The sequence below is a fragment of the Gracilinanus agilis genome, chromosome 6, assembly GCF_016433145.1.
Source record: "Gracilinanus agilis isolate LMUSP501 chromosome 6, AgileGrace, whole genome shotgun sequence".
In the NCBI taxonomy this organism is placed as follows: domain Eukaryota; kingdom Metazoa; phylum Chordata; class Mammalia; order Didelphimorphia; family Didelphidae; genus Gracilinanus; species Gracilinanus agilis.
This window is the reverse complement of record NC_058135.1, coordinates 95788974-95861062: the sequence shown is the minus strand read 5'-3', so window position 1 is coordinate 95861062 and position 72089 is coordinate 95788974.

Below are 72089 nucleotides of genomic sequence, written 5' to 3'. Positions count from 1 at the left end.
ATGTATTAATTTTCATGTCGTTTCCCTTAATTTGACTTTGAGCTTCCTAAGAACTGGGATTGTCTTTTGTCCATCTTTGTATCCCCAGAACTTAGCACAAAGCTTGGTACATAGTAGATATCATAAATGCTCTTTGAATGACTGACACTAGCAGTAGAACAGTATTACTATCATGGACATTTCTACTTAGTTAATGAGTATTTTCCAGTTATAGAACTTAGTTATAGGGTAGTTGGAATTCTCTGTAAGTTAATTACCTTACAATAGCATCCCTGTTGGTTTGATTTAGGGAAGTTTCTTGCTATTTTGTCTAGCAATTTTCAGGACCTTCTGTTAGCCATTCCCCTATTATTTCATGGCCTGGGCTTGTCCCCTGCTCTAGGATTTGCTGCCTTAGGCCCTCTGACATGTGAAAGTGTGGAGTTTCTGTTGGTCCAACCTTTACCCCTCTCTGCTCCCTTGTGCCTCAAAGGCTCTGATGCCATGTGGAAATGTGGTGTTTTCCTTCCTTATCTGCTTCCTATACCTTTTTTGGATGGCTCAGACATTCTGCAGTTGGGCTACTCCAGATTCTGCCAGTTCTCACCTATGTTGTGCTGCTTGGGCTACACATTCTTCTTATCCCAGTGAGATGTGTTCAAGTTTTCCTTTGTTTTGAGGTGATGATTTATTTTCTTTTGTGTATCTATGTGTGCAGTGAGACAATGAAGACATCTACTACAATTACCTTGGTCTTCTTTAAGCAAGTTACCCTGAAAAGAATTTTATTTAAAAAAGAGAGCTAAGGATGAATGCAGAAAGAGATTTAATTACATACTAATACATGTTTAAAGCAATTAATGTCTGTGTAATATTCGTCCTAATGTATACTTTCCAAACTATAAAATGTGCCCTAATAGTTTTGGTAAGAACCTTTTGGAAAACACAATAGCAACAACTAAACAATATTGAAGAAGCATTTGACCCTTTTCCCTAAGATAACTACATATGTTAACACTTCCTCACCAAAATGGAGGAAGAGGATTGATGGACATTTTTGGAGTAAATGGTAACCATGTCAAAAACTACAGAGATATTTTTGCAATAGTTTCAAATTTAATGAATAATAATCACTACTGAAAAGTGATAAGATCTGCTTCCAATCCAATCTATTTAATGTTTAAGACCCAGGAATATTATCAAAGGTCTTTACATGAATGATAGCCACATAAATGTAGCCAACAATAAGTTGTCAGAGAAGCTTCATGTAATGGCTAAGTCAAGAGAATTTATTTGTGAAAATGGAGAGAGATAATGATGGGATTTCAGGACCAGGTCAATGTTATAGGAATTACCCAAGGTTAGTTTAGTTTAGTTTTTTTTTTTTTTTAAATAAAAACCTTTACCTTCCATCTTTAGTCAATACTGTGTATTAGCCCCAAGGAAGAAGAATGGTAAGGGTAGGCAATGGGGGTCAAGTGACTTGCCCATCCAAAGTTAGTTTTTAAGTATCATAGAATTAGTGAAAAATGTAAAATGGAATGAAATGGTAGAAATTGTGAAGGACATAAAAATGTAATAAAAATTACTTACCAAATAATGAGCAGGACATGACCTGGTAGCTAGAATTATCAATCAGAAGTTCACAATTTTTCATGGTCTTATTGATGACAAATCCTCCATTACTGAAAATACAACACTCAAAATACACTAGAGGATTCAGGCAAAGACTAAACTGAAACCAAGTCTATTACCATAGTTTGACCTCCTGCCAACAATCATTGAGCTAATTTGCTTACTGATCCATAAAACTTCAAAAACACTTTAATAGATGTTGCCATTATGCAATACTCAAAATCTGTGAACTCCATGAAAAAAAAAGTTTCAAAATATAGAGAATTAATTGAGGAGATAAAAATTATGTGGAAATGAGAGATAGTACATGTTTTCTCTGTTTTCCTAGAGTTATACTAAGGAGGCTTTCAGTGAGTCTACAAACCTTAAATTCACATCTTAATACATTAATGCTTCTACCTAGACCCTATCAAAAGATAAGAAGAATGAGATAAGAAGAATCAGTAAATACAAAAGTCTTAATGTTCACCAAGGAAACATTGAGTTTAAAAGGTTAAAGCTAAATCTGGGGGTCAAATTAAATTAATAGATCAAAATAATTATTTGGAAATTCCTTAGCCTCTGAAACATAAAATTTGCCCTAATTGATTTGTTAAGTAACTTTTGAAAAAAAATCTGAACAATATTGGCAAAACAAAGAACCTTTCACCCTAAGGTAGCTATATATAAGCTAACAATTATTGTTAACTTACTTAAAAACATATTGATTTCAAAGGAAGAGTTACTTTCCTTGTCAGGTCCACTACTAGTATTTTAAAGTCAAACCTTCTTAGATCTAACTTGTGGTTTTATCTTCGATTTTTATATATGACCACATAGACAATCAGTGTCCAACTCAATTAGAAAGAGGGGAAACCCATATGTATGTAAAGATCCCTGTAGACCATATAATGATTTAGTTTTAAAATGTAGTGTCACCTACATTTTATTGTATTATAAAATTTATTTTATTAAATATTTCCTGGTCACAGGAATTTTTTTGTGCTCCTTTGATTCCTTAATCTTTTTTTTTTTTTTTAAACCCTTGTACTTTGGTGTATTGTCTCATAGGTGGAAGATTGGTAAGGGTGGGCAATGGGGGTCAAGTGACTTGCCCAAGGTCACACAGCTGGGAAGTGGCTGAGGCCGGGTTTGAACCTAGGACCTCTTGTCTCTAGGCCTGGCTCTCACTCCACTGAGCTACCCAGCTGTCCCCGATTCCTTAATCTTTTGAAAATAATTTTGAATTGTAGATCAAATTTAACTGTAATTTCTAATATACTTTTGTTTTATATTTTGCTTCTACATTTTTTTTTGTTTTCTTTGCAAGATAGATACTGATGTAGTTGTCCATTGACTTTCCCACAGATATTTAATGTCCTTTTTAAGTTGTTTCTTTCACAGAGGAATTTGATGCCTGTCCTTAGGGGTATTTCTTTAGTGATCCACATTTCCTTCTATTATTCTTATTGTGGTAATGGATACTTTACATGTTGCTATATTGAAGTCCTGAAATGTTTTTTTTTTCTACTTCCTTCCAAATATTGTGAAATAAATATTCATTCCTGATTATAGCAGATACAAGCTTTTAAAATTATCTGTTTTGGTATAACTGATCTGTTTGTTTAATTCATGCCTCCATATTCAAGAAGATTTTTTAAATTCTAACTTGTCTGAATAATGTAATAATGCTGATTTCATCATATTTTTATTATTGAGTATGATTTTGGGGGTTTATACAAAGCAAATACATTTAATGACCTCAGAATCTTTAGGTTTTCCCTTTTCTAATTTTATTAGTGCCTTGATTTCACATCTTTTTTTCCTAATATAAGACTAAAGATGTAGAAATGAAATTGTTTATTTTGTAATGAGACTGTGCTAGGGAGCAGTCTGTTCCTATGTGACTAAGAGTTGAAAGCACCATTGACAAAAGGCAGTATGAAATCTTTGCCTATAACTGGTGAAATCCGTGCTTAACTTTCTTTCTAGAAGACTGATGTCCAATTGAAGCATTTATGACTTCAATATGTATCATATGCATTCATGGTTTGCCTTTCTTACTAGCCAGCACCATTAACATTGATAGAAGGTCTTCTTGTGGCACCATAATGAGGAGATTCATTTACTCTGGCATCTTCCAATGTCAAGCTCATTGTAATCATGCTTTTGCATAGAGTAAGCTGTCACCCAATGCCATCCTAACTAATATTTGAATGCATATGAGACATTTCATCATATGAGCTAGGATGCTATCCCAATCAGTGATGTTGTCAAAGCCAATTTGGTAAGCATTTCTGCCAACAGGTATATGTGTATATCTACACACTCATAAATGTAGACATATGTGTATATACATATATTTGCCTATTTACACATATGTATATATGGACTGCTAATTATAAATATCCACATTATATAAAAGATCTCTATAATGTAACCAATTCTTAAAGTGACATGCTAAGCCAATGCTGAACAAAGCATAAACAACTGAAAACAAAACAAAAACAAATCCCCAAATGGCATCCTGATACAGTGGAATCATCATTGACACATGAGACCTAGATTTAGATCTTAGCTTTGCCACTTATTACCTAATACCTTTTGACAAAAATCACTCAATGTCTCTATGCTTTAATTTACTAATCTGTAAAATTGGAGAGTTTGATATGAACTTCTTGAAGCTCCTATTAGTAGCTCCCATGAATTTACAACTATGAAGAAAAGAAGCCTCATATTGTTATTTTGTTTTTGTTTGATTCCAGTACAAAGCATAAATATTATTATCAAATAGTTGCATCCCATTTCTTTACAGAAAAGTGAATAGAAGCATGAAGGGAATTGTACTATGTAATGGGAAAAGGTTGTGGATGTGAAATCTGGGTTTGAATCCTAGCTCTGTTATTTATTGCCCCTGTGACCTTGGAGAAGTCACTTCCCCTTCATAGTACTTCATTTCTAAACCTATAAAATGAATGTGTTAGATAAGATGTTATCTAACTTCCCATCCACTTCTAGAACATGTATAAATTTATTTTGACATGGAAGATGGAAAAAAGGGACTAATATATTACAGGATACAAGAGGCATTAGGTCTAGAATGTAGCAGAGCCCACCCTAGTTACAGAATGTGTTGCGCAGTATTGTACAGAAGTAGCATACTGGAGTGGAAAGAGAGTTAGCCTCAAAGTCATGAAGTCTTGGTTCAGATTTCATCTATGAAACAATCTGGTTATATAGCTCTGGATAATTCCAGGAAACTCTTTAAGCCTGCAAATTGCAGAAAGGGGAGTGCTCTGCATTGATAGAGAGAATATCCTTATCCAGGACATCACTATACCAAATGAAATTCAGGGTTCAGTCCTTGCCCCAATTAAGTCATATCGAGAATATCACACCTGATTCTTTATGAATCCAGAACTCTGGTGGAGATTCTTAAGGCGATTTCTGTCACTTTTCAAGACATTTGAAGTTGATTCAGTCTTTTATTATATCTCATTTCACTTCAAAACTTTGGGCTTTCCTTCTACCAAATACAGACCTATCACTGGTGGTGCTCTTTATATTTCTCATGTAATTAAACTATTTTTAAAAAAAATTTACAAATGGAATAAAAAAGAAAAAGAAAGAGTTTTCTTCAGTTGGCTGGGAAAGAATATCAAGAGAGAATTGAAGGAAAAAGAGGATAAAAATGGATATGCACCAGTGCAGGCATTTAGATTGAATCAAGACTGTTTATTGGTCAGCAGAGGGTGAACTATGTTAATCCCTTTGACCTTTCCAAAGGATTTCAAATTAATTTATTATTTTCTATTGGCCTAGTTTGACAAGTTAACCTATAGCCACTATTTTGCCACTTGTTTTAAATATGATCACCCAGAGTAAGTGATGGTTGCTTTTCAATTCCTTTCAATAAATATATTAACTATTTACTTTATTCAAGTCTCTCACTCACTATGTTTCTCCATCATTGCCTCCTGAGTAAAACATGTTTTTACTTCTTTGTATATAGCAGTGTTTCATGAGCTCCAGCCATATAATGCCTCTGGTAGCAATAGTATTAAAAATTTTGGCTTCGGGGAGAAATTTCAGGTTATTAAAATTTTCCAATATCCCCAAAGTAATACAACCCACTCTTCTCCAAGTTTTATTCTGATACCCCTAAATAGGTAAGTCAATTTTTAAAGCTATTTTGCTCATGACTACTCTACCTCTTCAACCTATTTTTCTACCTTGGGACTTTTTAATAAATCATAATGTATGCTTCCAAGGGCAAATGGGGAAATGAAGGACTTGGCATTTGGGAGATTCCATTCTTTTAGCATTTAAGGTAGCATATAATAAAGGAAAGAAATACAACAGAGAATCGGTGAGCAAATCCTCTCTTTATTACTATTTATGTGCTCTTGGGCAAGTCACTTGACTTTGCATGGCCTAAATTTCCTCACCCGTAAAATGAAAAGGATTCCATTTAATCATCTGTAAAATGAGAGGACTTGTGCTAGATGGCTGACCCTTCCCCTATCTAAGTCAATAATACATTGGATTCAGAGCTAAAATGGTGGAATAAAGGCAGGAGTCAATCTAAGCTCTCCCAAATTCCCCTCCAAACAATTTAAAAATAATGCCTGAAAAGAAATTCTGGAGTCACAGAACCAACATAAGGACAAGATAAAACAATTTCCAGATTCAAGAAAACTTGAAGGTCATTAGGAAATATCTGTCTTACTGCACAGGCCCTGCCCAAGTAAGTTAGTAAGAGGACTTGGAGCTTCTAAATGGAATGGGGTGGGGGAAATGGTATTTTTAAATTTCTGTAGTTGTGACAAAATTTTACACCAAAGAGCAATTTAGCTCTTTGCAAATTTACACTCATGAGGAATTTTTCAAAAATTCAACTTAAAAACAAAAACAAAAACTAAAACTGGCTTCTTCCTGTGACTCACTAATCTTGACATTTTCAGTGAAGGGGATTAAGAATAAAAAAAAAAAATGAAAAACAAATTGAAAGCTTCCCCAAATAGAACATTTTAAATTCACATTTTATTTCCCCAGTGGACAGGGTGGAATGAGACAACTAGTTAGAAAGAGATTAAAGGAGGCCATTTGTATTCTTTGAGTGCAGGAGTTTATTGCATTGCCCATATTCAGTTCTGGGTTATGTGATAATTGGATTAAGTCTACACTGCCCCTCTTTAGATTTAATCACCAAAGGTGAGAGCACCTTCCAATTCTGGAAGGTCCTAACCCAGGTGTGCTAGAGTGAGAAATGAATCAGAATTGATGCACCTCCCCCTATGCTTTCTATGAGAAAGTGTCTATTGTGATTGGACATACAGGCTAGAGGCACTTCCAAAGAGGAAGGGGGTGGGAGGCTGTGACTGGTGTGGTGAAGGAGACCTGAGGGAGCTTTGCTGGTTCCTGACACTGATCCACCTGGGTAAGTTAGGCTGACTCTCTTTCTCTTCCCTTGGCATTTCTGGAGGCTGTACCCTAAGGGAGGCCTCTCCTGCCTCTCTAATTGTAAAAGGCCTTCTGGCTAGAAGCCTTGTTTAATTCACCTCTGTGCCCCTCTGCTGGGGCCTCTAAATTCTTACCTGGTCTGGGCCTCTGATCTGGGCCAGAGTTTCTCTCTCTCAATTTCCCTACCTTCAACCTTCCTAATTGTAAATAAATAAATCATCATAAAAGTCAATTTTGATTTGAGATTATTCTTAATTGAGGATTGATAATAGTTCAATCCTCTGGCAGCCACCTTTAATATACTGAACCCATAAATTCCCCTTTTCCCCCTTACAGTCACATTGTCAGGTTGAAGAGGAACACTAACATACTAGATCATGTGGTTGCAGTGCAGTGGACCAAGGTCACAGTTCCAGAGCCAAAAATGGTGCTTGTTGTCATTCAAGTATAAGAGCATAGACCAGGCGAGCAGTGAATACATCTCTGCTTAGATCATACCATTTCAAAAGAACTGAAAATTTGCAGATCTCCAGAACTAGCTATGAAAAGAGCAGAATGAAAAACGTGAAGCTTGAGGCAGGACTCCCTCCATCCCCAGAGTGAAGCCCAACTTTAGTATGAAATTAAAAGTCATGAAATAGCCTGAGAAAATGAGCAAATAACAACAAGAATCTGATCATAGAAAAACACTATGATGACAGGGAAGATCAAAAGACAAACTGAGAAGACAACAAAATTAAAATTGCTACATCTAAAGCCTCAAAGGAAAAAAAATAGGACTTTCCAGCATTCCTGATGAGAACACAAAAGCTGGATTGAAATTTTGCCTTTAAAATACAAGACTTAAGAGAAACATAAAAAAGCAAACAAGAAAGAGAAACCACAAGAGACTCAATAAGGTTAACTTCTAAGGCCTTATCATTATTAGGGAGGTCAGAAGGAATATTCTTAGATAGAAGGTATGGATGTGAGTTGAACATGATGGGATGAAATCCCCTAAAATATAATCATGTTGTAAGAAACTGGTATGCCCTGGGAGAGCTGTAACATGGCGGAGACGCACCATCTAAGGAAGGAATCACGTGGCCATGCTAAAGGTGCATCTTTACAAGATGGAGGTGTGTCCTCACATAAGGGAGGTACATGATAATGTGTCAGCTCATCCTGAAGGCACGCCATCACACAGTGGGGCTGTTGCCTATCATCACATGAGAGAGGCATATGGTCACGTGATGGAGGTAAGTCATCACATGAGAGGACTGCTGTGGTGTGTCGTCTCAGTGTTGATGTGTGCGTTTTTAATACATATACATGTATATATGATTAGTCTGTGTTGGCATGTGGTGGGGTCATGCCATCAAATGACAGATGTACCTTACAACACGGCATCACCACATGATGCAACTATTATTACAAGATGGAGACATAATCACATGACAGATGCCTGCCGTATCATGTGGTCACATGACATATATTGCTGTCTCATGACATAAACACGTCAGTGTATATAGTCACAGTGGCACTGTGCTACTGTGTGCCATCACATGCTAGAAGCATGTCATATGGTGCTTTTTGTTCTGTGTCATCATGCAAAGAAGGCATGCCATGACGAGAGTGTATCGTGACATTTTGCCCCTTTATGGAAGCTCGCTATCTCATGATGGAGAGGCGTCCTTTTGTGATGGCGGCATGGCATTGCTCCTCATCACATGACAGATGCATGGCGACCCCGAGCACTTTACTCAATAAGGGCCATTGTCTCTCTTTAGTCCATTCATCTCTGAAGTAATTCTAAAAGCTAGTGCATTAACATTTTTTACAGGAGGCCTCTCATGGTGGGAATAAAGATAATTTCTTGCTAAATTTCTTTCATGCCTTCAAGAACATCCCATTGTTCATTCTGAAAGTTGTGGTGTAAATCTGATCCGTAAATATTCTCTATTTCCCTGTTTATGTTTACATGTTTACATTCCTTCTCCAACTTCAGAAAGCACTGTATTTTCACTTCTTTAATACATGCTTATATAATATCATTCATTAGAACTTTCTATTACGATTGTAGCTTCCTAATAGACCAGAATCTTCTTGAAATCAGGAAAAGCATCTTCTCTATGCTTTTTAGTCTCTTTAGCATCTTGAATACTGTACTGAATACAATATCCAATTACTCCCTCCAATACGAGTACCAGATTCCTCTAAGCTTGCTAACCTGTGGCAGAAAATGAATCTAGCACAAAGCCTTAAACAAAACAAAACAAAAAAACAAAAATGGAATTGTAACTAGAATTTTTCCTTTTGCTTTGGGCACATATCATATCTTACCTGGGGCACACGGCATGGTAGGAAGAAATGGGCAGTGTATGGGAGTAAGAAAGGGGAGAGGACAGCCAGGGAAGCAGGTTACCTCTAGCCCAGTGTCTGACAACTTCCCATTTTAACTAGTTAATCTTGTTTATTAGAAGACTATTCTGTTGGCTCTATGATCCTGAAAGGTGACTTTGTGTGTGAGTGTGTACGTATGTATGTATGAATTTGGCACTCTGGGTCAAAGCACTAGTTCCCATGATTTAATTATGTGATTCAACAAAGACAAATTATAATTCCTTTATAATAATATTCTCTATTTTACCTTTTATATTAGCAGCATCTTGCCTAGTTCTTCTCCATCTACTCCTTTGAACAACTAAGTCCTTCTGTCTCCATAAGAGTCCCATGGAAACTTCTCTCCATGAAAGTAGAGAGGTTTAATCTCTATCCAAGTATCAGACTCAATTTCCCATACCACCCTCCTTTCAAAGGCCCACAAAAGGACATTCCTATAGAGCTTTGAAGATTGCAAAACACTCACAATTACTCTGTGAGGGGGAATTATGCTCCAGTATTCTGATCCTCATTTTGCAGAGTAGGAAACAGGTGTGAGAAGTTAAATGACTTGTCCATAGTTTCATAGGTAGTAAGTGTCAGATACAGAATTTAAACTCTAGATTACCAAACTAAACAGTTATTTCTACTATGCATCATGGCATATGAGATATGGCCAACCTGCAATCAGGTAAATCTAGGTTCAAATTTGACTTCAAAAACTTACTATGTCTATACCCCTGGCAACTGACTTACTCTCAATTTATCTGTAAATTGAGGATAATAATACTACCTACCTCAAAAAGTTGTTTTCAGGCTCATATTTTTTATGCTTATTTACGTTCATGTATAGGTTTTCAAACCTAAATGTTCCCTTTAGATAGTATAATAATAATAGTTATCAAGAGATGAAGGTTTGTCATCATTATCATTTTCCACATTGCCTCCCACAGATGCTCCATGATAATAATGGCATTAGTTAGAAGGTGCTTTTCCTTCAATAAATTTTTATCAGTAAGAAATGAGCCTGTTCTCTCTCATTTTCCTCTAGCTTTTATCAGTTCCTCCCTTTCCTATCTGGCAGATCCCATTACCCCTCATAATTTATCTCTCTCTTTGTGAAGATATTCTTTATAATGCTTGCTATTTTACATGCATTTTCCAAGTGGTACCATGAGGAAGGATGAAGGGAGGAGCGGGAGGAAGGGAGACTGCTAATGAAGGAGGAGAGTAGTAACACTAACATCAGTGATCCTTGCAATAGCATTCCTTTGTTCCCACTCCAATTCTCTAGCATTTCTACTCTGAAGTGTCTACGTCCCATCCTTTTACATTTCCCTCCTTTTCTTCTTGAAACACCTGGAGAGGATCTGAATCTCCCTGGGCACTTCTTGCTGTCAGAGTACAAAAGGAATGATAAGGATAGATGGGGAAGAGAAAAGGGCTTATAGTTCTGCTACTATTTCTTTAGAGTTCGGAGTGCTGGAGCCAAGGTTTGTGGAATCCTCTCTTAACATTAAAATTGTTTGAATCATTGGCCTAGTAGCTGGAAAGGAGGAAGGGAGGACATGCATAATTAATCTGTGGCTACTCCAGGTTTCCATTAATGTATGGAGTATATTGCTTGATTTCTCTCCTCCAAAAAATACAAAAATAAAATCAAAACTCAGAGATAAACCATAACTGTATTTCAAGTTTCACCTTGTTGACAATTTTGGCCTTACCAAAAAAATAATATCCAGTGCATATTTAGTTCAAGGCAGATGAGAAATATTCATTATATTTATATGTTTGAGTAATACAATAGGTCATTAAAAAGTAATATATCTCTCTGTCCACCATATCACAGTTGTTTCCATAAATATCAATACTCACAATTTCTTAGCATTCTGTGTAATATATATGGGAGCTAGCTGGCACTAGGCCTGGAGCCAGGAAGACTCATCTTTTTGAGTTCACATTTAACACCAGACATTTATTAGCTATGTGATTCTGGCTAATTCACTTAACCCTTTTTTGCCTCAGTTTCCTTATCTATAAAATGAGCCAGGGAAGGAAATGGTAAATCATCCTAGTATCTTTGTCAGGAATACTCCAAATGGGATCACAAAGAATTAGATACAACTGCAATGACCGAACACTGAGATTAATTTAGAAATTATTAATAATAATTTTATCATGCTGTGAATGCAGCATCATATTATAGAAAGCATGCTAGTTTTAGAATCAGCGAACATGGGTTTGAATCCTGGCCCTGCCATCTACTATTTCTGCCATCTTTGAAAAGTCACTTAACCTTTTGGAATTCAGGTTTCTAATCTATAAAAGGAAAGATTTTGACTACATTATCTCTATGACTTTAAAGCTCTTTTGACTAGATTATCTCTAAGACCTTAAAGCTTTGGAAGGAAAGAATCTCTTTTTTCTTTTTCTTTTTTGCATTCTGAGGACTTAGCACAGGCCCTGACACAAAGTAAAAGCTTAGCAAATGCTCACTGATTCATCCTATGATCTGACCTATGTAGTAAAAATGGTACCATCCCATTTTTCTAATAGCTTCATCTGAGGCTTGACAATCTGATATGATTTATACAGAATCACAGAGCAGTGTCAGAAGCTGGACAGTCAAAGATTAGGAGAAGATTGAACAATTCTCCCAAACTGGGTCATAATGTGGCAGACATCTTCCTCTTCTTCCTTCTTAAGAAATGTCACAAGAATAGAAAGACAATTTTGTTCAGCAGAGAGAGTAGTAACTACAGAAGAAAGATTTTTAAAAAGTCCAGCCTTTATTCCAGCTATATGACATTGAATGAATCCCTTAACTTTCTTGAGCCTCAATTTCCTCATCTGTACATAAAAGTTATACATACACTACTTCACATCGTTATTGCAAAGCCCTTTGTAAACAATTAAGACTTATAAAATATGAACTATTATTATGAGTAAATAGGCTACAAATCTAACAGCAATACCCTTTTGTGTGGGGCTCTACTTTTCTTCAGACAAGATAAGGGGCTTTGTAGCTGGTTGAGATATAAAGGTCAAAAAATTGGAGGGATGAATGTCAAAGTCCTAGGATTCTGTAAGAGATACGTCTAAAAGAATACTACTGAAAGATTCAAAAGCTATTATCAAGGATCCAACCATTGACTTGATGGGACAGTGTTCTCATTGGCAAGCCCACTGCTTTTTGGTGGATATTGTGCTTTAAGATCTCTAGCAGCTTGTAGCATAGTCCCTGTTCAAGATTATTCCAAGGGACACATGGAATAAAAAGTGCAAAAAAAAAAAAAACAAGCAAACATACAAAATCACTAAAAATGCCATTAATTAGACTCATCAAGGTCTCATCTGGTTCTACTTTGCTTCCTGAAAACAAGGTCAGCACTGCAGTATAAGGGTCAGTTTAGAAGCACTGAGTCAGAAGTTTTAACTGGAACTGCTTTTGTAGATTGGTGATGAAACTTAGAGAAAGTAAGGAGTTGATGCCAGCCTCAAATATATTAGCAATTGATAGCTCTGTTTAACTACAATTATATTATGCCCTTGATTGTTGTTGGGGGAGTGGAGGAAGAGAGTTTTCTGGGATTTCTTTCAGTCAGAGGGCAATGGATTTCTTCCTAGGCAAGAATTTTAGGGCCAGCAAACTGATTTTTAGCATATTTTGATAAATTTCAGTGGAATAATGTTCCTTTTAAATCCTATTAATTTTATATTATGCATTTAAAAATCTCTTCCATAAAGTGTTTAGCAGATTGCCAAAAATAGTCCTTGGCACAATAATTTTAATTATGAAAAAAGGTAATGTTAATGGAAGAACTGATTAGCACAGTGGATAGAGTGCTGGATAGAGGAAGGAAGATGAGCAATTCCGGGCTCATATATTTGCTAGATATGTGACCCTGAGCAAATCCTTTGTCCCTGGTCTGCCTCAATTTCCTATTCTGAAAAGAGATAATATTCAGAAAGCATATACTTCTCAGGACTGTTCTATAGATAAAATGAGATCATATTTGTAAAGTGCTTTGCAAATCTTAAATGTTATTGTTATTATTGTTAGTTGTTTTAGTTTTTTTTTTTTATTATCTCCAGGATAGCAGAACAGATAAGAACTAATGGAAAATATTATGATATAACTAAAGGTCATTGATTGTATGGAATTCCTCTTAGATGTTATCTCTGACTATAGAAAATGCCCTGTGGTGACTGAGGAACCCCATTATCTTCCTAAGTTGTATGCATATTTTTAAATAAATTAAAAATGTTTTTAAAGCAACAGCTTACTGTAAATAATATATATGTATATACATTTCCCTGAATTTTCATGCTTTCTGCAGTTCACTGCTTTGGTCATTGAAGCATGGCTACACTACAAATATCCTCTTTTTTAACCTAATATGAATTATTTTTCTAAGGCACATTGGTATTCTTCCCCCCTCTTCAGTAAAAGAATAAAAAAGCATTTTTATTGAAGCACATTTCCTACCTTAAATTCAAAAGAACTATGAAATCATTATTTCCAGTAAGACTTCACATAAGAAGGATTTATACCAGATTTTCTTGTTATCTTACATATCTTCTTTTTCTCAAAGTGATACCCTGCAGACTATTACCCCTGGTGTGCTGATCCCCAGAATGTCAGGAATCATAAATACCCAGCTCACAGCAATACCAATCATGTTTCAACACTCAGCATAGAACATCCAGTCTGTGAATTTTCCAGTTCATGTCAGCCAGCATTTTATTATTGCATGAAATCTTTAATTTGCCATGCTCAAAGATCATCTTTCTGAAAGTTGTGATCAAAGTTTCAGATCAAAGCTCTACTTTATTGCAAGAACGAATATGATCAGAATCCTGATGAGTGCAGAGACTACATGGGTATACAACTTTCTGATAATAATTATAGGTCCAGGTTTTTGTCAGTTACTGAAAAAAGTCTCCCATTCTTTGAGATAGCCCACTGGCCTCATCCTTACAATTGCCCATGTTCAAGTGCCAACATAGAAAAATCACTATATAGTTATTATTTTGTGGCATGCCAAGTGGTGCTAATTTTATAAGTTGACAACTCTGAGGTAACACTATTTTCCTAATTGTATTATTTAATGATTATCTATATTCATGTTTATTCATTCAGAATCTTCATATACAAGTGTGTATATATATACAGAAATTATATATCTACATATATCTCCACACACACACATATATATGAATATATAAGATAAATATATGTACATATGCTATATGGGTTGACAACAAGCATATTATGTAGATATAGATATAGACATATTTATATATAATTTGCTTTTTGCCTACTCTATTAGAATACAAGAATTTTTTTTATCCTTTCTTACTCATATTTCTATTACATTACACAAAATATTTGTTAGTAATACTTGTGGAGTAATTATCCTTTTAATTGATAGAGTAGTGTGAGGCTTGTGTGTAATATTTTCAAATAAGGATCTGGCATGTCACTAACCAAACAAATAAATTTAATCAAATTTTAATTAATATAGTTAATTAACATAATTTTACCCAATATGATTTTAACCTTAAAGAATGTTTCACAAAATCTTAATCTTAGTGGATATATTTTAAAGTGCATTATCATAAGGTCAAGAAGGTCATGTGATATAAAGGAGTACTGCCTTCAGAGCTAGGAAGACTTTGGTTAGAATAATTTGCAGAATAGTCACAGATGTTCATTAATTAATAAACCAACAAACAAACCAACAAAAAAATTATGGACAGAGAATATAAAAAATGACATCTGTCTATGACATATCTATGAATTGGAATTCATTAACATGTTTAAATGTCATACATGTTAATTCAATCATTTTTATACTTAGTTGTATGACCATGAATAAATCATTTAACTTCACGAGATTTGCTTCCTTATATTTGAAACAATAATGATACTATTCACTACCACATAGAACTGAATGAATATTACTTTTTGAAATGTAAAGAGCTAATTTTCTCATTAACATCATTATTATTGCTGTGTGGAGCACTAAACTAGATATTGGAGAAATACAATGTTTAGGTAACAAGAGGATTTTCTGCTTTCTAGTATATCATAAGCTTTTAAAATAAAAGTAGAATAAAAATGAAAATTCTACCTAAATTAATTCATTTATTCAATGCCATACCAATAAAACTACTAAAACTATTTGAAGGATCTAGAAAAAATTGTTTAAAAGTCAAGAATATCAAGGGAAACAAACAATGTGAAGTAAGGCAGCCTAGGAATACAAAGTTTAAGTAATATTACAAAGTAATAATTATGAAATAATCTGAAACTAGCTAATAAATGAGTGGTGGATTAGTGGAATTCATTAAGAACAGAATAAAAAGTATTCAATGACCATTGTGATTTAGTATATGATAAACTCCAGTCCAAGATTTTGGGACAAGAGCTCACTATTTGTTATAAATTGCTGGGAAAACTGGAAAGGCAATTTGGCAGAAATTAGATAAAAATCAACATCTTAACCATATACCAAGTTTAAGTCAAAATGAATACATGATGGAGACATAAAGAGTGATATCATAAGCATATTAAAAGTTGATGAAAAATTTTCTCCCTCAGATCTATGTATGGATAAAGGAAGAATTTAAAGAATAAACAAGAAATAGAGTGTATCACTGAAATAAAATGGATAATTTTGATTACATGAAATTAAAGTTTTTTAAAAAGGAAACCAATAAATCCAAAATTAGACAAAATTTGTGGTATTTCTCTGATAAATGTTTCATTTCTCAAATGCATAAGTAAGAGTATCAGATTTATAAGAATAAAAGTTCATTATCCAGTTGATAAATGGTCAAAGGATATGAACAGGCAGTTTTCAAAACAAGAAAATAAATCTATAGAAATATAAAAATGTTCTAAATCAGTATTGATTGGAGAAAATAAAATTAAAACATCTCTGCAATATGACTCATACATATCAGATTGGCTAACATGACATAAAAGGTAAGTGACAAATGTTAGAGTAGATATGTGAAATCTGAGAAACTGATACACAGTTTGTGGAGTTGTGAACTGGGCTAACCATTCTGGAGATCAAACTCAAACCCTGTACCCAAAGACTATAAAACTCTGCCTGTCTTCTGATCCAGAAATATGCCCACTATGTCTATATCCCAAAAAAAAGGTAAAAGAAAAAGGAAAATGGACTATGTGTACAAAAATTTATAGCAATTCTTTTTGTGATGGCAATAAATTTGAAATTAAAGGGATACTCATTAAGTGGGGAATGGCTGAACAAGTTGTCATATATGACTGTAATGGGAAATATGAATTTGCTTTTAAAAATGCCAAATGGAAAAGTTTCAGAAAAAAAACCTGGGAAGACTTATATGATCTAATTCAGAGTGAGGTGAGCAGAACCAGGAGAACATTATACATAGTAACAATAATAGTGTATGATAATCAGCTGTAACTTGTCTCTTATGATCAGAACAATAATCCAAAATAATTCTGAAGGACTAATGATAAAAAAAAAAGCTGTCTTGGGGGCATTTGGGTAGCTCAGTGGGTAGACAGGTCTAGAAATGAGAGGTCCCGGGTTCAAATTTGACCTCAGACACTTCTTAGCTCTGTGACTCTAGACAAGTCACTTATCCCTCATCGCCTAGCCCTTATCACTCTTCTGCCTTAGAACCAATATGTAGTATTGATTCTAAGACAGAAGGTAAGGGTTTTTAAAAAAGTATCTCAAAAGAGAAAATTGATGTAGTCTGAATGTAGATTGTAGAATATTTTTTCACTTTTTATTTTTCTTCCTTTTTTTGCAATATGGCTAATATGGAAATATGCATTGGGTGACTTCGCATTTATAATGATATTACATTCCTTTCCTTCTCCATGGTTGAGGAGGGCAGAATTCATAACTCAAGATATTTTAAAATATTCACAATAAAAACTTATTTTAAAAATTATTTACAAGAAATTATGATTTTAAAATTCTGATAAATGTGCCAAAAGGCTCATAACAAAATGTGTCAAAAGGCTCGTAACCAAGTGAGAAGTTTTCTTCCAACAAGAGGTTATCTGGGAAAAATAGAATAAGTGACATTTGAATAAAAAAATGACAAGACATCTAGGTGACTCAGTAGATAGAGTACCAGATCTGGAAATGGCAGGTCCTGGGTCCAAATCTGACACTTCTTAGCTATGTGAGTGTAGGTAAGTCATTTAACTTCTTAATCCACTTAAGAAGAAATAGCAAGTCATTCCAGTACCTTTGCCAAGAAAACCCATTGTACAGCATTGGTATGCTATGGTCCATGGTGTGACAAAGAGTTGGACACCACTGAATAATGAATAACAACAACAACAAAATTGGAAGTAGGTAGATTCTAATTTTGGCAATCATATAGTGGCAAACTTTGGTCTTAGAAGTTTGAAGATAATTGTTGAAGTTATTGCATTGTCCTTTCCCTGAATATTGCCTTAATGTGCAATTTTCAGAGCTGTGGATTAAATGTTAATTTAATTATAAGAAAACTTAATCCTGACAAAAATCTACATTAGTGATTCTGAAATGCTTATCTGGCACTTTTAGGAAGTCAGATTAGTCTGCAAAGTTGTATTCATCAAGTTTAAAATAAATTCAGTTTTTATCATTATTAGCTTTTATTTCTTAAGTCTGGATAGTTTATTCAGTTCTTTAAATGACAGAGAGACATGATTCCTGTCCCAAGCCCCAATATACATTTGTTATTCCAGATACAATAGGATATGCCTATTCAGAAACATCAGTGTAATAATGCCTTTTTCTATGAAATGAGTACTTTTATTCTACATCAACAATTTTAAAAAAGCTTTTAATTTAAAATGACTAAACGTGAAGAAGTATATTGTTTTGAAATGATTTTTTTCCTAATGATTTTGGGAGGAAAAATAAAAGTGGGTAGTATGAATATTTCTGCTTTGAGGATTTGTAATTTTATTGGTGTCCTTTCTACCCTGCCTTACTTGATATAACAAAAGCCTCTCACATCCAAATATCATAACAATTCATCTTTTTTTCTCATCAAACTCTATGATATGGGTAATGCATTGATTATCATCTCCCCTTTGAAGAGCATAGGGTAATATATTTAGATATGGAAAGGATTTTAGAGCTTATCTACTCTATTCCTATAATCTTAAAGATGAAAAAACTAGTGATATGAATGTTTTAAGCCATGTGTCCAGATTCATGTAAGTATTAAATGCCAGCCAGAGCTGAGAGTCAGACCCAGGTCTCCTGACACTAAGTCCGGGGGACTTGGGACTTTTGGTATCTCATTCAGTCTAGGAAATCCTAAAGCACTAGAATACACTTCAGTGAAATTTGAAAATTCAGTACATTTCCAAAAATTAATGAGTGTAACAATTAAAAATGATAAAGGCTGATATTATGAAGAAAAATAATATTTTAATTACTAGTTCCATGTTGGTAAAATATATAAGATCACACCTGACTATTTCAAAAAATGCTGCCTGTCCATACCTTCCCCCATCATCTCTATGTAGCCAAAGTGTGCTCAGGTAGCAAAGAGGAAGTCAAATGCGACCTTGAAGACATCATCCAAAACAGGAAACCTGTTGGACCATGGAAAATATAGTTTCAAAGTCCCCCACATGTCCACAGGAAGTTTGTCAAATACTTTTAAATGGAACCCTCAGAATTCCAAATAACACATTAGCAGGCAGTCTTCTCACATCTGCAGTATGGTCTCTCTAGTACCAAAGAATATATTATATAGTTGGTAAGTATTGTGTTTATTAAGTCACATTACTATGTGACTGGGGCAGCTAGGTGACACAGTGGATAATGTTGGGCCTGAAGTCAGGAAGATCTGATTTCAAATCCATCCTCAGAAATTTACTGTGTGACCTTGAGCAAGTCACAAAAACTGTGACTCAGTTTCCTAATTTATAAAATGGGGGAAACATAGTACTTATATCCCAAGTTATTGTGAAGATCAAATGAGAAAATATTAATAAAGTACTAATCACAATGTCTGACACAAAGTAAGTGCTATTACATTATTAGGATTAATTACCATGACTCAAACATAGTCCCTAATTAAAAGTTTATTGATTAATTCTTGTCTATTCTTGCCCATATCCAACTGTTCTTTATTTAGGTCCCTTAATATTAATGCATTTCCCCTTCTTTTTGCTGTTTTATGGTTTAGCGTGAGCTTAATGGTAGATATGCTGTGATTGTTCACATGAAGGAGTTTGAGTGGCTGGCAAAGGCATTTTTAAAAACTTTATCCAGGTAATGTTCTTGAGAGTTTGGCTTTATGCAAGTTTCGAATGCAGAAAGGAAAGCTGCATATTAGATGAAATGAGGATGACTTTTGAGAAATATATAATAAGTATAAATTCTTTTGTTTAACTCAAGGAATCAATCCCTTTAACAACACTTCCATCTCTGATTTCATTGTTAATATTCTCCAAATAAATATATTAATGGCATATTTTTAAAATTCTATTTTATATCAAAGCAGTAAATTAAAGATCTAATATATATTTTGTATCAAGAATGCATTTTACTGAATATGTAAACAATAAATCAATTGTAATTTTAAGAATAGTGTTGTTTTAGTTTACAGAGGAAAAGCATCTTATCCTATTGATACCAGAATTGAAGCAAGGAAAAAAGATACCCGTTATCACCACTATTATTTATTATTGTATGGGAAATGATAGCTTTAGCAATTAGAGAAGAAAAATAATTTGAATTAACTAAAATAGGCAATAAGGAATCTAAACTTCATTCTTTGGAGATGATACGATGTCATACTTAGGGAATCCTAGATAATTCACTAAAAAAACTAGTTGACATAATAACATAAGCAAAGTTGCAGGATTCAAAATAAACTCACAGAAATCATCATAATTTCTATATATTCCCACCAAAACTCAGCAGCAAGAGCTGGAAAGAGAAACTCCATTTAAAATCACTCTAGGCTAGACAATATAAAATACGTGGAAATCTATTTTCAAGACAAATGTAGGAATTATAGGAACACGATGACAAAACACATTTTACACAAATAAAGTTAGATCTAAATGTTTGGAAATACATTAATTGCTCCTAGGGAGGCTGAGCTAATATAATAAAAATGACAATCTCACCTAAATTAATTTATTTATTCAGTGCCATTCTAATCAAACTACCAAATGTATCTCTCCACCTCATGGCCTCCTGGCTCCCAGTCAGCGTCCTACAACGCCACCATCCAAGGGAACAGAGAAAGCATACTTTCTTGAACCCTCTCTTTCATCTTCTCCTTTACTCCAGGACCTTTAGTTCCAGATCATGTCCCTGGGTTGCTTCACCTGAGACCCACTTTTGGAGCATTCTCACCTGACATCCAGTCACATGACATCAAGCTAGCAGTCCGGGGGACAAAAGTAAGACCCCAGGAGATTCCCTTCACACACTAGTAATTAAAAAAGGGACTGGAACATAGAGGGTGCTTAATAAATATTTATTGATCGATTGGTACTATTTTGAGGCTACCTCCATTCATTCAGAAATGCTTAGATTTATGTACCTCTTACCATGGCCATGCTATGCATAAAAAATTACACACATCTCCAGAAAAATCAGAACAAGAAATGTCAAAAGAAGCTCACTGCTTCAATTGAGTTTAGAGTAGTCCAAACAGACTTATTTGTTTTGATTATGACATAATCCAGACTTAGGACATCTTTAGCCTCTCATCAGACTGACTGATGTTCATCATTTTGCTTCTGCAAGTGTTAACATGATTACAGTTTCTATTGTGATTGCAGCTGGAAAGGGAATTAGCATTTTCCTACTGAGTCCTAGTTAGATATTTGCACATAACCACCTGCCTTTCTTTTTAAGTCAACCACCTGCAATCTCCATGATTAACAAAAAGGTTTTATTTTTACTTAACTTTTAGTATTATTGTTAAGATTTCATAAGGCATCTGGAAAAGGCCAAATGGATGATCTTCATCTGAAAAGTTGAATAAAATACATACAATAGGAAAAAACCCAATGAATAATATAAACATTATTTTATAAAATCTCTTTGATGTTCTATTTTTCTTCTATTGCAGACTCAGTATTATGACAGATCTTTTCACAATACTTTTGGCACTTGATAGGATGAAGGTAGTCTTGTCTAAATATTTATTTGATTATTCGGCACTGAAGAATTGTTCCTTATGAATTCTGGATGAAAAATGTACAATTTTAATATTTTACCTTTACCCAACGGATAATTGACTCAACAAGACTTGCCTTTTAATCATTCGAGCTTTTAGGTAATTTAAAAATACATTTCCTTCCCTACCTTACACAACAACTGTGGAATTTTCCTGCTGAAAATGTCAAACCTTTATTTGTTATTTTCTTACCTTTCCTAGACTATTATTATACTTTCTATTTCCACATTTAGGGGTCTTTTCTATTCTTTTTTGTAACAATTGTGTAACACAATGGAATTCAAATGTTTGAACTTAACATTTTATTAATGCCTTTTTTTGTCTTTATATCATAGCCACTTCTGAGGGGAAAATTAATTTCTGTGCATATTACAACAATAATAACAATGTAAAATCTTTCAACATTTTATTTCCCATATCTGACAAATATAACACTAGCAGGCAGTAAGCAATTATTAAGTATCCACTGTATGTCAGACACTGTACTAAGAAATACAAAGAAATATAAAAGATACTATGTAATCTCGAGTAATTTGCAGTCTAATGATTAAGATATGTAAACAGCTATATGTACAACAAAGCTACATATAAGAGAAATGGGAAATAATCAAGTGTTAGGTAATAGGATTGAGATTAAGGAAGATCACCTTTTGAATGTAGGATTTTAGCTGAAATTTGAAGAAAAAGGTACAAGTAAGAGATAGTATTCCAAGCATGGAGGACAGCCCGTTAAAATGCCTGCAGTTAGAGATAGATTGTCTTGTGTGAGAAATAACAAAGACAGCAGTGTTGCTGGATCACAGAGTATATAGGATTTTGTGCATTGTAATAGGAAAGGTTTGCATGGGGTAAGGGAAAGGTTTTTAAGGGCTTTAAATGACCGAGAATTTTACATTTGTTTCTAAAGGTGTTAGAGTCAACTGAGTTTTTTGAGTAGAAAAGTAACATGGTCAAATCATGATCTTTTATTAAGAAGATGACTTTGACAGCTGGGTGAAATATTGACACAGGAGGGGAGAAACTTGTGCCAGGCAAACCAACAGCAGGCTCTTGTAGTAGTCTAGAAGTGAAGTGACAAGTGCTTGTGCTAGGTGGTGGCAATGTCAAAAAGGAGAAGAGAAACAATGCAAGAGATGTTATGAAAGTAAATTACCCAGGTCGTGGCAGGTGTAGTGCAAATAGGGTGCATGTGAAAGAGAGACAAGTCCAGGAAGACACTTAGCTTGTGAATACTGGTGACTGAGAAAATGGTGGTACCATCAACATTGATAGGGAAGTTAAGAGATGGGAATAATCTGGAAGTGAGAGGGACAGATAATAAGTTCAGTCTTGGACATATATAGAATTCTAGATGTCTACAGGAAATCCAGTTCTAGACATCTACTAGTCAGTTAGAAATGTGAGACTGTAGGTCAACAGAGAGATTAGGGTAAAATAAGTAGATCTCAAATCATCAGTAAAGAGATAAGAATTAAATCTGCTAAGATTACCAAATAATTTAGTAATATATTATCAAGAAGAAAGAGAAGACAGAGTCCTGTGGGACATTCATTCTTAGGAGGGGTGTTCTGGCCAAATATCAAGAAAGGAGACTGATTAATTTTAAATAAGCAGGAGAACCAGAAGAGAATAGTGCCTCTCTTCCTCAAACAAACCACAAAAATACCCCAACCAAATCTTTTGTTTTGAGATACCTTTTATTTTTATATATAACATGCAACATTATAAGAATATAATACATATGGTTTGTTATAAATATGTAATAAATTGTAATAAACCAATTGTCATATTAGCTATGTCCAAAAATATGTTTTTTTCCTTTTTCTCTTCCCTCTCATCCCTCCCCCTCTTCAAGAAGGCAGCTAATATGATATAAGTTTTACATATATTTCAAATAATGTATATTTCTCTATTCATCATGTTGTGAAACAAGACATTGATTACACTACAGAAAAATTCATGGAGAAAATAAAGTGAAGAATGGTATGTTTCCATCTATACTCATACTCCATCTGTTCTTAAAAAAAAATCCCAAAAAACCCAAATCCTAAAGAGAAGAAAATATCAAGAAGAGATTGATCAACAGTGTCAAAGGCTTCAGCAACTTTAAGAAAGTTGAAGATTGAGAAAAAGGAGGGCAATTTCAATTTAGTGAAGAGGTCAAAAGTTAGACTGTAGAAAGTTAAAAGCAGTGAGAAGAAAGGATGTGAAATCACCTATTAAAGATGCCCTCCTAGTTCCAAATTGGTCCACCTTTCCTAATTTCTCTCTCTTCTCATCCCCCTTATCTTTTAATTCTTGTTTTGTTCATCTTTACAAAAATCCTTCCTTATCCCCACAACCATGCCCTCCTACTTCTTTACATGAGTTTGATTCTAAAAATCCCTTCTATATCTTATGCTGAGTCCTTCATTATTCCCCTCACCTTATAAGACCCCTACTTTTTGATATGTACTCTCCTCCCCAGTCCCTTCATTATCCCACCCCCCTTCCCTCCTGTCTCTCTGTACACTAAGAAAATGTTTACTCTTCTAATATATATATATATATATATATATATAGTTCTCTCTTTATCCCAGGGCTGATGAGAGCGGGCTTTTAGTACTACTAGCTCTCCAACCACTTCTCCCTTTCTCTATGACAATTCATCCACTCATTCCTCTTTCACATATGATAGCTGTTTCATTCTATCTTCTCCTGGTCTATCCCCTTACCATTTAAGCTCATTTCATTCCATTCACATGACTTTGGGCCTTCTATCCATACTGGCCTCTTCAAAATACTCAAGCAATGATGCCATTCCCAGTGACCACAAATGACATTTTCCTAAACATTTAACCTTTTGGGTTGTTTATGATTTATTTTTTATTACCTTTGTATTATTAGGATTAAATTAGGAGTTTTGACAAAATAAGATAGCAGCTTTTAATAATTTAAGTTTTACTTTAATTAAAATAGAGATAGTAAAAGAATATAGTAAAGGAGGGAAATATAGGAAAGAAATAGAGAAAGAAAATTTCCTAATGTCTATATTAGTTATCCTATAACTATCTATAATTACTACCGAAAACTGCCTATATCTATCTATACCTGCCTATAACTACCACTAATAACAACCACCCCACAAAGTTCCAACCCAGTCCAGCCCAATCAAAACCAACCCAACCAGTATTTAATCCAACCCCAATTAGGTCTTTCAATGAAGACTAGCCACCTTCCAAAAAGTTCAAGAAAGAAAAAAAAAATAACAGCCCAAACCAAAAGCCAAAAACCCAAAAGCCAAAAAGGCTTCTCAAGGCTAAAGATAAAAGCCCTCTCAGTAATCTCAGGACCACCTTTATATCCCAGCAACTAAATGCCAACCCCCAACCTAACACACTCCCAGCAGCCAACTTCCCTGTAACTGCCAGAATCTAATTGTCAGCAACTAACAGACCAACCAACTGATGCTGGCCCCCTTTTATGTTGATATCTCTTTATCATATCTGATAATCTTATAAGGACAGTTTAGTTGATAAGGAAATAAGGAGGGGATACTAGAGTTGCCTTTTACCTCATGCTTCCAGCTCTGTCTCCAGGAGCATGGAGTTTTTTTTATATATGTTTCAAGACTCATTACACACAAAAGAACCCCCCCCCCAAAAAAAAAAAAAACTTTACAGATGCACAGAAGTTACAAATTATGTCATATCAAAATACAAAAAGTCTCATTGGCTTCAGAACAGACCAAGGCCAAGGCTCAATTTTGACTGGGTTCTTATCAGAAAGCCAAGTTGGGGAGTATTCCTCCCAGGGTCGAATTGCCCCCTCTAAGGTTTTGGCCTTGACTATATAAGGCAGCTGCATTCCTGGTTGAAGGGAAACAGTGCTAACCCTTTAAATTCAGGTTTGCTAGGAACTTAAAGCTTTTCTATAAGGCCACAATACCTTTCAACAAGAAATCACAAGGATCACAAAAGGGGTCAAAAGAGGAGTCTCATATTTTTATCTATTCTCTTATTGGCTTCTCACACTTTTATATCCTTTTCCTGCCTCAGTTCCTGTCTCTGTGGTTTCTATTTCCTGTCACTATGGGCCGGTTAATCCCTACCCATCTCTATAATAAGAGGACCTCCAAGTCTCCTGTTGAATAAAAAGAGGAATAAAGAATTCCTTCTTATAGTATGTTCTTTATTGATCAAATTTTTTGTTGAGTTCTGGGTTTTTCTCCAGGAGTAGTTGAAACTCCTTTAGTTTTTGAATATCCATTTTTTAAACTTTTGAAATTATGCTTATCTTTTTTGGATATGTTACTCTTGATTGTAAGCCCAGTTCTTTTGCTCTAGGAAATGTTATGTTCCATGTCCTTCATTTTTTTAATTGTGGGAAGCCAATAAGAGAATAGACAAAAATCTGAGACTCTTCTTTTGACCCCTTTTGTGATCCTTGTGATTTCTTGTTGAAAAGTATTGTGGCCTTATTGAAAAGCTTCAAGTTCCTAGCAAACCTGAATTTAAGAGGTTAACACTCTTCCCCTTTGTCCAGGAATGCAGCTGCCTGGTACAGCCAAGGCCAAAACCTTAGCAGGGGCATTTCAACCCTGAGAAAATATTCCCCAACTTGGCTTTCTGATAAGAACCCAGTCAAAATTCAGCCTTGGCCTTGTTCTATTCTGAAGCCAATGAGACCTTTTGTGTTTTGATATGACATAATTGTAACTTCTGCGCATCTACAAAAGTTTTTGGGGGGGGTTATGTTGTGTGAAATTGTGTGAAATATATACATATAATAAACTCCATGCTCCTGGAGACAGAGCTGGAAGCATGAGCTAAAAGATCATCTCCCATGTCCAATTATTTCCTTATCAACTAAGCTGTCCTTATCAGATTATAGGAGATGATAAATAGATCTTGAGATTTAATGTTTTGGCTACTAAGTCTTGTATTATTCTGACTGTACCTCCACAGTAATTAATTTGTTTTTTCTTCCTTTGTTGCTTATAATATTTTCTCTTTAACTAGGGAGCAATGGAACTTACTAATGATGTTCTTGTGCATTTTCATCTTTGGGTATCTTTGATAAAGTTATTAGTGGATTCTATCAATTTCTATTATTTTCTTATTCTAGAATTTCTGGGTAGGTTTCCTTAATATTTTGAAACATGGTGTCTAAATTCTTTTTTCCCTTTTATCATAATTTTCTAGGAATCCAGTTATTTTTTCAAGAACCCCAACCTTTCACCTTAGAATAAATACTGTGCATTGGTTCCAAGACAGAAGTGTGGAAAGGGCTAGGCAATGGGCATTAAGTGACTTACCCAGGGTCACACAGCTAGGAAGTATCTGAGACCAGATTTGAACCTAGTACCTCCCCTCTCTAGGCCTGGCTCTCAATCCACTGAGCTCCCCAGGGCCCCCCCAGAATCCAGCTATTTTTACTTCGTCTTTCTTGGATCCATTTTCCAGGTCAGTTGTTTGTGACAAGATGTTTCATATTTCTCCTATTATTTCATTCTTTTGATTTTGCTTTATTATTTCTTATTATCTTAGGAAATCATTAGATTCCTCTTGTCTAATTCTAGTTTTTAATACATTATTAGAATAGAACAAGTGTCTAATCTGCGTTCTTCAGGCCACCAAGTCCCTGTTTCCCTAACAGGAAGGCTTGTTCTCAGTCCAGTCCACATTTCTTGGGCCTCCAAATTTCCTTCTCTGGTAGCAGGGAGCTTGAGCTCCTGCCCTTAGGGTCCAGAGCCAGGAGACTCCAATGTGTCCACTTGTTCAATCCCCAGCTGTGGACCAGTGGAGGGTCTACAGACCCAAGGCCACAGCAGACATTGCTATTTCATTGGCCCCTCTCCCTGACCATTCTAGTGCTCTCCTCATGTTCCAGGGGCTAAGCAACCAAAGCATGGTTGCTAATACTACTCTCTGGGTTTACCTTATTGATTCTACTCTTTTTGCTTTGTTTCTACTCCCAGGGTCTTTGTTGGTGTGACTGAGGCCAGGGAAGTTGGAAACCTTCCTCCCTAGTTTTCCAGCCTATTCAGCTTCACTTCAGATTCCTATCTCTTTTTTGCTGCTTTTAGCTTTGGTTCTGGGGATTTATTTTTGGTTGTTTTGGAGAGGTATTAGGAGGATGAGAAAGTTTAATGCTCTACTCCCCCATCTTCTTATCTTCTCATATGCAAGCCTTATACTTTAATATATTCACCAAATACATATTGTTTGACAAAGATCATCCTAGGTCCTAGGGGAGACACGTGTATAAAAATAGATGTGATCTCATCACTGAGCATGTTCTCTCCAGCAATGCTGACCACAATCTATCCATGATTACCCATCATTTGAAGTTACTGTTAGTAGCCCCAGGGAAGTTACCCATGAAATATGCCTTCCTCAGTGCCCTCTCACAGCAAGGCAAGTGGAGCACTCAGGTTGTCTATCAGTTATAAATATTTCTTGACATATTATTGGTCCTTCTTCTGTTTGAATTTTGATGGCATTCTATGCTAATTAATTTTTTTTTCAGTTTTCTTTTTAAAAAATTTACGTGTGATATCTTAATAATCAATTCCATGAAAACTCCATTTCCTTCTGAGTGATCAATTTAAGTAAATAAGTATTACTTAATATGTGATAGACACCTTATTCAGCACTGGGGATTCAACAAATTTTTTAAAAGCCATTACACTCAAGGAATTCACAACATAATGCAAGAGGCAACATATCAGCAATTATGTATACTCAAGGTAAATTGAATGTAATCTCTGAGGGAAGGCCCCAGCACTAAGATGAATGAATGAGAAAAGCTTCTTGTAGAAAAAGGAATTTTAACTGAGATGTTAAGGAAGCCAGGGAAGCCAATAGGCAGACTAGAAAGGAGAGAATTTCACTCAAAAGAAGAAAGTTCTTGGAAGAAATCCAGGAAAGGAAGAGAAAAGTGTCCAATATCACTAGTTTTCCAAGCTCATGGGTGGGAGGGTTGGGGGTGGGTATATGAGGAAAGGTATAAGAAAACTGGAAAAATTATTAAGGGTCAATTTAAAAATGATTTTTAAAAACTAAGTATGGAATTTTTATATAATCTTACTAATAATATGGAGCTATAAGAAGTGATTGAATGGGCAAAGGGGTGGTATATGTCTCTGTGACATGGTCAGACATATTTTAGGAAGATTAATTTTATAGCTGAGTGGGCTAGAATGGGGAGAGTGAAACTCAACTTTAGTTATTTTAAAGATTGTGGCAGTCCATGACTCCTAATCATGTAAGAATACTAGTGGAAAATTGTTGTAAACTTTGCCCCTAATGGCTGTGTTTTTAAAGGTTTTGCAAGCAGGTCTCTAGTACCAAAAAGTAATACTATTCTAGAAAATTGTCAAGTAATTTCTTAGCAATACAATGAGTCTGTATTGCCAGGACAAATCAAAGGGAAGTCCAGAGAGGCTCACCATCAGGAGAATGGATGCTATTTTATTAATTATTTGGCAATATCAACCCATGAAATAAAAACAAATACATAATGGTCTTCAGTTCCATGCAGCTTCCTTCTACTTCTGTAGTTATGGAGACAAAGTTGTAGAAATAAAGGAGAGTATGAAAAAGTGCACCACTTTAGACTGTCTAAAAAGTTTAACTTGGCTGTGGGCACACTAAGTATGTGCCAATTAGCAAGGAGACATGACCCAGGAATAACTGTATTATTTCAATGAAAAAATTCTCAATATAAATGAAACCAGAAAAGAGGAAGTAAAATCACTCACAAGGTCCCCTTGAAGAAGAAAATGTACTCAGAAGAGTTAGTTTTCATCACATGCTCAAATGAAATACAAAATATTTTTCTATGGAACTTTAGATGTATTGCAAAGCTCTTGACAAAGATGTGCAAAAAGACTAGCAAGAAAATAATTGTTAATATAATTTACAATGCAAAGGTGTGAATAGATAGATGAGGATACAAGGAATTTGATGGAATATGTGGGTCTAAGATAAGAAATGAGAAAAGGGCAAAGACTCAGTTTGAAAAGAACCTTTATTCTTATACATTATTAATACTTTCCAAAAGAAAATAGCATCAGACATATCAAGTGCCAAAGGACACAAAAAAGAAATTGATTGTATTTTAACAGATAGGAAATGACTCATTACTGATGTAGGAGTCATTACTGAATTAGTTTTCTTTGTATATTGATCCCACATATAAAAGCAGATAAAAATAGTACAGACCTAGAATAATAAAAATGAAAAATATGAGTTATACAACTAAGTAATTTAAACAAGTTACAAAATAGCCACAAATCGATATGAAAATAACTCATTATTCTTCATTATAATATTTTAATATAAATATTTAACCAATACAAATAAACTATCATAACAAGGGGGAACAAAAGCCCCAAAATTCATTTTTCATACAAATACCTGAATTATTTGTAATGAGGTGAAATGTAGCAGCAAAGAGTAACAGAAATTTAGAAGATAGGCAAGTCTATTACATCTTAAAGTGAAGGATTTAGGAAAATTCATTGGGAATAATGGAAAGTCTATAAAGTGTACCATGTTTTAAGGTAACATCTCTTTGGCTGATCTACTTTTTCATTCTGAGGTGGTCTAAAACCCATTCTATTATGCTGATTATTACATTTTTCAAAGTCATCCATTTCCCCCCACACTTTTGCTAAAATAGAAATTGTGCTCCTGGTTTTGGTCCTTTCTTTGAGTCATCCCACATTTCTCTGAAACTATATTTTATTCATTCTTATTGAACAACAATATTCTATTATATTCACATACCATGGTTTATTCAGAGTGCTAATGTTAAAGAATGTTACTCACTTAAGGACAGTGAGGTGATGGACTCATTATACCCAATGAGACTCTCATTCTTGGACATGTCCAATGTGGGAAATTGTTTTGCTCAGATGCACACATTTTATAAAGCTTTGTTTTTCTTTCCACCCCCACTTCCACAGGGTGTTTTTGGGAGGGAAAGAAAATAAATGCTTGTCATTTGAGAAGATAAAGAAAATATACCTTAAAACTGTTAAAAATGATTCCTGACGATATAGTGAGTGGTACCTTATGCAAATTAATCCCAGTAGTATTTTTTGCCTTTAAGTTCTCTTTCTTTGTTGTCTCCCCCTCTCCCCACGATCATAACCTTAAACCTTGAATCTTCCTTGTTTTGCATGATTTAAAATGACTCATAATAAAAAAAATAGCTGTGATTTATTATATTACAGGTCTCTTTGATAGAATTGTCATGGAATATAAAGGGCTTGAGGCATAGGTAGAAAGGCTCCAGCAAGCATTAGATTTGGAAAAGGGTCTGAGTTTGAATAATATACCTATTGTTTACTGTCATGGGCATGTCATTTAACCTGTGGAGCTCACCTATAAACTAGAAGCATTAAATCTGCAGTCTCTACCAGATCTAAATCTATTATTCTAGACACCTAGGTTCATTTTAAACCATGTACTTGCTATGTGACTGTGGGCATGTCATTAACTTTCCAAATCTGAGCTTCCTCATCTATAAAATAGAACTAATAATACTTTCAGAACTCAGTTCTAAGTTGGGATGTAATGAGATAAAGAATACAAATTACTGCATAATCTTTAAAGAGGTATGTAAATATCCTCTATTACAATTATGTTTTTATGAACTCCCACTAAATGAAATAATTATTATTTGGACTTGAGTTAATAGGAAATAAGAAGTCATTAAAGGTTTTGGGCAGTGATTGCACATGATTTTTGAAAAGAAAAAAATGTCTTGAGTTGTTAAGATTGGGATTTAGCATTATAATTGCTGTTAGGATTGGGACAATAAAAGGTGGCAGGTAGGAAGCCTCATCAGGAAGCTATTGCAATAATCTTGGGGGTAGTAATGAGTTTTTGTACTAAGATAGTGACAGTGAGAATGGAGAGGAAGAAACAGGAGTGAGAAGCATTACAGAGGTAGAACTGGAGTTAGCAAATGATTATATGTGGGAGGAAAAAGAGAAGAATAAAGTTTGGGACAATACCAAAGAGTTTTTTGTAATGTTGTAAACATCTTTAAAAAGTTGTTAGTTTTAGATATGAGACAAAATATATTTGACTATACCCAAATGAAACTGGATTCCTAATTTATTTTGAATTCATGTTTGGCCATTTGGCCCAAAATATTAAACATATGAAACTCACTATATTTTCTATTAATTTTAGGAAATTGGAAAGTAGCAGAACTCAAGTACTAAATCATCTTGTGGCCTAACCACAGATGATATTTCTGAACTTTTTTTTCTTCCTAATCCATACAACATTTTTAAGTGTAATTTAATGGAGTGGGACCTTTTTTTTGGGAAATTTAATGGATATAAAAAATCTTTGAAATGTATATTTTATATTCTATAACACTTTGGACACTTCTGAGTCTATAATTTTATGAACTATACAAATGTAAGATGTCCTTCTATTTCAATAGATAATTAACACTGAAAATCACATCAAGTTCTTTACTCAGACATAATCTGGACCTGGAAACAAATTTAAAAAAAAACTCTGAGAGAAAGAAAGGGAAGGGTATAATAGCATGTACTTCCTGAATAGGGTGAAGGGCATAAAATGTTAACATTTCAATAGTCTTTCCTAAGTGTTTCCTTTTCTTTAAGTCTCTGTGAGTGGCTACCTCCCAAGGTAACATAACACAGAATTTTGAAAACAATAGTCTCATTCTCCCATTGAAACCCTTTGTTGTGTGATATGGAGTTGACCTTAGATTCTCAAATGCTAAGTCAGTATTATTACACATTATAAAGGTAAAATGTGCACTTTAAAAAATAATAACTATGTATAGAGCTTTTTTAACAGTTGCCAATCGCTTTGTTCATTTTATCCTCATAAACTTGTATATCACTATTTAATAGATGAGTAAATTAAGGCAAAGCTCAGTTAAATAATTTGTCTAGGGCAACACAGCTAGTAAACATCTAAGGAAAGATAAGAACTGAGGAATTCTGACTGCAAGTCCAAATTCCTATCCATGAAGCCACTTATTTGTTATGTTCTGTATTTCCATAATCAAGGGACCAGTAAGGCTAGGGAGGGTCAATGTTAGATTTAGCACAAGGGGAAGATTTTTGTTTTGTTTTGGATGAAGTAACTCATTAAATGGTCAAGTATTTGATGGGTTGGCTGATCAAAGTTGATAGAAAATAAGATACATCCTTCTTACTTTTCTCCCTGTACTCTCAGCGGTTAATATAGAGGTTTACACATAGTAAGTGCTTAATAAATGTTTCATTCATTGTTCAAAAATAAAATAATGAATTCTGGAAGTCCTAAAATTCAAGTTTAGCTTTTTAGATGTCAAATAATGTGTCCTAGGTAATATCATTCACCAAGAAAACCAGTCCATGGCTGTGTTCTAACACTGAAGTGTGAATTTCACACAAGAAAAGCCTAATGAGAGCAGTTAGGGAACTGGATGATCTCTTTGTAAATTAAGTACAACAAAAATACTGAAGTAAAAATCAAAATTTTTATCCTTTCTCCACTTAGGAACTTAATTATCCTTTGGAAGAAGGAACTGTAGAATAGTTCAAGACCTAAAATTTGGCCAGAGCTACAACCAAGCATAAATGGATCTTTGCTATGACCATATAAATATAAGGCACATTGATGACAACTTGGTCCTTCAGCAGAATATAAGTAACAGTTTAGCCCTTAACTTAGCAAGAATAATTAGTTAAATACACAACTGGTGGCACTGTGATCTGATTCTGGAGAGTATATAGAACCAGGCTCAAAGGGCCATATAACTATGCATATCCTTTGGCCCAGTAATACCATTAATGGATCTGTATGGAAGATCAGAGATGAGGGAAAAGGATTCAACTGTAACAAAATTTTCTTAATAGTTCTTTTTTGTAGTAGCACAGAATTTGGAATGGAAGGGTTGCCCATCATTTGGAGAATGGCTGAACAAGTTGTGGTATATGATTGTAAAGGAATACCATTATGCCATAAGGAATGATGAACAAGATGAGTACAGAAAAACCTGGAAAGACTTATGCAAACTGATGCAAAATGAATTGAGCAGAATCTGGAGAACAATGTATACAATATCAGAAATTTACACAATAGTCAACTTTGAGAGACTAAATCATCATCAGCAAAGAAAGGTTCGGAGATAACCACAAAGAGCTCATGATGAAAATGCTATCCACAGCAAAAGAAGAAACTGATGGAATCTGAGGGCATATCAAAGCATTCCACCTTCCACTGTATTACCTTGATCCTATTTCTGTTGTATGTATGGTAGTCTTTTATCCTGACCTGAGTAATATGGAAATACATATTATGTGAAAGTATGGGTATAACCCATATCATACTATTCACTCCCTGGGATAGGGGAGTGGAGGGAGGGGGAAAAATCTGAATTTTAAAATGTCAAAAACAATTGTCATAAGTATATCTACATGTAACAGAAAAAATTAAAAATAATTTTAAAATAATTTTTTAGGATTAGAAATTACTAGATGGTGAACCGAGGAGGACTTCTTTCTTTCTGTTTCATATTTTTCATTGTAGCCTTCACAGGAATGGCTTCAAACTCAGTGATCCAAGTTCAGATTTGTCCTAACTCCTCTTCCATTCCCCTTATAATGTTGTCTTCCTTCATTAGAAGGTAACTTCTTGAGAAAGGGGACCATATTCTTTGTTTGTATTTGTATCTCCAGTATTTAGCATGGTGTTTGACACCTAGTAAGTACTAATAAATGCTCAAGTTCTATCTGTCTGTCTGTCTGTCTGTCTCACTCTCTATTAGATAGATAATATCTATATCTTCGTGTGTCATCTTTCTATCAATTTTGAATTAATGACATTTATTCTACACTAAGGTTCTGCTATTTGCCCTGACCACAAAAATTCCTGGCTACTGTTCTAGAATTTGTTCATTTTGTTGAAATGCTTGTCTCAAGTTCTGCTAGGCCAGTGGAGAATTGGTTCTAATAATTTAAATTTCTGATTATAGACTTGCAAAATGTTTTTCAGAGCATTATATCAATAGACTCTGATTTTTAAAAATCACATAAAATTTTATTATATGTTTCAACTCAACAACTTTATTCTAAGCATAAAATAAAAAAGTACCCAATGGTAGAAAAAAATTGTAACTGATCTTTCATCGTAGCAAAATAAATAAAAACAGCTTATATAGCTAATGCTAAGAGAATGAAAAAAATATGTTATAGTGATAGAGCATTATAGTTGTATATAAATAATAGAAAAGTGTGCAAGAAAATATAGAAACAAGTATAAAAAGTGGTGCAATATAAGATTAGTAGATTTTTTTAGCAGACTCACAGCAAAATAACTTTGGGATCATAAATATATTAAAATATACTTTAAGTTTATATTTTATAAAAATATTTTTTCACATTTTACTTTTGTTCCAAAAGAATAACTTCAAATAAATTCATTTCCTGAGTGAAGCTTCTTGCATAAGCCCTGTACATCTCCAAAATATTGCTATTGTTGTTCAGTCATGTCTGACTCTTTGTGACCTGTGTGTGGTTTTCTTGGCAAAGATACTAGAATATTTTGCCATTTGCTTCTCAAGTTCATATTACAGATGAAAAACTGTGGGAAATTTATGTAACTTACCCACTGTCAGACAGCTAGTGGGTGCCTGGGGCCAGATTTGAATGCAAGAAAATGAATCTTCTTGATTCTAGTTCAGGCTTTCTATCCAATGCACCTCTGTAAAGCCTTTAGCCAACTGAATAAACTGTTGACTAAAACTATATGAAAACCAAAGAGAGGGGGCAACTAGGTAATGCAGTGGATAGAGTACCAGACTTGGTATCTGGAGGAGTTGGGTTCAAATCTGACCTTAGGAAATGAGGTAGGGAGTTTAGGAGGGAAAGGTAGGAAAAGGAAGGGAAGGAAGAGAGAGGGAGGGGAGGGGGGGTCCCCCCTAGTGGGAGGGAAATTGACCAGGTTTTTTTTGTAGGTAGGCTAGGGAACAGATTAAATCAGGCTAGACTCCAGAGAAAGTTAGATAGGTTTATTTAAGGTTAGGAAGGGAAAGTTTAGGAAAGCCAGGGAAAGTTAACTAGCAGTTAGGCAGGGAATTAAGCTCTCCACCTAGGTTAGGGGGAAAAGAAAAGGAAGGAACAAAAGAAGGAAGAGAAGGAGGAAGGGAGAATGTACAACAAAAAGAACAGCATATTGATATATAGATATCTATTAATAGGACAGATACACTTGACAGAACTCTGTAAATCCCTAGATGTAGGGGGTTGGGTACACTCATTACCAAGCAATCAGACTTTCAGGTAGGTAATCACCAAGTGATGGCTCAGAGTGGAGTAGTATTATTATGGCAGATTTGTATATATGTTTTAAAATTTCAATCTTAGTTTTATTTATACTTGCCTTTTTTACATATCATTTATTTCTGAATATATAACTTCCCTTCCCTTCCCCATGTAGTCATCTCATTAAATTTTTTTTAAAAATAGGTCTTTTGAAAAATTAATATATGTCTTATTCTTATTTGTCAGTATTTATTTTTTGGTAATTGTTTATTTCATATATGTGGTTGTAGTCATTGAGGATATTTTTTCTTTTTTTACTAATTTCCCTTAGTATTATTTTTAAGTCTTCCCAAGCTTCTTTGAATCTTCACTTTTTTTCCTAATCAGTGTAATATTTCATTAAATTAAAGGTCCAAAATTTGATTCCCTCACTGATAGGAACTTATTTTTTTTCCAGTTCTTTGTTATGGCAAGAAAAGTATTTTAAGAACATTTTCTTATATAAAAGACCATTCTATATCACAGTTTTGAAAATGCTAAAATGTACAATTATATATGAATATAATTTTTAATCTTGTCATAAAGAGTTAATGTATTTTTGAACAGCAAGGGATCTTAGAGGTGATATCTTATCTAACATCTTCAATTTTAAATAAAAAATGGAATCCTAGTCATTGTTATTTTCTTTTTTATTAAAAACAAAACAAAATCTCTTTACCTTCTGTATTAGAATTGGTATTAAATATTGATTCTAAGGCAGAAGATTGCTAAGGGCTAGAAAAATGAGATGTAGTTACTTACCCAAGGCCACACAGCTAGGAAGTGTTTACAGATTTAAACCCAGGACTTCCCATTCACCAGTCCTGGCTCTATATCCACTGAGCTACCTGGTTGACCCTGATTTTAAGTTATTTTTAAAAGTTCACATACCTAGTAAGTTTTGTGATTCAAACCTAGGTCTTTCAAGACTAAATGAGTACCCTTTCTTTTGCACCATACTTCCTATATGGTTAGCTAATTCTACAGGAACAAAGAATCTCATAACAAGAAGGGACTTACTATTCATCCAGACTAGTCATCTCATTTTTCAAAACGAAAAGCAGTCTAGAGGATGGGGAGAGGGGAGGATTTGTCACAGATAATATAGTTGAATTGAGTATTTTGATTTAATCTTTTTTTTTCAGCACCTAGAGTAGAGAATCCACAGAATAGCCTTATATATTGAGTTCTCATTTATACTTGTGCAACTTAAGGGCACATCTATTATTAATTTCAATTACTTTGCATTGTCAGTGTGTGTGTGTGTGTGTGTGTGTGTGTGTGTGTGTGTGTGTGTGTGTGTGTGTGTGAGCTTTAGAACTGGTCCATAACAAGCAGATTGATGCAGGAAACAAATTGTCTATTTTCATGACTGCCTTTAAGAAGCAAAATGATGTGGTGGAAAGTTGGGTGTATTTGCCATACCAACTGAAAACCCCTGGGTTTAAGACCTTTCTGTGCCTGCAATTCACCAATTGTGTGACAGCATCGTTTCTTCTCTTTGTAACTCGTTTTTCTTAATTAACTTTTGTGCTGCCTATCTCACGGAGTTGTTATGTCAAACACTTTATAAATTCTAACATTTTAACTCAGTAGTGATTTATAGCTATGTTCATTCAACAGACATTTTCTATGAACCTGTAATGAGGAAAGGCAGTGATACAAAGACAGCCTTTGCAAATGGTTCATAGATACTCCTGTTTGCTAGTTCCACCATTTTAACTGCAACAAGAGCAATTCTTTATTTTTGGCAACTTGAAGACTATGAAGATTTGCTCTGGCAGGATTGCTACTGCTTCCCACAGAGTCCTCAGTGTACCTTACATAAATTCCATTGTTCAATAACCCACTTTGTGCCCAACTGTCCTACCACTTACCCTGGCATCACTGCCAAATGCATGGCTATTTGTTTCCTCCTGTCAACACTCCAAGAAGCTAAATATTAGACAGTAACAAAGCTGAACATTAAAGGGCATGAAGAGAAACAACAGGGAAGGATACCTGAGAGTAGATGGGAATTAAGCTGATAAAACAAAATCAATTGTTATACAATAAATTTTTAAGGTCTGTCTTGATTTTGTATTTGTATTCATATGACTTAGTTCAATTCCTGAAACAGAGCAAGCAAACTTTCATTCATTCATTCACCCATTCCATTCGTTCATCCATTGCAAAGATGGCTCTCTATCCACTTACTAATATGCCTCTGACATTTTATTTAATGCACTAAATGTTAAGTGACAGTTCAACAAGAGAATCACAAAACACACGGGACTTCATATAGCAAATACCATACCAAGCTAAAGCAATGCTTATGCTTTTATGTGAATACCTTGGAGGAAACATATGTCCAATCCCAGGATCCCAGGTATATTTTCCATTTTTGTAAAAAGGAACTTCCCTCCCTCCCTTAGCTTGTCTTAAAAGCAATACTGTGTACTGATTCCAAGGCAGAAGAGTGGTAATGCCTAGACAATGAGGATTAAATGACTTGCCCAGAGTCACACAACTAAATATCTAAGGCTACATTTGAATCAAGGATCTCCAGTCTCTAGTCCTGGCTCTCAATCCATGGAACCACCTAACTTTCTACTGTATGCATATATATATATATATGTTTATATATTTTTTTCATAGAAAATGCCCAACATTTTGCTTGACATTTGAAAAAATGTCAAGTGGAAACACAAAATAATGACTCCTCCCACCTATTAAATGTTTTTCATATTACTTTTAAAATAATAGTTTAACTCTTAGTTGTGATGATTCAAACATTCTCTGACCTGTGATTTTCTACTTGGTAATACTTCACAAAATAGTATCTGACTTTATAACTAGAAAGAAGAAAAAAACTTTTAATAAATTTAAAGTTTAGATTACCTGAATGAATTAGTCAGAAGTCCTATGTAATCAGCAAATCATTTACTAGATCCTTACATTTTTCTAGTAATTTGACTATTTTTAACATTTTTAAAATAAACTTTTATGGCTGGTTCTAAGTAATAATGAGGTATGAGTAAAGTTAGCCAGTGGCAATGAAGATGACTAAATGAATCTACAGGGAAAGTCAAACTAGAAAAGTAAGGTCAAAATGCCCACAAAGTGTCTAATGTATATTGGACTATGTACTTTAATCAAATTAATAGTATATTTTCTACTTCAGTCTTTCAGTTTTTGCAAAATAGATAAGAGTATATGGGTAACTATTATGATACTGTCTGTGAAAGCTCAGTTCCTTTGGATCAATCACATTTTCCTAGCATTTGTTTTAAACTTGCACTTTCTATCTTAATAAGAAAGATTTCATAAATTTACTTACTCATCATCATTCATCTTCTTTGGACATTACCTAGGATCATAATGTGCTTAAATGAAACATCCATTGCTGTAAGAATTGCATATCTCCAATCAGTTCATTTTTTACCCCATTTAAATTTTTCTTACTTTTCCAATTTCTTCACTAAAGTACTATAGTTGGTGGGTGGGAAACAACTCCTTGTGGTATGGTTGTGGCCCTATGTTTTTTGGGAAGACAACTCAATTCTAATATTGGTAAACAAATATTCCCTCTTCTACTCAGAAATATAAGGTCAGGAACTCACTACTTAGCGACTCCATTCACAATGAGGTTACTATGTAGTTAAGAGTTATATGACCATATATCTAAGCCAAATTCTTTCTGTGTTCGGGACCAGAAACTCTTCCCTCACTACACTTAGGCAAGGGCATATGCTTATGCCCCAAAGTAGCCATAAATGGTTCCTGGTAATGATAATAAGAAGAATCTGGGCATATTTTGTTTCTAAAAAAAGTGATTTTTGATAAGTGAAAAATAACAGATGTTTATTGTGATACTTAAATCATTAGGTCTTTAAATATCAAGAATTTTGAGAAAACATTGAGTATTCTATATATTTGTTTATATTCAGTAGCAATTTATTCTCAAAGAAATGAAATATATTGTGTCTAGGTCATTCTGGAGCATCGTTAGAGAGAACGATTTCCTTTGTTTTCATGATGCAGTGTGAAAATACTGCCCACTTTTTCTCCAGGAGGACTAATTAGCTAAAAATGATGGTGTATCATTCCTCCAAAAAGTATAAAATATTCCAAAGTTTAAATTTTAAAATTAATCAAATCCTTACTAGCATTTATTCATTAATGTTCATTGCATTGAATGTGACATGTCATCATCTTTGGGGCTATTCATGCTCAACTCATACTTTATTGAAGGGACTATACTATTCCTCAGGTTCTGAGGTAAGACTGTTTTTCTAAATCTTTATGAGGCCCCATCAGTGAATGTGTCTTTAAAAGTGAGTTGGTATATATTATTAGTTCAAAGCATAGATATATATGAAGATATCATAGTAGGAACAATAGATGCAAAATACCACCCCCACCTCAAGCATTAAACACACTCACCTACAAAATACATAGTGCTTATGGGGAAAATGTTCCCAAATATAAAATTCTCTGGTATTGAAGGATGCAGGTAGGAAATAATTGTAAGCAAGGTCCTCCCCATATTAAAAAGCTCTGAAGTTATTTGTTGTCTGTTTTCTCTTTTTCAAAGTCTTCATGGTACTTTCCCCCAGGCTCAGTATCTCTAATCAAACAACTTCATACTCATCTAATTGATGAACTGTGCAAAGTGCCTGAGATTTTTAGCTTTATTTAATCCTAATTATTTAGTACCGTGATGGGCAAACTTTTTAAAAAGGGGACCAAAGAAATGGAAATGCTCATCTGTCAGTCTGTTTCTGAGGCAAATCTTTCAAAGTTTCATTGTATTGTATCCTATTCATTGTATTCATCAGATTAAGAATAATGTCACACAGTCGAATAGAACATTTCAGGGGGCTGCATCTGGCCCATGGGCCATAGTTTGCCCATTGCTGATTTAGTATATACAAGAAAGAACAATTAATATTGTTAAAAGTATCTGACACTGAATTTGGTCTTATAAAAACCAATATGCTTTTTTGAATGTAATCTTTTTGAATTTTATTACATCAAATCCTTTACCGACTAGAATTTTCCCCTGTGTTTACTGTCGTTTTGTAGCATATCTTTCAACTAAAATCATAGAATGGGTTATAATGTCCTCAGTTTTAATGTAAAGAAACTTCATTTGCTATTTTTTTGAGTCCTCACTGTCATTGCATTCTTGATTTCCTCTTCCATAATTGAAGAAAATAAATTTATTAAAATGCTGCTTGTGAGTAAATTTTAAATCTTCTAAGTAAGGAGCAACTGTAGCCTCTCACTAATCATTTAATCATTTCTATTGCTATCTTTTAATCATATTATGACTTCAGTAGCAACAATTTAAATTCAGGAATATTTCAAACATATGAAACAGATTAAACTTTGTGATGTAGTTCTAGTTACAAGAGAGAACTATATTTTCTATTCTGTAAATTATCTTGGAACTTAATGACCAAGAAATCCAAAATGAGCAAATATAATAGATACCATATATCAAGCCATTATTTCTGTAACCTTTCTCCTGCCCAGAATCCAAATGATATAATGAAAACACTGTATTATTGATTATAACCAGTGACCAGAAACATCATTCTTTGTTCATGCACTATTCCCTTAATTAAATTGGACTCAATTTACTTGAATTTCTACCAAAAAACCCACTAAATAAAAATAGGGTGCATGACCTGCCTCTCTGATTTGAAGTGGTTTTGTTGGGAAGTGTCGAGGTAATTCTCTGCCACATAGGTTATAGCTAATCAATGAAATGAGCAATGTAAAGGAAAAGAAGAGCAGAAAATATCAAATAATGCCTCAGAATCATTTTCAAAGTCATGCCAAGTGAAGACTTTGTCAGTGTTATACCCGTGACAATTAATATCAGCTACCTCTTTTGTACGCAAAATACTCCATTTCTATTTAGGCATGAACTATCAGTGGTGGTAAGGATAAATGATAATGCAGAATTCATGGCATTTAAAGTAAAGTTTAAAAGTCAAAGCATTAAAACACCAAAGATCTTCTTGTAGCTGAGGGCCACATAGGCCTAGAATGGAAGTAATTACGTAATGAAAGCTATTTCATAGTGACACAAGAAACAATCGAAGTGATTTTTTTGTTACAACATATTCTTTGGTGTAGAGTAGCAATGAAGTCACACGTTTGAGATGTTAAAGAAGGTCTTTTTCTCCAAGTTAAAAATTGAAAGAAAAATTTCATAGTTAACTTTTCAGAAAGGATGATTAAATTAAAGGTACACATCTATATAAATGCACATATGCATGTGCACATTTTTATACATACCCATCCTGGTTCACTGCCTTATCATGGCAGAGGGGCTTGTGTAGCTCAATAAAAGTATGATTTATGCCATGTAGGATTAGTTAAGGCAGTCAAGTCAGAGTAGAGAGTTTGCACAAAATATGATCCCCTGGAGAAGAAAATGGCAAACTACTCTATTATCTTTGCCAAGAAAACCCCTTTGAGAGTATTAAAATGATAAAAAGATACGACACCAGAAGATTAGTCCTTCAGGTAATAAAGTATCCAAAACACTACTAGAGAAAAATGGAGGACAATTATAAGTAGCTCCTGAAATAATGAAGTGGCTAGGCCAAAACTCAAAGGAATCTCAGATGCAGATGATTCTGGTGATGAAAGGGAAGTCTGATGGTGGAAAGGGCAATATTGCATAGGAATCTGTAATATAAGATCTAAAAACCAAGTTACATTGAATGTGATCAAAAAGGAAATGGAAAAATTAAACACTGACATCTTTTGGTGCCAGTGATCTTAACTGGTCAAGACTGGGGGACCCACTGATTGGTTAAAAATTGGAATAGGATTATGACATGGCTGTATATTGTCACCTTATTCATTTAACTTATATGCAGAAAAAACCATTAGAAATGCTGAACTGGATGACCAAAAGCCAGAATTAAGGTTGTAAGTATAAATATCAGCAATCTCAGATATGCAGATGATAGCACTCTTTTAGTGGAAGGTGAAGAAGAAATAAGAAGCCTCATTATAAGGGTGAAAGAGGATAAACTAGCTTGAAGTTTAACCAAAGTTTAACCTAAAAAAAAAATATAAGATCTTGACATCTGGTCCCATCAGTTCCTGGGAAATAAAGGGAGAAGAAAAGGAAGCATTATCAGATTTTTTATTCTTTGACTCAAGGAGATGGCGACTGTAGCCACGAAATTAAGAGACACTTGCTCCCTAAAAGGAAAGGTACAGAAAAATCTTGACAGCATAGTAAGAAGCAGAGACATCATAAACAAAGGTATAGTCAAAGCTATTTTCTTACAGTAGCCACACAGTGGCTGTGTGAGTTGACCTATAAAGAAATCTGAGTACTGTGGAATAAATGCTTTAGAAATGTGATGCTGGAGAAGACTTTTGAGACTACCTTGGACATGACAGAGACCTAATCAATCAATACTTGAAAAGTTTAATTCTGCTTCCTAATGGGAGGTCAAATCATATGAAGTTGAAGCTTAAATACTTTGGCCACATACTGAGAAGACAGGGATGATTGGAAAAGACCCTGATGATGGGAAAGATTAAAGGCAAAAGGAAAAGGGGATGATAGATGATGACATGGATAGATAGTGTCATGGACACAATGAACATAAAATTGGACAGACTTCAGGAAATAGTCGTAGACAGAAAGATCTGGCCTGCTATGATACATAGATTGTGGAAGAGTTAGACATGACAAAATGACTGAACAACATACATACATGCTTTAATAAACAAGTATGGGATTTTTATTTAAGAAGCTATCAGATAAAAGCATGATTTATCATTTGTTTATTTGGGTATATGATTTGGGGTTTTGGTTTCATAAGATTTTTCTCTTACAAAAATGAACAATATAGAAATATATTTTGAGTGATAATAACTGTATAACCCAGTGGAATTACTTGGCAACTCTACAACAGGGTAGGGAAGAGGGGAGGAGACAACATGAATTATGTATCTTTGAAAAACTTATGTGTAAGTTTTTCAGTGGAATAAAATAAATATTTTTAAAAGAAGTTATCAGAAAAGTAAACCAATGAGAGATTCCTCAGCTTGAGGTTATAGCTTTAGTGATTCTAGTGCAAATATGATTTCATCTATCATGAAGAATATTTTCATGCATTATGGATATTAGCGCTCTCATTTTCAATGAAAGGGTTAAAAGAGAAGCTAGATGGTCATCTTATTTGGTTTATATTAGATTGCCTTGAAATTCATCTCCAGGGAAATTATTCCTTAATGATTCTCCAAACTACCTCACTGTGATGGCAAGAAGCTTCATGATTAGCAAGTATCCCATTTTCCAAAGGAGGATATCATTTGGAAGACAATGACTGAAAAACTTGACTTAAAAGAAACTTCTTTCACAAGTTACACACAGATTAATATTTACCAGTTGTATTGTTATTGGGTTCCATGAAGCACTCTTTGAAGTAGGGTTTTCTATGGTAAGTCAAACTATGGGCTTAAAACCAGACAAAATTATGTACTTAAAAGTAACTATCATGCACGGAATACGATCTGAAAATAGACCATTATTAATGACTCAGGTTATCTAAATCTACAAAAGTTATTGTGCTGTCTTCTAGAGTGTAATCAAATTAAACTCATCAAGAATTTCCACACAGTTCAGGATTGTAAAAGAAATGATAATTCTAGCAATAAGAGAAGAATATATCAAAGGAATTAGAATAGGCAGTGAGGAAATAAAACTATCACTGTCCAAATGATAACTAATAGAAACAGCTAACAGCTTTACCAAAGTGGCAGTAAATAACATAATACTACATAAATGAATAGCATTTCTTTGTACTATCAATAAAGTCCAATAGCAAGCAAAAGAAAAAGAAATCATATTAAAAAAAACAGAAACATTACAAAATGCCTTCCAATACAAACCCAGAAACTATATGAACAGAACCACAAAATACTTTTTACACAAATAAAGCCAGATCAGTCAGTTATTCCTCAAATGATAAGTTGTCAAAAGGATATGAACAGGCAGTTCTGAAATGAAGAATTAGAATTATTTTTTTAGAAATATGAAAGAATTCTCTAAATCATTGAATTGGAGAAATGCAAATTAAAACAACTCTGAGGTACCACTTCATGCCTATCAGACTAACTAAGATGACAAAGAGAAAATGATAAATGTTGAAAGGGATGTGGGAAACTTGGGACACTAACATACTGTTGGTAGAGCTGTGAACTGATAAAATCATTCTGGAGAGCAATTTAGAACCATGCTCAGAGGGCCATAAAACTGGACATGCCCTTTTACTCAGAAATACTACTACTAGATCTATATCCCCAAAAGATCAAAATCAAGGGAAAATAACATAACTGTATAAAATTACTTATAGTAGCTGTGGGAAAGTGGGAAAGATTTGGAAACTGAAGGGATGAACACTACTTGGGGAATGGTTGAACAAGTGGTGGCATATCATTGTAATGGGATACTCTTATGCCAGAAGAAATGATGGACAAAAAGATCATAAAAATCCTAGAATGACATATTAAGAGATACAAAGAACCAGCAATTATGTACAATGATGAACTATGAATGACTTAACTTAATGTTATCAGCAATTCAAGGATCTGAGACAACTCCATGGGAGTAATGATGAAAAACTCTTTCCACTACCAAAGAAGGAACTGATAGAGTTTGAATGTAGATTGAAGCATACTATTTTTTACTTCAGTTCCTTCATGAAATCTTCCCTGACAGATAATGTATTGCTCTCTTCTTTCACAACATGATGAACCCACAAATATATTACATGATAGCAAAGGTATAATCTGTATCACATTGCCTGCTATCTCAAGGAGGATAAGTGGAAAAGAGGAAGAGATCATGTGTTGCAAAATGTCAGAAAATGATTATTAAAAACTGTATCTACATGTAATATAAAAAATCACCACACAGCTTCAAGAGGGTCAGAACATACATCATTGTTTTCTCAGGATCTCTTCATGGGGAAAAATCTGGCCTCACAAGTTAATTTTCTTTCTTCCTAAAATGATTCTCAGGTGGTAACTAGTCTTTCTTAGATCAGGTTAGACAAGTTTGTATTGTCATTCATATTAATATGTCTTGAGACACCAGATCTTAATTTGCAGTTGTGTTGTCTTAAATGCAAATGGAAAGATAGGCAAAAATGGAAAGAAAGACAACAATCCATGAATTCATTAGTGGAATTATTGCCATTATGGATGTGGTTGCTAATAAAATAACTAAAGTAAAAGTGAAAGAAGACATCCAAAATAAAGCAGGAAAAACTTCACTTATAATGGAGCTATCCAGCCCCATAGATTCTGGCTCTAGCATCAAAAAGATTCTTAAACTTTGTAATTATCAATCATTTCTGAAGTACACACACCTACACACACACACACACACACACACACACACACACACACACACATATGTGCCATTTATAGACAGTACCAGAAGCCAGCAAGAACATTTGGCATCAAAGGGACCATGTTGTATCTTTCCAGAAAAAATACTGGGAAATAGAAGGACTAGATAAGACAGAGTAAGTTCTTGAAATACTAATAATGTTGGGTTCTTCATTGTTTTAGGCCAATTATTAAGGGGAAAGATGCTAAGAAAGAATAAAGAGTTTAGCAATGAATGCAATCACCATGCAACCTCACTTGTTATAAAGAAAGTGGGCTGACTTTCTTTTGCAGAGGAGATTACAAGATGAGTAACTCAAACCTTCTCTTTCTGACACACAAATATAGCAGAAAGGCACTTACTCTGGAATCAAAAGCATTATGCTCAATTCTGCTTCTATTACCTGTGTTTCGGTAAGTCATTTTTCCTCCCCCAGGCTTCATTTTCCTTATATATAAAATGAGGAACTTGAATCTGTGATCTTCATATGTGGGTGGGTTATTTTTTCCCTGAGTCTTGCTTATTCTGTTCCCTAATAGTTGAATCTTTAGAGTACACTTTTATTGTTAGTTAATATTATTAAACCCATCTATTTAATTCCTCTACCCAACAATAGTTGGGCCTCATGACATGACATATCTATGATTCTGAGAAGGCACTAAATTTTTCAGTTGGATTCATAACCCAGGCCTTTTACTTATTAATGATACAATCAACATCAAGTCAAATTCCTTGAGGCTTTGTTTCCTCATTGGTTAAATGAAAAGATAATATTGCATGACCTCAACAGTGCCATTGAATTGCAAAAACTATGCTACCTCAATCTTTCTCATCATTATTATCTCTGGAACCCATGCAGAAAATAATTTCATTCTGTAACCATGCATTTTCTTTTCTGCACAGAATATTCTTAAGATTTATTTAATAAGCTTCTCAATCAGCTATGGCCTACTCCTTCTAAGACCTGAATTTTGGACAAGGAATCAAGTCATCCATGCTTCATTCCTCTCCTGGTTATGTTGCTAACTCTCAGATCTTTTCTACCATTACTCAGCTGCTTTCATGCCCTAGGACTTCCTTCAGTGCCTACCACTTTCTCCCCTTGAAATACCCCCTCTGCCATACCAGACCCTTTCTCTGACTGGTGAATTCTTTACAAGATCTTTATTTTGGGAATGGACCCAGATTGGCCACCCATCATCTTGCTCTATTCTGTGCATTGACTCTCTCTTTTATGTTGTGCTTATTAAATAAGACTTGTATTTCTTTTTGCATTTATTTGTATGACTGCTAGGAATTTATGAGAATTTGGCAAATGTTCCTTATGATATCTCTGAGGACTTCTAGTTAGAGACAACAACTTTCCTGTTCAAACTATGCCTCTGAGATATTCCTCTTGAGAGGAACTTTATCAGAACAAAGCCCAAGAGCTAAAAACAGGTTTGTATAAAGCATTAGCATTCTAATTTTTTTACAAATAGATCAAGATTAATAGAATGGTGGTTCCCAATAGAGTATTTTGAGCTTTCCTAGTTTTGTCATGAAGTTTTAATGTTATATTATTGTAGATGAATGGAAATTTATAAATTTGTTTAATTTACGAATACTTTTAAGTTTAAATATAATACCTAAGTTTAATTTAAACTATGCTACCTAGTAAGCATAACGCGATAATAAGTAATAGTATTCACAAAGTTACCTATTTTATGTATGGATTCATCTCAAAATGTCAGGCCTTGAATTCATGAAGTCAAATCAAACAGCTGCTTTTACTGAAGGCAAATTGTGTATTTACCACATCAACAACATAGCACTGCCAAATTCAACACTGAGTTGAGATGAATCCTAATAGCAAAAAGTACTATGCATGCAACAGGGAAAAAAGTTTGGAAACAACTGAGCTGGACATGAAATAAGTTTGAAGAAAATTTTAATTGTTATTGATAACAGTATATATTTTTTCATCTATTACTGATTGGTTGATTGTTTGATCTCCTGTATCAGCTCCAAAGTATTTTGTGTTATGTGCTGAATTTTGAGGAACTATAATGTTACATAAAAGATTTGATGTCTGTTCCTCTCCTTTAACATTCTACAAATGTTTCTATTTCTGACTTCCAATTTCACCATTATCTAGGGACTTCATTATGTTCATTGTGCTGATAACCCTTCTTGCTATCTTGCACTTTGAGGCTCCTTCAAGAACCTCTACATGTCACCCTTTACATAATTCCTTCCATTAATCTCCAGGTCACATCATTCCCACTATCATCACCAACTTCTATTCTTTGCTCTCTCTGACAGCACTACCAGCCCTTGCTCTTTCATCACATTTGACCTACTTTTCTCCCACTAGCTACCCTCTGTCTCTTCTCTTACCCACATCTTTGACTTACTCAGTTTTTTGACATTTCTGAATGCCACTTGCTTGTTTACTAAATAATAGGTAATGTTGACATATGGTCTTTATATGTAGTCGTCTATGTCCATTTAATACTTTTCTCTTTGGAATGTTTCTTTTTTTTCTTTTTTGTATTTTTATTCCACCCTATTTCAGTACAGTGGTGCTGAATGTTGAGTAAGTCTTGTTTCTGTTTCCAGCTGAAAAACAAATTTTAATTAAGTTACCACAGCTAATTTTACTTGTAATTCTTAATTAGATATTCTTTCATTGTCTATGAAGACACTTAAATGCTATTTGATGAAACTGAGTGACTTTTGAGAGAAATTGTATTTTTCTAGTTATAAGAAGTCTGTTTTACATTTTTGGTAATCATATTCCTATAGCAATATGTTTTTCATTATACATTTCCTCATTATTTCTATTCATAGATATGTGCATATATGCCCCTACATATGTTTTACACACATGAATATACACATGAATATGAGTTTTTCATTTATTTTTATTTATTTTTCCTTTTTTTTATTTAGAATATTTTTCCATGGTTGCATGATTCATGATCCCCCCACCAACCACCTCAGCTCTTTCCTCCCCATTCCCAAAGTTGACAAGCAGTTCCACTGGGTTATACATGTATCATTGTTCAAAACCTATTTCCATATTATTCATATCTGAAATAGAGCAATACTCTAACATCAAAACCCCAATCATAACCCTATGACACTATGTGATCTATCACATATTTTTCTAATGCATTTCTGTTTCTAGACTTCTTTCTCTGGATGCAGATGTTCTTTCTCCTAAGTTCCTCTGCATTATCCTAGATCATTGCATTGCTGCTAGTAGAAAAGTCTATCACATTCGATTATGCCACAGTGTTTCAGTCTCTGTGTACAATGTTCTCCTGGTTCTGCTCCTTTCACTCTGCATCAATTCCTGGAGGTTGCTTCAGTTCACATGGAATTCCTCCAGTTCTTTATTCCTTTCAGCACAATAGTATTCCATCACCATCAGATACCACAATTTGTTTAGTCATTACCCAATCGATGGACATCCCTTCATTTTCCAATTTTTTTGCTACCACAAAGAGCACATCTATAAATATTTTTGTACAAGACTTTTTTCTTATTATCTCTTTGGGGTACAAACTCAGCAGTGGTATGGCTGGGTCAAAGGGTAGGCAATGAATATGAGTTTTAAGTTACACTGGAAAATTCTGAAAACAAAATAGTGACTTTAAATGACTAAAAAGATCTTTGAACTGAATGGTACTTTTTGCAAACTAAGAAATCTATAAATATTTATTGAATTAGGACTTGCGGGCTTCTGAAGTTGTTTCCAACTCTGAGATTTTAGAATTTTGTGAATTTAATAAAATTCAATAATGATAAAATTTAGTGTCTGTAGGATATCATTTTTTCTTTCAGCTATAAATTAAAATGAGATTATGATAATTAGATAATTAATTTTCTTTACTGAAGTTAATAGGAGAAAGAATTAGTGCTCATGGCTATTTGCTAGCTTTAGTAGATTAAGAAAAAAGATCAAATAATTCTAATTTTAAAAAAATCACAAGCACTGCCTCAAACAGAAGACTTTTTATGGTCATAAAATCATAAAATCTCAGTCTGGAAGAAGTCATCAGAGGTCATCTACTCTAGGGTAGTCCTGGAAAGTAATCTTCTTGACAACAACTCTGATAAATAGTCATCCATCCTCTGACAGAAGACTTTTATTAAGACAAATCAACTTAAAAAATGGATTTTATGAAAACATTCATATTTGTCTAAGAATAATCCTTTAGGAATGTAGTTTAAGATATCACATTATGCTTTCCCTAATGATATATCTATATAATATATGCACACATACACATATATATGTATATACTCTTATCATAACTCCATAGAGTTGGTAGTACAAGTTTTGTTAACCTCATGTAAAACTGAAACCAGTTTTACAAATGAAGAAACAGAGGCATATATAAATTATAAAGATTAAATGCTTTGTCTTTAGTTACAGGCTAGTAGCTGAAGTGGGACTTATACTACATTATTTTCTTATTGGTACAATGGGAAGGCATGGTATAAAAACAATTGCCCAAAATTAGCAGAAGCAAAATATTATGAAGAAAATAAAAGTTAATGTTGGGAATAATGAATCACTAGTAAATGAAGGTGTCAAGTAGCACTCGAGTGTTCAATAAAGTTGAGGGTTCCAAGAAGCAGAAGAGAGAATACCTTCTGGATCTGGAGGTCCACTTGTACAAAGGTAGTGTATTGTAAGATTCTGTTTCCTGATTACCCCACTCGTTAATGCAGTACCTTCCATTTGTTCATTATTTCCAATTTATTCTTTTATATCTTATTTGTATACTCCCCACAGCTAAGATGTATCAGGGGTGGGTTTAAACTCAGGGTTTCCTTACTTAAAAGCTGGCACTCCAGCTCCTAACCCTATCCTTCTATGTCTTCATGTGTAAGGTATCAAAAGATTGTCTGATTTTCAAAATTCATATTGATTTTCATCTTCTTCTGAATGCTGATGATTTTAAGGGAAAGATACAATGTGTATCCTTTCCATTTTGTAGCCAGTGAAAGGATTTTAAATGATCTTATGAATAATAGACACACCAAAGAGTTGTATCGTGTAGAGTTAGTTCAAAAATATGACCAAGGACAGAAGGGACATATAGTTCTTTCTAGTGAACTTTTTACTGGCTAGTAGCAATTTATTACTGACAATTTGAGGCTGAATGAAAATGAAACGATATTAGGGAAAACAAATCCTTCCCTTCTAAAGCCATGCTTCTTTTGATTTGAACTACATCTAAGTCACAGAAGAGATCTAAGCTATTATCAACAGCCCATTTTAGACAAGAATGAGTGAATTGACTTTGTAGGCAGTACAAGTCAAAATTCTGTTAAATGTTTCCTCCTCACTATTTCTGTGCCAATTTGGGAGTGACCAGTCTCCATGGCCTTGGCACAGTTATCCTTTTCTACAACCCCTCCCACTGACTCAAAGAATAATACATTAAGGATGATTGTTCTGATAGTAACATTTATATCAGGGGATCATGAGACTTAGAGTAAATTGGACTTCAGAGACCATTTAACCCAATCTAGTTGCTTGATAGGAAAGACACCTGAGGATTAGTGATGCTCATAAGCCCAATGTTACACAGGGGAATAAGGGAAGGGAATGAGCATTTATATAACAACTACTATTTGCCAGGCATGGTGCTTTGTGCTTTTACAAATATTATCTTATTAGGCTGGAAATACAGAAAGACCCAACATGATCCACTAAAGGTTCTATGACCCATAACAAGGGATGCTGGGAACTGTATTTCCAGAGGATTCAGGTCACTGAACAAAAGGGGATGGAGCACTGTAACAGGATACCATTTATATTTATTGACTTTTTTGATAATATTCCCCCAACTATTAAGGGGATGGGAGAAATGGAGTTTAAGAAACTAAAGTTCATCAGTATTGATAGTCACAACTTCTGTTCACTGTGAGGCTGATTTCTCACGAATTAAGTGTACTTTGCGTAGTCTATCAGATAATGTGGTTGAATTTGAAATCTTTCATTTTTTATGGAAGAGAAGAAAATATCCAAATTTCCAAAGTCTTCCTCCAATCTATTGTTTCTGGATGACTTCGCATGATACCTTCTCACCTATTGTGATCTGGAGTCAAACTGGTCTATTTGATCGATCATATCAACTCTCTTTTGAAGTGTTTGAAGACTTTCTCCCATGTCTGAAATGTACTGTCTCTGCACCTCCTCATCTTGGACTCCCTAACTTTATCCATGGCTTAGCCGAAGTGCTACATCTTAAGAAATCTTATTCTGATTTCTTCAGTTATTAATGCTATCCCAATTCTCTCTTGTAAGTCCTCCTTGCCAAAAATCATTTCATGTATATATATTGTACTTAGTTATCTGGAAACATATAATATCCTCATATAGGACAGAAGCACATTGAGGGCAGAGACTCTATAATAATTGTATTATAAATGACTATCAGAACCTAACACATAATAGACACTTAATAAATGTCCATTAATTGACTGATTGAGATTAAAAAAAGCCCATTGCAAAGTACCCAAATTTAATCATGCCTCTTCTATGTAACTGAGCAGATCCAATGCAATCCCTTCTCTTGTGGAACACTATCAGTGAAAAGTTCATTTGAAGGAACCGAAGAAGTAAGTGGCCATTTTAGGAAAAGGAATAAAATTTAAATGAGCCATGTTATCCTATCCAGGAAAAATATTATATACTGGAATTGGATCATGTAGGGAGGTCTAAGAAAAAAAACTAGAAAATGAACTCTTATTTAAAAATGATAGAAAGGGTACTGTTTTTTTTTCTCTTTTTTACCATTAGAAGTCTGCAGAAGAAAAATATCCCTGTATGAGAACTGTGACTTTGACCTCATTTTTGGCAGAGAGAAATATTCTTAGACATCCCACAGAGATTTCATGTCTAGGTGGGTGAAGATTGATGGGACACTGCTATCTAGGCTTGTGGAAAGGTCTAATGGATCAACTTTCTTAAAAGGTTTAGACATATTTCCATAAAACCTCCTAGAGTTCTACTCTGTTGTTAGAGTTGTTTGTAAATCACTTTGAAGATGAAAAGCACTATAAAGGTGCTAAGTATTATTATCATCACTGTGCTGGCATCAGCCCATACTTTAGTCCCTTCTGAGCTTTGCCTCCTGCAGTTCTCCTGAGGGCTGCTGCTTTTTGAAGTCTTTGAAATAATCTGACTAATGTGGCTTAAAGGAGGAAAGCATGCATCTTTTTTCTTACTTGTCATCATTATAGAACTAGTTCTTGGTCCATATACACTTGATTGTATAGGACCAAAGTTTACAACTAACATTGCCTTTGGAGTTAGAGAGGGCACAGACATTTTCTTCTATTGGTAATCCAAAGGTCCACAGAAGGCAAGAATCATTTTTATCTTTATTTGTTCCTTTTTTCAAGTTGATATTAAATGATAATATTGCTAAGCAATTCAGTTGTCTCTTTTTTGTTTGTTTGTTTAAGTAGTGTTTTTTCTCAGAGCCATAACTAGGAATTTGGGTGACCAGAACAAATTCTTTTGAGAAAGATAGAATTAGAACTAGAGAGAAAAGAGTATAAGGAATATTAGTATGGGGAGGACAAAGGAGTACAAGGCCTCATGAGAGAAGGCAGAAAACTCAGGAATGCCCCTGTGGGTAAACACCAAAACACACTACTTCTGTGAATGGCACCAGTGGAGAAACTAGGGCAGGTACACACAGCTGGAAACTTACTGAGAACACATGAAAATCTTGAATATTGCCTCCATCAGCACATCTAAGCATTGCCCCAGATTCAAGTTATCCCCCATAAAAGGTATGGCTTAAGACCTAAATTGTGGAGGTTTGAGGCAGAGTACAGAAGATCAACTATCCTGTTTAGGTGCTTCTAACCTGGTACAAAGTCTGTCCATTTATTTAGCATCTAACCAGTATTTAAGTGTAAACCCTATAATCTTTAATCCTAATAATTCCTTCTAGGTTTAAATATAAGTTCCTCTGGTATTTAAAGCTCTTCATGATATGGTTCTAATCTTCCTTTCCACAGTGAGGGAGAAATTGAATATAGAAGATAATAGGTATCTAAGGAAGAATCGGCTTCAGGACAGTGATGCCACCAACAAATCTTGGTGGTGAAAGTTCTGAGTCTGCTGAGGAAGTAACATGGTCTCATGACACTGGGCCAGTGGAGGCATGAAGCATCAAAAGGATCAAGATTCATATGTGCCTTAGTGTCACTTCCCTGGGGCAAAATGTTCATCATCTTGCCCCAGTTTTACCTGTCTCTTTGCTGCTGACAAGAAAGGTTCAGTGACAAGAATGACAAAATATGGCATAAAGCTAAATAACAGGACAGATTTGCAGTAGTATATCTTATTATAAGAAGAAAATAAGAAACTCATGGCACTTAGGAATAGGAAACTTCAAGAATTTTTAAACCCACTAGAACACCTTAAATTTTTCTGCTTTATAACAAAATAAGAAAAAGTGAAGGGAAAAAATTAAAATGTATGACAAAATAAAATATAAGTCCTTGTCATTTTGGATAACTATATTTTTATAATTCATTAAGTTTTAGAATTTCATCTGTAGTAAATCAAATGCTTTATTTTTTGTTACTATTTTAATATATAACATAATATGTAACATAGAAATAATATAATATATGTGATTTGCTATAAATACATAATACATCATAAAAACATGCTTATCCAATAGAAGCAAATTCTCACAATAGCTATGTTCAAAAATCTCTGTCTCATTCTTATTTTCTCTCCCTCTCACCATTCTCTGTCCCCCTGGAAGGCAGGTAATATGATAGAGGTTGCACATATATTATCATATAATACATATTTCCCTGTTCATCATGTTGTAAATCAAGATATATATTGCTCATACTAGAGAAAAATTCATGGAGGAAGTAAAATGAAGAACAGTGTATTTTCATTGTATTTGCACTCTGTTCCTTCTATGATGGTGATTATCCTTTATTGTCTTGAGTCCCTTGGAGTTGTCCTGGATCCTTGTTGTATTAACAATAGTTAAGACATCCACAGTTAATCGTCATACTTTATTGTTGTTACTGTGTACAAAATTTTCCCACTTCTGCTCATTTCACTTTGCCTCATTACATATATCTTTTTAGGTTTTTAAAAAATGATCTTGTTTGTCATTTCTTATAGCACAATAGTAATCCATCACAATCATATGTCACAACTTGTTCAGCTGATGGACATCTTTTCAGTTTCCATTTCTTTCCCAACACAAAAAGAGTTGCTATAAATACTTTAGATTAGACCATATGGTTTCTTTCCTTATTCCTTGATCATCTTGGGGGGAGGACCTAATCATGATATAACTGAATCAAAAGATATGCAGTTTTTCCCTTCAAATGTTTTTGTTTGCAGATGACATTATCATCCCAAATTGTTGCAATACTCCCTGTATGGAATCCATAATCATTCAAAGAGTTTAATATAGCTATCCACATAGGAAAAATAAAGTAGATAGACACATATGTCCAGACATAGTTGTGTGTTCAGACTCTAAAGCTGGCCCCATCAGCATATATACTTAGGTAAAACACTGCAATTGGACAATAGATTGGTCCAGAAACAAACAGGAAGAAGCGTGGATTGCATTTGGTCAATTGAATAGTATTTTGCCAAGTTCTTCCTTAAATGGAAATCTGCTTTTCAAATATTAGTATTCTCCCAGACATGCCTTCTAGCCAGAATTTCAGCCATGGAAAACCATACTTTCTGAGGAATCAAAAACATGAATTGTCCAAAGGGCAATGGAGACAAACATGTATGAAATATACAAAAATCAGTGTAAAAGAAATCATAAAAAAATTAATGGAAAAGAAGAGAAGGGAAAGGAGGGGAGGGAAGAGGTGAAGAGTGGAAAGGAAGGGAAATGAGGGGAGGGGAAAGGAGAGAAGATGAGAGGAGAGAGGAAAAGAGAGGGAAACGTGACAACTAAGCCTTTGGGAAATGTGTTGTTTCTAACTTGAGAATTGCTTGAAGTCCACCATTCAAATTTTTTAGCAATTCAGAATGATCTGTTTCAAATTAAGTTGAAATGGGCTTTCCTTGTACTTGTAGTGATAAAATATTCATCACAGGGAGGAAAACTTTCATCTTTCATTCTTCATGTAAAGAATTAAAGGTGTAGAACAACTTGGGAATTAAGTAATGAACCCAATCTTCTCAATATAGTTCCATGACACCTCAAATGACCTGTGGCAATTGACTTTCTTTAATCTTTTCTAATCTATAAAATGATTATGATGGTGCAGATCTAATTCACAGAGATGGTCCATTAAATATGAAGCAGTCACAATATGGATTCATGGACATTTTTCAGCTCTGAAAGTGGGGTTGTAAAATCACTTAGTCGTATTCCCTATGAGTATGTCTACATTGAAGTAAATTCAAATCAGTAGAAGATATAAGAATTGTTCATTGTATCTTCTGTTTTCTAAACCCCCTTCCTCCACTGTTCAGTTGAAAGAGCTAATGTAGATGTGCCCTTTTTGAAAGATGTAAAATCTGTTGATTGCTCTGTCCAGGGATGCTTTCAAATGGCATTTCATAGGCTTGCAAATACTTTAGTATTTATTGTTCATACTGTTCTTTGCTTTATCCTATCATCCGTAAAATGTCATCAAAGTCAGGGTGAGAATATGGTCTTTTATATACATTTCCTTTCTAAAAGTCTTGTATTTGATCTTTCATTGACCTTTTGGGATGCATTCTGTCAACTCATTATCTCCTTCAAATTTCAGAAACTTCTGAGGTATATTAAGTTTTGTATGCTGAATTTGCCTTTTATAAGGTGATATTCCAAAATATATCTAAGAAGAATTTACTTCCTCTTTTTATCCTGAGGAAAATTTAAATAATAAACCAAGAATTCTGAAGTCTTCTCCTTTTGTCTATGCATTTTATCAATTAAAACATATCTAACATTTTAGATACCTGGGTCAGGTCATGGTTCATGAAAAGACAGGACAAGCTAGGAGGTGCCAGGGCTAAGAGTTAAACTGTATTGATAGAGTGGAATGGTGGGCATAATGAAGCCCCAAAATAATGCCAAGTTTAGAATATTGTGTGTTAAACCAAACTGGATAGCATAGTTAAGGTATGAGAAACTATGAGTGGACTAGGCTTCAGAATTGAGTGGTTTTATGAACAGCAAAATTGGGGTCAGATATTCAGACTAAGGGAGCAGCCTTCAAGTTGTGAAAAGGTAGAATGTGTTAATGCAATCAGGAGATATATATATTAGGAAGATGACCATATTTGGAAGTCTGTAAGCAAGTCATTTTCTAGGCTGGCCTCAGATTTTTTGTTCAAATGGGGTATTTGAATCTTTAAGATTCTGACTAGCTGAAGAGTGTATTCTATGACCTAGAGTTTATAGGCAATTCCACACAACAAAACCACCAGTTTATGACCTAAAAGCTGAACAAGAATGATTTTATGATTTTTCTAGCTTTAATAGTCTCCAAGGTATGGGTAGGGGAAAAAAAACTTAAGAAGGTAAAATCCATTTTCCTAAGTAAGAGTGGCTTCTTGAGATTCTGGACTTTTAGTGACTGGTGACTCTAGAGTTTTAACACTGTGTGTTTGAGAGAGTTTGCATTCAGTGAACAAAAATCAGAAATTAGAATGTCATAAGGAAGAGAAAAATAGCAACTGCTATCAGCTTGAACAAAAAGGATGAGGATTCTTTTTGATGTTCTGAGGTCACCCCCTTGGAGTATGTTACTTGGGGGCCTGAGTAGGAGGGGGAATTGGAAAAAGGAGATTTCAGATTCATCATATCCCTAAAAAATGCATTCCAGGCTCTGATCATCATCTAAATATATGCATTTCTCAATTATCTTATTTGGAAAATGTAGTCACTTTCTTTGGTGAAAAAGATGAGGGTGAAGATTAAAACATTTATCCATTCATTCAACAAAATTAATTGATATAAGAATGGCAATACTTCCTCTGTTTTTCATCAATTTTCTCTTTTGTATTTTTAAATTGCTCATTGTTTGAATGAAAAGTGAGTTAAAATGGTATATTTTACTACTTTCAGAGGAAAAGCATTTCTATTGAGTGGGATCTTGAAGTTCAACATCAATGGAATTTCATTTAGTTTGTAGCTGATAGGTAGAAATCCATAAGTAATAAATATAAAAAATGGTGTTCTTGTTACATTTTAAAATTTAACTAAATTTTCAATATGCATTATATACCTACTATGTGCAAGGTACAGGTCTGGGGAGCAAGAGATTTTGTTGGGAAAACAAATTAGTATTTTTAGAGCCTCATTTTCCCTCACTTGGTCTTTTTCAACAGTATCCCAGTGAGTCTCCCTGCCCTTAAGCATCTTCTCTTCTCAAGCCCATGCTTTAAACATGGTTGCAAAATTAATCTTTGGACACACACTTGTTCTTTACATTCAAAAGCTTTCAGTGGCCATTTACACAAGATAAAAAAGATAGACATCTATTCCTTACATTTCAGGCCTTCCTTATTCTATTTCCAGCCTAGTTTTTCCAACCTTATTCTACTTCTTATCATGAATTCTACTTTCTTGCAAAATTGGTCTACTATTCCCAATTCTTATCCCAGCCCTTCTTCTAGCTGAGGATTTGTATATACTATCCCCAGAATTTAAAATGGGTTTCCTCAGCATCTCCATCTATTAAAATCATTCTCTTCTTTAAAGGTCCAGCTCAGGTGCTATCTCCCACAAGAAATCTTTCCTGATCCACCAAGCTAGAAAAAAGGTCTCTAAAACCTCTCTTTGGGGTTCAAGTCACTTATTACATTCTAATTTCGAGTTATTCTTAATGTCTTATTCATGGTCTAGGTCCATGATGGTGAACCTATGGCACGTGTTCCAAAAAGGGCATGCAAAAACCTCTCTGTGGGCACATGAGCCATCATCTACCAGATTTCATTACTATAAAGGCAGAGGGACTAAGGGTTGCTGCGCCCTTCCTCCTCTCAACCACATTGAGCATGTTTTTTTTTTTTTCACTTCCTCTGCCCCTCTGCCCTCTGTTCAATGAGAGCACTTCACAAACAGCAGAGCTGGGAGAGGAGCTGAGTGCTTAGGTCACTTCCTGCCCCCTCTCCACAAATGCCCTCATTTCACCCCTCTTCCTAGCAGTCCAATGGGAGTGCTTCTTCCCCTGTCTGAGGTAAGGGGGTGAGGGCGTGGCACACAGTCTCTAGGGAGCAAGTCATGGCAAATGCTCTCTAAAAGTTTCTTCATCAATGTTCTAGGTTGTCCATTCCTTTAAAACAAGGACTGTGTTTGTCCTTTTTACTCATTGTATCTTCATGATATAACAAAATTCCTTAATTAAAACCTTCTTGAGAAATTATATTTAATTTAATTTAATTAATCCGTTTTATATATTTTATACTGAAGTCCTTCTTGTGTCTTCAGTGATAGGAGGGATATTTGGTTTTGTCTAACAAAGCTTCAACCCTCTTTCCCTTCCTGCATTGTATGTTCCATTCCTTTATAAACCAAAGACTTACTCAGAGTGCAATAAAAATATCAGTTTAAAATAGTCATCTGGAGACAAAACACTCCATATAACAAATAAAGTTTGAGAGAGCTGAAAATGCAATACTGTTTACCAGAAAGCAATGAGGCAAGGGAAGGAGAGCAAGTTGAGGTACAATAAATTTAACTGGTCCTAGTAGCAATTACAGCAGAGGAAAATGAAAACTTTAGGCACATCATTCCTTATGTGAGTCAGTAAAGTCCAAGGAGACTCCAACTGGTTATATTAGTCAATTAGCCCACTGCTGGCCACATGTTCATGGTCCATTAACTACTTATTCTCTATGGAATTCAAAAGGATTGAGGATTCTTAGAAGACTTTATGTCTCCCATATTCATTCAGCCTGGCCTAGATCTAGAGGAAAATATAAGCTTCCCATCTATCAGCCATCTTTCAATAAGGGACTATAATATGAAGTAAGATTCCCATAATGGAGCAATCTATTATGACTCACAAGTTTTAATAATGTTACCTAAAAATAATAGTTGTCATTTTTGTAATGTTTTAGAGTTACAAAGTATTTTCATATGTATTATCTTAATTTGATACTCATAAAACCTATGAGAACTAAGAAGTTTTTGTAAATCTCTTGCCCCAGGTCACAGGTCACAAGTAAGTATGTCAGAATGAGGGACTGAATTCAGCTGTTTTGTGTTCAGGTCTTATGCTCATTCCACTATACCCCACAATTGAATATAGATAGTTTGTCTTCGCTTTGAGTATTTTTCCTAAATAATGTGTGGATCTATATCAAAAGGAAATGAGAGAAATCTACCTGAATTGATTTTTTAAAATCTAGTCAGGAACCACAGAGATGGAGCCAAGATGATGACTTAGTAGCAGTGAAAGCTGGAACCTCTCCTGGAATGCTTCCAAACCAACTTTAAAATAGCACCTCAAAGCAACTGAAGTCACAGAACCAACAAGGAGATGGAGTGAAGGGCTCTTCTGGGGAAAACACCTTGAAAGTCAGGCAGAGAGAGCCAATTTTCATTGGACAAGAGGAAACCAGAAATAAAACTGAACACAAAGAACTATGGGATGATCGCCCCCAACCTACTGGACCAGGTTCCAAGCCTATAGATAGGCCAAGTTTGGGATCTCAAGCCCTTGCCTAAGTCAACTGCAGAGCACTCCTTCAGCCACCTCTTGAAGTCCCAAGGTCTAGCACCAAGCCACAGTAAGTTCCCAAAGTCCATAACACTTAGCTGTTTCAAGCCTATACTGTAGTGAAGCTCATAGTGCCAGGACAAAATAGATCACAGTGTTCTGAGTCCTACAAATTATTAGCAGAGGAGACAGAATCAGCAGGTTTTGGGAACTCTTTGTCCACAGGTAAAAAAAAAAGGGGGGGTTTAAAAAATGAGCAAACAGCAAAAGAAAGACCTAACCATAGAAAAATTTTATAGGGAAAAAAGGGAAGAAACAAATTGAATAAGGAACAATTGGAAAAAAAAAACACATGCAAAACTTAAAAGAAAATTACAAATTGGTCTCAGACACTGGAAGAGCTGAAAAGGGAATTCAAAAATCAAATAAGATAAGTGGAAGAAAAATGGAAATAAAAATGGGAAGAAGAAATGAAGTAGCAGAAAAAGAAAATAACAGCCTGAAAAGCAAAACTAGTCAACTGTAAAAAAGAGATAAAAATCCAGTGAAGAAAAGTTTCATGAAAAGTAGAATAGACCAAATGGAAAAGGAGAATGAAAAGGTTATGGAAGAAGATCAGACTTTAAAAATTAGAATAGGGCAAATAAAAGCTAATGACCTCATGAAATAACAAGAAATAATAAAACAAAATCAAAAAAATGAAAAATAGAAGGAAATGTGAAATATCTCATTAAAAAAAACTGACCTAGAAATAGACCAAGGAGAGACAGTCTAGGAATTATTGGACTACCTAGAAGTTATAATTTATAATAATGAGCTTATTCTAGAAATCTTTGGAAATTTTGGTCATTTAATGAAATAGAATATTTCCAAACATTCTTGAAGAAAAGACCAGATTTAAACAGAAAAGTTGATGTCTAAATATAAAATTCAAGAGAAGCCTAAAAAGGTAAATAAGAAAGGGGAAAAAATTTAAGAGCCTTAATAAGGTTAAATTGTTTATATTCCTACATAGAAAAATAATGTTTGTAAGTCATAAAATTTATATCATTCTCTTAGTAGTTAGAAGAAATATAGATAGAGGGTATGATAGTAAGCTGTTTAAGATGATAAGCAAAAAAAAATTAAGGTTTGAAAAAGAGGGATTGCATTGAGAGAAATGGGAAAAGAAGGCAAAATGGCATAAATTATAATACATAAAGAGGCACAGGTGGAAAAAAAACTATTACAATAGAGGAGAGGATGAGGGTGGCAATGGGAAATATTTAAACTTTACTCTCCTTGGAATTGGATCAGAGAGGGAATAAGTAGCCAGATTCTTTGGAATACAGAATCCTATTTTACCCTATAGAGAAGTAGTAGGGGAATTTGAATGTGATAGTGGGGAGGGAAGTAATATAAAGGAAAGGATATAGGGGAAGTAATTAAAAGGAAAACACTGGTGGGGAGGGATAGAGTGAAAGGAGAAAGTATAGGATTAAAAGGGGAGTACAAGATGGTGGGGAATACTTACATGGTAATTATAACTGTGAATGTAAATGGGATGGACTCACCCATAAAATAGAAGTAGATAGAAGAGTGGATTTAAAACCAGAATGCTATGAAATATTATTTACAAGAAACATATTTGAGGCAGACAGACACACAGAATAAAGGTAAGGGGATGGAACAGAATCTATTTGGCTTCAACTGAGATTTTTAAAAGTAGGAATAACAATCATGATCTCAGACAAAGCTAAGGCAAAAATATATTTGATTAAAAGAGATAAGGAAGGTACTTATATCTTGTTAGAAGGTAGTATAGAAAATGAAGTAATATCAGTACTTAACATATATTCACCAAATAGTATAGCCTCCAGCTTGTTAAAAGGGAAATTAAAGGAGCTTAAGGAGGAAATAGACAATGAAACTATACTAGTGGGGTACTTCCACCTTCCTCTATCAGAACTAAATAAATCTATCCAAAAAATAAACAAAATAGAAGTAAAAGAAGTGAATGAAATTTAGAAAACTTAGATTTAATAGATATCTGGAGAAAATTGAAAGGGTTGATAAGAAGGAATATATCTTTTTTTCAGTAGCAGAAACTGAGGAAAATTCATAACAAATTTCTCTGATTAAGGTCTCATTTCTCAAATATATGAAGAACTAAGTCAAATTCATTAGAATACAAGTCATTCCCCAAATGAAAAATGGTCAAAGGATATGAATAAGCAGTTTTCAGATGAAGAAATCAAAACTATCAATCATCATATAAAAAGGTGTTCTAAATTCCTTTTTATTAGAGAAATGCAAATTAAAACAACTCTGAGTTACCATCTCATACCTATCATTTAGGTCAATATGACAGTGAAGGAAAATGGTAAGTGTTGGCTGGGAAGTGGCAAAATTAGGACACTAGTGCATTGTTGCCGTAGTTGGGAACTAATCCAGTCATTCTGGAGGGCAGTTTGGAATTATGTCCCAAAGACTATAAAACAATGTATAGTCTTTGATCCAGTGATACCACTACTAAGTTTGCATCCTGGAGAGGTTTTTTTTGGTAAAAAGGAGGGGGGAAGATCTACTCGTACAAAATTATTTTTACTAGTCTTTTTGTGGTGGCAAAGAATTAGAAATTAAAGGAGATGTCCATCAATTGGAGAATGCCTGAACAAATTGTGATATATGATGGTTATACAATACTATTATGATATAAGCAATGATGAACAGGATGATTTCAGAAAGAGCTGGAAAGACCTACATGAACTGATGCAGAGTGAAATAAATAGAACCAGGAAAACATCATATATAGTAACAGCAATACTGTGGAATGAACAATAATAGACTTAGCTATTATCAGCAATACAATGATCCAGGACAAATCTGAGTGGCTTATGACAAAGAAAGCTATCCACTTCCAGAGAAAGAACTGTTGGAATCATAATGCAGGTGAAAGCATTCAAATTTTCAGTTGTATATTTGGGTTTATGTTTGGGGGAGTTTATTCATAAGATTACTCACTTACAAAAATGAATAATATGAAAATATGTTTTGCATGATAGTACATGTGGATAATCCAGATGGAATCACCTGCTAGCACTAGAAGGGGAAACTAAAGGGAGGAAGGAAGATAAATTTAGTCTCAGTTCTAAAAATTAGATGTTATTAAACCTTTATAACAAGATCTTAGGTAAAGGACTGAGATGTATTTTAGAGATCATCTAGACCAACTCCTTAATTCTGCAGACAGAAAAACATGTCTAGAAAGATTAAGTGATTTGCTCAAGGTCAAAAAGTTACTAAGACTGGATTTAAGTCCAAGTTCCCTGACTTCTGCACCAGTGTTATTTCCGATGTTCCACAATGATCTTAATAAGCTATATTCCAGAGGGAACCCATAATCATAAGCCCATGTGTTTTTTTTAATTTAGCTAACATTTCTTACTTGGAGTTATAGAGAAATAGCATATTAATATCAATCATCATCTTAAAAGATACAAGTTATTTTCATAACCTGTTTTTTCTAACCCAGTGCCTTGATGACAAAGAAAACGATGTTTGTTCTGAAAACCTAAGAATATCTAAACCTGCTCCACATACTCAGATTCTTTCATATTGTCATAACTTCCCATTGATCTAGAAACCTTCCATATAGCTTCATACAGACACAGAAAACTGAAATGGCCATCGTTATCTTAGCAATAAGCTGAATGCCAGATACTTCTTGTATGTGAGACAGAAACTATACATTTTTCTTTCTGAAATAATAAAATGAGTAGCTCCTCTCCCATGCTCCCAAGCCTCTATTCCCACAGATGATTCAGAAATGAGAATTTGAATGAGCTCACATCAGGGAATTATGCAACATTGAGAGAAGATGGGAAATGAGTCTGAGGGCTCTCCAGAGACTCTAGAGCTGTGACAAATACTTATAAGTACAAGAGGCACTGGCTGGGAAAGAATGGACATCAAACTCCATCAACATGTAATTGGAAAGAAAGGCTCGTTTTTGAGGTGCAATGCCAACTCTTTCTGTTCATTGAGAGTGCTTTTGCGTGTGAGGCTTGAGGTTACAGGAACCATGGAGTAGTCATCTGGAACTATGAAACAGAACACCAGGGAATCTGGAAACAGGGAATCGATCCCCCAGGGTAAGTGATGATAACCATCTTAAGAAGTAACGAATATTGAAAGAGGAGAGGACCACAGATAGAACAAAGTGGAAAAACAAAAATTATTCCTATGATAGAATAGAAATAGTGGCATCTGCTGAGAGCTACTAAAGGTTTGGAAAGCAGAAAAATCAGTGAGGTGTAGAACATCAAAGGATCATGGATGGGAGAACTGATGTGTAAGAGTAAGCCTTGTATCTTCTTGCTGCATCCCTACTCAGGGCATTTTGCAAGTGATAATCTATATGGGTATCTAGGGGAGGATATTTTACTCCTGCTTATTGTTATTTTTTTTTCTATTTGTTCTGAAATGAATTCTATTCATTTCCCTTCTTTTAACTAAGCCCCTCCCGAATTGCTTTTCTTTGTCCTCTACCACAAAAGATCTTTCCTGTTTCTCCCTGACCTTAGTGTCCTTTTCTTACTTTGCATATGCTTTGTATTTGCTTATCTGTGTCCAAATTTTATCTCTCCAGCAGACAGGAAGCTCTTTGAGGGCAGAAGCTATTTTAACATTATGTTTTGAGTGCCTAGTTCAGTATCAGTTACATAGTAAATGGGTGCTTAATGAATGCTGGTTGAACTGAACTCCTAGATAAACCTGTTCATGTTTCAAGTCTTTGGGGCCTGTGTTTTTTTATAAAAAGAATACAGATCAGTAGGAGGTGAAGATCAATAGTAAAGTTTCCATATTATTCCAGTGGGTGCACTGAGCCTGAGGAGTGAGTCACACCCAAACTGTACCTGTACCCAGTGAATTAGATGAAAACTTCTGATGCCAGGTTTGCATAAAATAATATGACTATTTTAGTGTCCTAGGGACATTCAATTATTATATTCTCTGAATAAAACTCATCAGCCAGTTGTTTATATTTTTTCTTCCATAATTTTCAAAGGTAACACTGCTATTTTCCAGTCAACTTTTCAAGAATATAACCTGTTCCATAGGCTGAGGGCTACCTCTGCCTAATTTACTTCTTCCAAAGATCTGAGATCCCTAGAGGCGGTGTTTAATATTTCATAACATGTTATCAAAAACAACACAAGAAGAGGTGATGTGGAACTATCAGCTTTGGTCACACTTGATAGTCTTGTTGTGTGGTAATTATTCCCTTTATTTCCCAAAGGTCTTATTTTCCTGTCAAGTTTTGTTTGATGCTGGATGAGTCTGAAAAGTCAGATGAAAGAAAAAAAATTAAAACCCTGAGGATATTTCCTATTTTCTTTCCCAGCAAAAAATTTCAGTTCTATACTTGTATATTATCTCCTTTCAATGACTTGAAGTTATTCCTTGACAAAGTTCAAATATGTCGAGTGGTGGAAATGTATACATATTTATGAATACGTTAAATCAACATATTACAACATTTATATATAACCTATACAGAAAAGGGAGATGAACTTCTAAAGCAGCTGCAATGGAATTGGGCTCTTGCTGCCATTCAACTACCCTTACATAGCTCAGAATAAGTCCAGTTCTATGAGTGCATATAATTCTCTAATGTACTTGTCTTTGTACCAGTAAATATAAATTTGGTGCTTTTGCCCCCTCCCCATCAAGGTTCTGTCAATACTTTTAGTGTTTTTGTCTTGTCCTTACTTCTGATTATTTATGGATTATTGATTTCTCTAAGGCAAGTGTTCTAAACCTGAAATCTGTGAACTCTAAAAAGAACTAATTTGAGATCTTTATTTCAATAGAATTTATTTACTTTGTAATCCTAAGGTTTTTGATTTTATATATTTAGAAATTATTGTGAGCAAGGATTCATAATCTTTCTCAAAATAGGCTTCATAAGGCTGCCAAAAAAGTCTATGACACAAATAAAGATTAAAAACCTCTGCTTATGAGTCACCTGCATACTTAGGCCCCTGGACAGGTCTATATACTATTTTCTGTCTCTCCATTTTTTTCTTCTTATATCCAGATGTGATTCTCTTCTTGTATATGGTTCTTTGGCATTGCTGTGGGTGAGGACCCTAAAGTGTTAACGGTGTAGTTGCTTCCTTTCTGCAGCCTCCTTCACCCAAGAAAACAATTACAGTTATTGTAAATTACTTTAGCATATTAGTTTAATGGATCAGCTCATCAGGGTGAGGTCTGAATTAATACACATAGGAAAAAAGTACAATGAATTCATTACAGTTTTAGGCAAAATCCGAGTTTATTTTAAAGATATAAAGTCATTTGTGACAATTCATAGACCAATTGCTAGTGAGTATAGTTACTGATGATCCTGGATTGGAAACTCAAAGATATCACTAAGAACTTGTAATTCCCTCTCACTAGGAGTGTAGGGGACCCTTTTCAGTGTATAAACAAGAATGTGTATGGTAGCAATTGGGACCACTGGCCTGTGTACTGAATATTCTAAAGGTCCCTTTAAGGAGTATGGAATACTTCATACTTCCTCAGGGTCTAGGTAGAAAAAGAAATGTTTTACAACTGGGTTTTTCCCACTGGGCTTCAAAAACCCTCAAAGGAAGGTTTTTCAGGATGGAAAGATATAGTCAAGTCTCATGAATGTCATAAGGCTTAATCTCTGTCTCAAGTTAATATCTTCCAATGATGACCTTGCACAAAGTGAAATCAAAGAGGAGATAAGAGCTTAGAACAAATGGAACATGATTAGTCTATGACTTTGGGAACCTAAATGTATTACTACATTTATTCCTTTTACAATTTATTCCATTTAATTCTCAATGCTCTAGGGTTTTAAATCCTCACTCTGCCATATAGTGAATTAACTATTCTCTTCTTCTCTAGCTTTGCATTATCTTCAAATTTCATAAGCATACGATCTATGATTTTATTTCAAACATTGATTAAAAAATTAATAGAGGAGGGTCAAGCACAGATCCTTGTAGTAGTCCACTAAAGTTCTTCTGAATTGAAGGACTCTTTGGGTTCACTCAATAAGTTTTGAATTCACCTAATTTAATCAATAGTCTCCAAATAATTTTAATCACAATGAAAAGTAAACTATTTTAATTGTACATCTCCATATGTGCAAATAGTATGTCTGAATATGTTTCATTATTTTTGAAAATCTGGGTTTAATATTATGATACAGTAGATAATATCTCAAAATACTGTATTCTGAAAGTGAATAAGCAAGTGAGGACATCATGGTCAAACTTTTCTTGATGCGCAAACACTCTTTTGTCAGGATGCTTCATATTTCAGGTATTGCAAAAAAAATTTTATATGAATATATCTGGGTCAGTTGATATATTAAAGACCAATCAAGCTTATTGTCTTACTCCCTTTCTTACCATTATTTATAAGGCATTTTCACAAATGCATGTAGGCACCATTCATACCATGTTTTCTTCAAATCCTGTTCTTTAGTAGCCACTGAGTTGATGCAAACAGATACTGATTACTAAGTTGGGAAATCAATGGTTCTATTGGGTAATAAAGAAGATAAGGTGAGACAGTATCCCTTTAGAAAGTTGTTGATATAATTCTGCACTAAAAATAATAATTACTAGCAATGAATCCTTTAAATATATCATTTGAACTGTTGTGTGAAACACAAAAGTCCTACAATAATCACCCTGTAACAGTGGATTGGAGTAACTAAACTTAAAAAGAGCTCTTGTTGAAGAATATTGCCTTTTTTTTCTCTCCTATTAATGCACTCATATTAGAGGCAACTTCAATTCTTTAAAAATATTCCCTTATTAGGAAGTCATATAATCTAACCAGTCTTCATCTTTCTCAGTAACTTTTTTGCATTTGCTTTAGAGTTTAGATACAAAGATCATGTTTTTTGGTGTTTGTTTTTTTTAACAGAGATTTTCAGCACATTTTTAAAAAATTCTTAAGCTGCTTTTTTGGCCTTTCATGAATTTAGGGTCTTTGGATGTCTGAGCTTTTAGAATATTCCTTTTTTCTTCTTCTACATAATCATTTAAATTTAACAGTAAATCTAATTCTTCATTTAAATGATCTACAGCTAACTGCCATGAGGAAGATATTTTCTAACAATTCTTCAACTAACAAAATTTGTATCCATACTTCCCTTATGTGCACTGATAGCAGGGTCAAAGAACTGTAGAAAGAAACCATTCCCTAAATTTGTCCTACTCTGCATCCTATTTTACATGTAAACTTTGTGTGATGGAGAGGAACAAAAATAAAAAGGTATGGTATGTGAGGAGAGGTCACTCTCTCTCTCTGGGTTGGTGATGTGGTAGAAGATGGTGTTGAGCTGGCTCTCTGCTGCCTGCTGGGTACTCGAGGATTTTTTGTGATTTTTGTCTATTTGGCTTATTTTCTGATTTGTATTATTTTAGATAGATGATATTTTCTATCCTTTCCTACATTTCCCTTTTTTTCTATATTTCCATTTTTATTAAAAACTTAATTGTTAAGAGCTACTAACAGACTCCTGACTTGAGAGTTAATTTTATAAATGGAGACCACACTCTTTTTTAAAATTAATATTACATTTAATATTTTTACTTTCATTTATTACAGATCTCATGTGGGATTGGGATCCTAGAGGCATTTCATCTGCCTACCTATTTCCCCCTGCCATATTATTTTCTTAGGTTTCATCTTTGGGAGCTATGGAGGAACTTTATCATTGAAAATAAGAATACAGAATTGATTAGAAAAGGCAGATCCTACTGGGATACCCAATGCCTGAGGGCACAGGTGAGTATCTTTTGTATTGGTTAGGAAGAACACCCATAGATCAATTAACCTTACTCTGTTTATAATATGCCTTTTCTTTTAGGGAGGTAGACACACTCCTCCCTCAACAAGGAGCACATATCTACTCTCTAGAGGAGAGGAGCCTACAGGGTGTGTTGCCTCCAGACTCCTAATAAAGTCCCATTTTACTCATTATACAGAATGTCTGAGGCTGAGTTCTTTCAAGAATGAGACTATTCAACATTTTGCCCACACTAAATTCTGTCTGGATCTCCAAAGCACTGTCCCTCATCACTAAGCTCCGAATCTTCAACACCAACGTAAAGGCCGTCCTCCTATATGGATCAGAAAGCTGGAGAGTGACGAGCGCCAACACCAACAAACTCCAGGTCTTTGTTAACAGATGTCTATGTCACATCTTGAACATCAGATGGCCTGAAAAGATCTCCAATGCTAGTCTCTGGGAAAGAACAATCCAGTATCCCATCAGTCAGGACATAAAGAAACGTAAGTGGAGATGGATAGGACATACATTACGAAAACCGGAAGACAAGGTAGCCAGACAAGCATTGAGCTGGAACCCTTCAGGGAGGAGGAAAGTCAGAAGACCAAAACAGACCTGGCGAAGATCTGCCGAAAATGAAACAAAAACAGTCGGAATGACATGGGCCCAGCTGGGTGAAGTTGCCCAGAACAGAGTCCGTTGGCGTGAGATAGTTGCGGCCCTATGCTCCTAGGGAGTCAACAGGAATAATAATAAATAATAGAATACACTTATGCTTTACTAATTTCTCCATCTTGAAGTAAAGAAATTATCATTAAAGTAAATCAAGAAATGATTGGAGTGAGGGCCCTAGGTAATATTCCTAAAATCCAAGTTCTCCATTATTACTAAAATATGCCTCCATGCTAGGCTTATGAGTTGTTTCCTAAACTCATCAATTTTTTTTCCAGTAAGGGTAATATGTAATACATTCTAATGGTGATATCAATTTTGTTTCCATCTCCATTTATCTTCACCTATATGTGTTTTAGAATCATCCCAATCTCTGGTTCCTGAATTTTCTAATTTATCCATATAGATGTACACTTGCTTTTCCCATTTTAACTATCCTGTTCCTTCTGAACACACTTCTAGAGACATATTTCAGTCATGGATATCATCCCCACAAGTTTCAGTGAAACCTGTGATGTCAAAATTGCCTCCTTGTGTAGATACTTCCATTTCACCTTACTTGTTACTCATACTTTGTTCATCTGACTAGAAATATCTAAGGTTGTTCTTCTAAGCTAAAAGGCTAAAGTCTCCTTCAACTATTGTTGCAGTTAAGAGATGAGTCTATTTCTTTCATATTGTTAGAGACCATGAGTCAATATGGTTTTGGCTCTTGCCTAAACATCAACATGTATATAGTAAAGCCAATGGCATAATTCCTGGAGTTATTATTGCCATGAACTAAAAAAAGCTACTGGATGATTCAACTGATGCTCCTAATCAGGCCTCAGTTTCCCTAATATGTCAGCTAGATAGGATTAAAAGAGACTGGCTACAGTTTTTCATGGAAGTGCCACCTTCAACACAACAGTTTTCCAGATCAATTTTCCTCTGTTGTTAGCTACATTGCTTTGTATTATTTTGCATATATTTTACTTTTTTAACATTTTACATAAATACTTTTGCAAAGTATTTACTTTGAATGTACTTATCTATGTACGTGTTTATAATCTATAGAGGAGAACATAAATTCTCCTTAAATGGTTTTATCTATGCCTTTGAGTCCTCAGCACCGAGTAGAGTGTATATATATTTATATACACTCTACTTGGTGTATATATATATATGTATGTATATTAGATCTTTAGTAAATGGTTAATGAATTCATCTGAATCAATTATCTAGTACTCCTTGCTAGGGTTCCAACTTCTGCCACTCCTAAACAGCATTGTGTCTTATAAGGGAGAAAAAAGGGGTTTTTTATTGAATATATTAAAAGGCCGTCACCAGGGGAAATTTCCCCAATTACGGAATAACCTCAAGTCAAAATTGACTTTTATGGGAATTTATTTACAATTGAAAAGAGGTAGAAGAAATAAGGAAATAGGAATCTAACACAGTAGGTAAATTCCTACAATCCTCTAATTAATCCAGGTAGATCTAATTAACCCTCAGCCTAGAGTCAGAGGGCCAGAGGGCCA